This window comes from Mytilus galloprovincialis, chromosome 6, assembly GCF_965363235.1.
Source record: "Mytilus galloprovincialis chromosome 6, xbMytGall1.hap1.1, whole genome shotgun sequence".
NCBI classification, from domain to species: Eukaryota; Metazoa; Mollusca; class Bivalvia; order Mytilida; family Mytilidae; genus Mytilus; species Mytilus galloprovincialis.
The window spans coordinates 24,850,884-24,922,972 of record NC_134843.1 but is presented as its reverse complement, the minus strand read 5'-3'; the positions used below and the strand labels follow the sequence as shown (position 1 = coordinate 24,922,972).

General features: G+C 31.6%; 4 protein-coding genes and 1 long non-coding RNA gene across 6 annotated transcripts in view; 3 read left to right on the top strand and 2 right to left on the bottom strand.

Moving 5' to 3' along the window:
- The window catches only part of LOC143079224 (T-box transcription factor TBX20-like), a 6,873-nt gene extending 2,361 nt beyond the window's left edge, over positions 1-4,512 (bottom strand). The window contains exons 1-4 of the mRNA XM_076254455.1: positions 4,179-4,512; positions 3,431-3,615; positions 220-493; positions 1-51 (exon numbers count right to left, since the gene is read on the bottom strand). The exon at positions 1-51 is cut by the window's left edge and continues 111 nt beyond it. Of these exons, the coding sequence (XP_076110570.1) occupies positions 1-51; positions 220-493; positions 3,431-3,453 (348 nt within the window). The 5' untranslated portion in view covers positions 3,454-3,615; positions 4,179-4,512. The remainder of the gene's footprint in view (positions 52-219; positions 494-3,430; positions 3,616-4,178) is intronic.
- A 12,700-nt stretch (positions 4,513-17,212) lies between these two features.
- LOC143079223 (ras-related protein Rab-22A-like) lies at positions 17,213-57,833 on the top strand. 2 transcript variants are annotated; one of them, XR_012979360.1, is made up of 8 exons: positions 17,213-17,422; positions 26,120-26,199; positions 27,624-27,705; positions 28,090-28,161; positions 28,550-28,673; positions 29,805-29,897; positions 32,638-33,876; positions 57,588-57,833. XR_012979360.1 is itself a non-coding variant. In XM_076254454.1 (7 exons), the coding sequence occupies exons 1-7, from the start codon at positions 17,381-17,383 to the stop codon at positions 32,754-32,756; spliced, it is 612 nt and encodes a 203-aa protein (XP_076110569.1). In that variant the 5' UTR covers positions 17,213-17,380; the 3' UTR covers positions 32,757-38,858. The 2 variants fall into 2 exon arrangements, 1 of the variants encoding a protein (XP_076110569.1); XM_076254454.1 differs by lacking the exon at positions 57,588-57,833 and having other exon boundaries at positions 32,638-38,858.
- LOC143078054 (uncharacterized) lies at positions 44,162-44,885 on the top strand. Its single transcript, XR_012979024.1, has 2 exons — positions 44,162-44,291; positions 44,557-44,885. It is a non-coding gene; the product is annotated as an uncharacterized LOC143078054 (long non-coding RNA).
- Positions 47,168-50,535, top strand: LOC143079220 (toll-like receptor 2). The gene has a single exon (XM_076254450.1). The coding sequence runs from the start codon at positions 47,269-47,271 to the stop codon at positions 49,819-49,821; it is 2,553 nt and encodes an 850-aa protein (XP_076110565.1). The 5' UTR covers positions 47,168-47,268; the 3' UTR covers positions 49,822-50,535.
- Positions 55,286-57,362, bottom strand: LOC143079222 (uncharacterized). Its single transcript, XM_076254453.1, has one exon. The coding sequence runs from the start codon at positions 57,319-57,321 to the stop codon at positions 55,381-55,383; it is 1,941 nt and encodes a 646-aa protein (XP_076110568.1). The 5' UTR covers positions 57,322-57,362; the 3' UTR covers positions 55,286-55,380.
- Positions 57,834-72,089: the final 14,256 nt, after the last annotated feature.

The window sequence follows — 72,089 nt, the reverse complement described above, 5'->3', positions numbered from 1 at the left end:
TTTTACTATATGAAGGCGAGGTTGGTATTTGTGCATTGAATTCAAGATGATCTGGAAAAAAAAAAGTATGAGACTTAATTTCGCAGTTCATAGATATTGAAGAACAAAAAAGTATTGCAATTTTATTTGAAACCTTGTATTACTCCAAGATACAAGTGAAAAAGCTTGCTCTAATAACATTTTCACTACAAGTAAATATAAAAAAAACCGTTAAATTACCTGTCCATTTTTATCCATCAGATTATTTGTGAGTTTCAGTTTCTCAAAAGATATTGTTTGTTTCTGCAACTGTTGACCGGAAAAGGGTCCATCTGGATGGGAGCAGAGCCTTGTGGGTAAAGGTGGGTCAGCTTTTCCCGCCACTAACCAAGATGATCTGTGGTATGCGTATCTGTATCTTTTGTTGTCTATTGGTACTATATCTAACAGTATGACGTAATTAGCATCTGCTTCTAAACCAGAGAATGATGCTCTTACCGTTGGAAACATACGTCTGAAAGAAAAGACATAGTATAATTTAGGAATTTTAATCAAAATCGATGGCAATTATAAAACAGAATGGTGAATTAAATTCAGCAACAAACTGTTCATCACATCGAAAATTAAAATCTAGATATAAGCAAGAATCTGTATCAATGTGTTCATTTTGTTCTGGAATTTCAGTTAAAATTCCCTGACATATGCAGGCGTGTTGCGGGGAACTGGTGTTTATTTGTTGAGAGACATTAATGAGCATGTAAAAATTAAATTCCTCCATTAGAACCATATTAGATTATAATCATAAACACCAAACTGTCACTTATTCCGTGCCTTTTCCAGTTCTAATGATTTTTCATCACGCTTGGAATAATAAAATATGACCTTATGTGGGCAAGAGTCAACAACGGCTCTGTTCCTTTCAACCTTATCAATAGAACAGTAACATATATCTTATTGCTGTTTTGCGTGCTCCACCTCGTTTCTATTTTGTGGTAATTCGTAAATTATGGGTTTTAGTTATTTTCCGTCGTTTTCAGTAGTAAAGGGACTCAGATTAACCTTGTTTCACGTTTCAGTGTTTTGAGATATAGAAACAGATTACACGCTACACTTACAATATAAATTTGAAGTTTATACCACAAGTAATAGTTTTTGTTTAGTAAAACCGTATCGAATGTCACAGAATAGGGTCAGTTTACCATTTTTCATTCAGTGGTGAAATATTGAACTTTAAGATAATAAGTTTAACTTTTCCCCATTTGGACAGGTGGTAGGATAGTCAAATATACACCACTTTAGTTGAAATTATATCACTTATTTTAATCTATTCTTTCTAATATAGTGATAAGTACTTTAATTTTTGATTAATTTATTATTTGACTAATTTGTCATAAGTATTTCAATACTGCAATTTTCTAAGTACATTACATTGTGACTAATTTGCTCTGTCATGTTGAATAAAAATGTATCATTTTTAAACCCATGTCCAGTGTTAACATTTAAAGTACAAAAAAAATGTGGGCATAAACACACAAAATATCGTTGAATAACTTTTGAATTGTTTATAGCTGTGGAGAAATTCTGAATGCACATAGAATAAAACTCCCTTGAAAAATACCAACACGAACAATATAAAAGTTACTTTCCTGAGTCATATTGACAATTGCATAATTTAACCTATTTGGTCAAATTTTTATTCTATGTTAATTTCATGTCAATTGCTGTTAAGCCTTTTTGTGAATAATGAATATACAAATCGTTGTCTCTCTACTCATTGAGAAAATATGTACCCGTTAAGTTTTGTTGCCCCATTGATCCCCATACAATAGATTATCCCTCGGGGGAATGAGTAGGCACCAAGTGATGAAGCTGAAGTCTATCGGACGAAAGGTAAGGGGAGGGAACCTCTCAGCCCATTAACACATTTAATCATCGTTTAATTCTCTTCTTTAATCAAGTTTCAATGTAAGTTGCGGGCTATTAAGAAATCGGAAAGTAAACAAGGCGTCTGGTAGACCATAAATGTAATTTTTATCATGTTAAGGATTAAATAAGGAAATGGCTAATAATTTGACATAAATCATTAATAGTAGATGTTTCTCACGGTCAAGACGGTTCCATCTCAAACAGATTTAGCTACATCAAAGTTGGCATACCTTTCAGAAATACCTAACACTTCTAAAGGTAGAGCTAATTGAATAGGTATTGGTTTGAACGGTGATGACTAATTTTAATTCAAAGTGTTAACGGGTTCTAATCTTTTTAAGGTTTTGTTCTAGTGGTTGATATTCATCAGTTTAATCAGAAATTCTACAGAAAATCATCTAGCCTGAACAAGTGTTGAAGTGACACATTAAAAAGATAATATCTGCAATTAATTGATCTCCGAATACCGTTATTTAGCTTTTTTATATAAAAATATAATTTCTGTCAAAAAAAAACCAGCTTTACAAATACCCATATTTTTTATTATAAAAAATAAACGTTTCGTCACTTTTAAATACTAATTTAACGTCTTCGAACGTTGAAACAAATATGTTGAAATAAATAATAAGAAAGATAAAATCTTTGAAGAATAAAAAATGTACCGATATCAGAAGTGCGAAATCTTGCCAATCGTTAAATACGTAAAAATCATCAACACCCTATTGTAAAATTTATTGTGAAGTTTGGCATGAAATAAAAGAATTAAATAATTGTGAAGATTTTTCCGACAAAATCATTGTTTCTTAAAGAGGGTCAAATTTTAGAGATGATAGCTAAACAATTATGTGGTGAAATAAAATGATATAAACTTAGTAGGTCTTAATTAATGATCTATTAGCGTTGATAGCTGTAGTCAGCAATGAATTGTTTAAAATGTTCAATTGTGAACAGAAAAGATATAAATTTATTGAACCTGGTGTGGTGCTTTTTAGAAGAATGGAATATGTTGATATTATCCAAAATATTTTAATAAGTATTTGCCAAGTTTTTATTTTTGCCATACGAAAAATAGATTATCTTGTGCGTTTTATTTTGGTTACCAAATTTTTTTTTAATTTTTGATACAATTTTTTCTTCAAAAAATTAGTTAATTATATTTTATTTGTTAAAGGTTAAACTAAAATTTTAACGAAACTGAAATACATTATTTTTAAGTTTATTATGTATTATGATATATATAATTTTTATAATTTGTATTTCTTTAACTTGCAATGTTAAGCATCATCTAAATTCAGAAAATATCAAGGCAATCTTATAATTAACACTTTCATTATTAATTCAAAAGGGACAAATTTCCAAGGAAAATCTATTCAGTGTTACCAAAGAGCTTTCTTGTTTCACTCTTTATTTTTTTATACGTTTGAGGTCTTTAAATTCTTTTACCCATCATCTTCCATTTTTTTTTACAAAATTATTGTAAAAGAGTTACACTTTCGTGGTTATAATTTTATAAATAAAATTTTACCTTCCAGTTTTGGTGATGATCATTTCTGTTCCAATGTCGTTGAATTTATCCCAGAGATCTTTGGTTTCCAGACGACATTTTACATTTGGCAGACTACCGGTGTAGGGTTCTGGTGACAACGGTGGAGTGGTACTTGCATGCGCGTGCTTTATATTCTGAACTAGAATCGTCTGATACTATACTCTCTGAAAAAAACAAATATTAAATAGTTCTATTATTTTGTTCTTTTCTTTTCTTCGTAAATTTCTGATATTATTGTCAAAAATTATAAAACTTCTTTTGGGATGTACATACGGACTTTATTAATTTCTATTTTGTAATTCAAAAATTAATTAATTTATTTGCAAAACACTTTTGCTGAAAATTATTACATTTCCAAAGAATTTTGACGGGCAATTAATATGGTTTTTATTCAATTGGCATTATATTATCAGTGGACTTGGATGAACATTAGAATAATTCTATAGTCATACATTTTTATTCAATATGTAAAGAAAATGACAATATAGAATTAAGAAATACATAAATAAATAAAACATACATATTCTTGATAATATACAAATCTTCAACGGTGCTTAATCTCAAAATCATACAAAATACATTCTCAACATAAACGAAAGAAAGCTTGTAAGATTCACATTAAAGTAAATACAGTGTACAAATACTTCTAAAAATCAAACGATTAGTTAAGGACAATAGGACTAAAATATATAAGTGCAAGAAAATATAAAGGAAAATAGTAACTTACTTGGTGGACTATCTGCAAGAGGCGGTGTTGCGGGAAGCTCGTGATCTCTGGTTGTATGAACTTCAACAATTTCACTGTCTTTAACACTTCTTTGACCAAGAATTGAATCTATAGAGAATGCATTTGCTTTTGGAGACAAATATTGTTTCTGAAGCTCAGTTCTGCAAATGTCAGTTTGGGTCTCGTCTCGAATTCTTGGCGATAAATCCATTTCTATTAATTTTTTTTTATAAACTAACAACAAACTTGCTTAATAAGCCGTGAATGTTCAAATACACAATTCTGTAAATTTGTTTATCCAGTTTAATGTTTCAACTTCAACAATGTCAACAAATTATGCTAAAATGAAACCATCAAACTTAATTTATCCAAAATTCATAGAAGGAATAGAGTAGTAGTTGTTAGACGCAATTTGATTGGTCGCTTTCGATGTTGAATAGAATCGTTGAGATTGTTCCACCTTAAGGCGGAGATGAAATCAATAGCCACGTGTATAACTTGCTAATTTAATTGGTTCTGTTTCTTACAAACAAATTTAGGCACATTTCATGAATAAGAAATGTCACACACGAACTAAAATTCGTTTCATCTTTGGTGGCCGAAAAGTTGCAAATTCGCTCATTGGACATTTTCCCGTATAAACAATACTTATGCTATTTTGACACACAACTTTGCCATTCCATTTATTTACTGATAGCATATGAAATATATTGTTATTTATGAATAGAGTTTCAAGTTTCTAAGTGACTCACATATTAAAACGATTTTATAATTGCTCTGCAGATAAATGCATGCTGTCATGCATATTTAGCAATAAAAAGAATGTTTAATAAAGCATATTGATAACTCCATCATGATCAGAGAAAGGAGAGTACAAGGCCTCTGTTTATCAAACAATAATACAATTAAATTGAAATTAAAAATAATAAATATAATATAAAGAAGCTGAGCAAGTTTTGTTTGTCAGTTTTTTTGTTGTGGTTATAATTCATTTGTTTAAAGTATAATTTGTAATTTATTATTTTGTGTAATTTTCAAAGTGCTTTCGAGTCGTAGAAGAAGAGTTTGAAGGCCGGATTCGACAAACAGTATTACTCCAGCTGTTGCAACTATACTTTCGAATTTACCAGCAATGCTACATGGAATTATTTACCGAATTTGTCTCAAGCACTTTTGATATAAAATATTGGCATAAATACAAAGAAATATTAAACAGATATCATAAAATTTAGAATGGAAATGGGGAATGTGTCAAAGAGACAACAACCCAACCAAATATAAAAAAAAGCATGCTTCCTTTTTATTCCAAACCTAAAGTATATACTTAATATATTCGTTTCTATTAAAAATTTCTATTATATTTGTACATCATTTAACTGAGAATAATTACTACATTAAAATAATAAGTAAAAGTTTTATTGCTCTATAAATTTGTTATAAGTAAATACTATAAGTATATATTAAATTAATTCACTCTCCAATGTCATAAACATGTTTATTACGGATAAGATGTTACAGATCTTGTAAAAGATATACTGTATGGTCACTTGCCTTATTACAAGATCGTCCAGCGATAGCGAGATTAATATCTGCTTGACACTTGTAGGTGTCATATAAATGTATACTAACAAGTTTATTTTCTTGGTAACATTGCTTTTCATGTAAATAAATAAATAAATATTAATTTAGTACATAAATAATGGCGAAAATGAGAAAATATATACTTTTAATGAAAATAAATTTATAAAAAGTTGTGGCCCTTTTTCATATATTCAACGAGGTTAATTTTTTTATCGACATAAGCAGTTAACTTATCATCAAGTTATCCAATTCAGAAACTGATTTCTTTTTAATCTGCAAGAAATGAACAATTGCAAGTACATCAATAATTGTCAATAAAAGTGATAAAACCCTTTGCAAGGTTAATAATTTTAAGTTGAAATACATGTAAGTAGATAAACAGAAAAGTATTTAAGCAGCAAAGTTTGGGAAAACAACCAAACAATCAACAGAAATGTTATTTCTAATTATTTCATGGGACTATTAGAGACTTATTCTGTTACAACTTTATAGCTGGGTATCCGCTATATTTTCATCAATATTTCTAGACAGTATAAACTGCATCGTCTAAATAGTTGAAGGAAGATAGGGGTAAAATGAACACATGAATCGGTTTCGCAAACTTCGAAAAATGTTTCAAAGATTATAGCTAAACATCTTTTAATTTGATGTTTAGTCATAATGATTTCTTTTTCAATACACGTTATAATAAAAGTATTAAACGGTTATAAAGTGGATACATTAAAAAAAGTTAAAAAATATTAAAAACAAAAAAGAATGTCGGTAAAACCAAAACGCTTAAAATAAATTATCTTTTCAGAAACCAAAGATAGAACTGTCATATTTGACACAGTTTAAAATTCAATTGAGTGCTTGTTGAAAATACAAGTTCTACAAGATTTCAGAAAATGTCACACGAAAACATGATGTTTTCTCGCTGATGAACCTCTTATCCCTCCAAGGAACTTGCGATTTTACATGATCTTATCTGATAGATATCACTTAACAATTTACTTTTTACACTTGTTGATCGAATCAAACACACCTTTAGGCTGCTTCGCTATCAAAATAGAATTTTGTTGATGAGGTAACGTTGTGTGAATTTTAGACAATGATTCTCTTTTTAATTTACAAATTCAGCTGATGTGTTGTTAAAAAGAGGAGTGACGATTTAAAAATAACTATTAAAAGTAAAGTCTTTATATCCATAATAGAGTCTTTTGAGGTAAATAAATTCGTAAAGTATTTAGATAAAAATCTAAATAGTGGTCATTTCCTGCCAAATTAATCACTTTTGGTCCAAATGATTTTTACAATGAAACCTTACAGAACAAATAATTAGTAGTATATCCATGCTTCAGGAGGCCGAGTCGCTTTCTTGAAAATTAAAAAAGTAAATGGTTGTCTATAGTAATTTGTTTGGTTTCCTGTCGTTGGACCTTTGATGTTTAAGGAAGTATTTGTTTTAAGCTACAAAAAATTAAGAAAATTTTGTCAAATATCAAAAATGCACAATTAAGTTTATAATTTCATTTTTTCATCGCCCGTTTGATGATTTAAATCAATTAATCGGAGAAAAATAAGCAATTAGAACGCTTAAACGCGTTAAATAAGTAAACGATAACATTTTTTTTCTAACAACTATGGGAAAAATGAATTTTATACAGTCACATTGAATGTGTATTAGAGTATCTAGTATCTTTAAGGAAAATAAATACACAGTTTTACAATAATCATGTTGTTTTAATGGTGTTTGTAGCACACCTGCTAAAGTTTCTTCAAAGAAATGGTGAAGCTGAATACCTATAAAATGACGTGTGGATAGATAAGATCACGAACCGCTAACTTGTTGCTTTGCTGTTAGTTGACATCGAGTTAAACGACAAACACCTGTGTAATTGCACCTGTAATTAAAAGTCTCTTAATGATTCAACCGTTTAGGAATATCTTGTTTTGAAATCAGAAACTTATTTAAATTGACATGGAATTTCATTCGAAAAAAATTAACTGACAAATATTTGAAAAGAATTCATGAATCAATTTGAAATTAGAGAAAGAATGGGTTCTGCCTCTCAAAAGCGTGATTAGTCGTTATCAGATTAATTAAACCGGATGGTATAAGTTAGTTTTGTTTCTTTAAAATTTAAATTTATTTGATAAAAGTTACTAATTAATTGTTTGGACCAAATAAGCCCCCATTGAAGAGGGAGCTAGAGAGAGCGAAGATACCACTTTAGAAAACCGCCCCGATGGTTTCGTGGTACAATGTGTCAATCTCGTATCAAGTACGGGAGGTGCTTCTCAGCTAGCATTATGTTGTGATAGCAAACTTTATGTCAAAGATTGACCGACTCCAATCTACTTAAAATATAGATCTCTGAATTAGCTAAGCTTGTTCGACGAGTAAGCGAGTAACGAAAGATCATATATAATTTAAATCAGATTGAGTCGACTCGTCATCAGAATATCGTATGCTCCTATAGAGACTTGAATTGTTTCATTTGGACTTTTACCTTGTCAGCTAAAATGATATTCAGCGTGCCTATTACAAAGTAGAGGATGTTCTCCAGGTCTCCAACTGAGACGTTCTTAATATTCTTAATATGATCGTACTACTTGCCACTGGACATTATGTATCCATTAATCCATCAATCAATCCTTAAGATAAATATACCATATGCCACTTCAAATTGCGTCTCTCTCTCTCTCTCTCTCTTACTCTTTTTTTTTTGTTCAGCTTCTACTTTTCATCGGCTGAATGTATAAGCAGTCACGTGATACAAGTCGATGTCATCAAGTTCTTGTTTTATTACCACTGACAAATTCCTGCATCAAATTAATAGTACTTTCTTAATAAATTTGTCAACAAATAACGGTTACAACAGATAACTAATAGATTTTAATATACCAACTAATCTATTTAGCGTGAGCTTACAGACGCCAAAGTTCATCCTTTGAATTTTTGTGTATTGAATGACAAATTGAAAAGACATTTATTTCTTGAAATGATGCATACGGAATGGAAAACCCTAGTATTGATATTTTACAGAGCAAGACGAAACACTACTGTGAAGTATTTTTGTAGTATTGAATTATTTTTGACAAAAATCGTGTAAAATTTCCACGCTATCAGTAAAAATATATAAATATGTAGTTGTAACATGAAAAAGGTTGAAGATAAAGCGATAAAATGGATTTAAGTGCAGTAAATGCCAAGTTGCCTTTCAGTAAGGTTTTAACTAAATACCTCCGCAGTGAATACAGCACACTTCAATGAATTGGCAAAAAATAGGAGAATCAGTATATTGTAAAAGGTCACTATTAACGTTGACTTGTAAGTATTCACAAGTTGTATTCTTTGATAAATAAAGTTATTACATTGGTTGCAATGAATTACATTGATTTCCCAGTTAAATAAAAACCGATAATTTCACATGTGAAATAAACGTGGTTATTTCACTCTCTGACGTCATACAACAATAGGCGTTGTCATTATTATTTTTCTGCATTTGCTTTTTACTGTTCTCTGTGGTATTTGATATTATTATTTTCAATGCAATAAATTTGGAATCTAGCACAAGAATAGAATGAGTGAAGTCCAAATGCCTGTTTGTTTGACGATACACAGGAGAGAAGGACATCCTGTTCTGAATAAAAAAAATTGTTGTATACGAAATCAATAATGTTTATGATTTTAACCTGAATGAAAGTAATTACTTAAAAATAAAGTAAAATAGAAAACACGAAACTCACAAACAAATGGGAACAAGGTAACGTTTGATTTTAAAACAGTTAGTGAGGTTAAGTTTCAGTTAATGTCCTATGTACTATTTTTGTTCTGCGGCTGATGTTTGACATTCCATAGACAGTTACAGTGTAGGCTGTTGTGAAGCCAGATCATTGATTCATACGTTGATGATTTGTAAATTTCGATTTACGACAAGAAGAGCAACACCTTGCACTATATACAAGAGAGCCAAGAAAAGAAATCCGTTCCTCTAACACAAACTTCTGAAATTTAACCATTGGAAATATTTTGTTCAAGAAGTTTTTACACAACTTGAATGTACACAATGATATATAGCATTACAGACCGAACTGCACATAATGAAATATCAAATCAATCAATCAATCAATCAATCAATCAATTTCATAAAGGTACAATTTAGTTCATTTTCATGATAAACGATGCAATGTCCGGTCTTTTTCGGAGATATATAGTGAACATGGAAGTATTTTGACAGATTGTACCGTGAAAAAGGTGGTTAGAGAATTAAGTAATGGGCGAGTTGTAACATCTTATCACATTGTACTTGATAAGTTAGTGTGTGTGGCCTGTATTTCCTCATTTTTTATAGTGTCACTTTATAAGTGGGTACAAGTGGTAAAGACAGTAACACGTCATAAAACACAATAAGTGCCAATTTAACTCGGCACATGCACCTAAAACCCTAGCGATGAAAGTGTCAGAGGGGTACTGTTTTCTTGTAAAAACTAAGTCTGTCAAATTTGTTTGATAGTAAAATAAAAGTCAAATTAGCCATGATAAACAGATACTGAAGAGATGTTTGGACGAAGGTAAGTGGCGTCTTCCTAATTGGTGATAATTTATGTGCGAAGGAAATCATAATTTGATAAATTTTGCAATAATTTAGAATGATGCCGACCACCAAAACGTTACTTTGATTTGTAATACGCGAAACCGCATGCACTATAGTACAAACCTTGTGTATGAAAGTGTTTCAATAACAGTAGAAACTCTGGATTTAGGAGGAAGATCGAAAAGAAACACCGGAGAAACAAAAACAAAAACAAAAACTATATAAAAAGAACGCTATGATCAATTTTAAGAATCTTTGTAAAGTTTAAACACGGGCTCCACATTTCCATTTGAGTTCGATACTTACGTATTTTGATCCACTATTCCTAAATCTATAGATGTTGAACACTGAACCAACATATCTTAAGTTCGGATCCCTAGCGTCGGAGTTCTGAGTTCTGTTAGGTGTCCATTTTATGGAACATTGGACCGTGTTAACAAAACATTATTGTTTTCTTTTCTTATTACAAAAGGGATACTCGTATATATTTACCAGATTAACGCGATTTATTTTTACATCAGTTTTATACTGCGACTTACGAGCACATACTAGTGACAAAATAGGGACAAGTTTGATTGAAAGCTGGTTCCTACAATTTACTTTAGGTGCTCATACTTCTATAAGCATATACAAGAGGAGGAAACAGCAAATTTAACAAATTTAATTCCCATGAAAGAAGACCTCCTGTTAATTTTCTTATCACTCGATGAAAGATTGTATTTTTATTGACCAACAGAGGGGTTAACCTCTAACTCATATATTATACTAAAATGAAATATATACCCACTCAACAGATGGCACAAAATTATGGAAAAGAAGATAAAATGTTCTCCTTTGTATCAGATCATGTTAACTAATGGCGTAACTTAAGCTTTAAATACTTGAAAGTAATGTTTAAATTCTTCAAAAGTGAAATGTGAATAAATTGACAAAGATATGATACAATCAAACCCATTCAACAAACAGATGCAGAGGGTTTGATATGAACTATATGAACAAGGGATGGCTTCTTCGTAGTATTGTTTTCTTTCGGGTACATCTGATCGAAACACAAACTTAAATTAAACCTTTAATGTTCAACTGCATAATGTTTCTGTACAGAAAACGTATAACCTATATGAAAGAATCGTTCAAAGACAATTTAGTGTGACCGTAATAATCGTTGTTTGCTTTGCACCATCTAAATACAAGCATTTTCATTTATAGTAAGTATATATCACGGCACCATTTCTAAAACAAACGAATTCATTTGTTTTATTGAAACCCTTTTCCTTTAGTATAGTTTGGACCCTTCAGACATCCACAGAAGTTTTCTAATTCATTCCGTCGTTCGTTAACGTTCGTGCATATTATTTGCTTGTTGTCGCTGCTCTTCCTTGATAAACTGGATATTCAAATGCCTATGCCCACACTACACGTGTGTACGCTTTCAAAAATTTTCTATTGAAAGATTCACTTATCAGGAGCATACCATTGCATTTTCCTAAAAACATAAAATACAAAAGCAATTAATAAATATATTGACAGTTTCTTTGCATTTGCACATATAATATTACACAAACACCTTTGTACTCATCAAGATACCTCCATGCAGATTTTATATTTGAAGTCTTTGATGTTTTTGCAATTATCAGGTATGCTGGCAGGTGTCACGTCAGGTCATTTATAAAATTGCCAAAAAACAATTCAGACCTGACTCAGAAAAGCACGACTGAACTGCAGAAATCTATCATATTACACAAATTCTTTTTATTTGTTACTATTTGATGTTTTCCTTCGCAGGGTCACAGATAACAATAGTTTTTGAAGAAGTCAATTACATTGTAATTTTCGCACCTGCAGTTCGAACAAAACATATTTTATCAATCTAAGTTTAAACGCTTCTAATCAATCACTTCCGAACGTAACCTTTTGTAAGAATGAATTACGGGTGGTTTACTTAGGTTAACTTTTATTGTTCCTTATTGATACTGTTCTGTGTGTGGTTATTTTGACATTATAGGATTTATTATCATTAGTCGGGGAAACGTGTTTTCTTATTTAATTATTGGTTTATATAGAAACAGTTAGAAAAATTTAAAAACCCATGTTAAAAAACCCGAGAATTCTCAAGAAAATTTTCAGACGCCTTATAAATGGCGCTTCAAATGTATCGTTTAAAACTAAAAGATTCGTCGTATATAATACGTTTACATTATTCATGCTGTTTTAGCACTCGATTAGCAATTGCAAAATTGATATATTAAATTATGCAATTAGGAAAATTAACTTCATTGTGTTTTGAATTTATATATTTTCACTAAATTGCATATCTTTATAACTCCTTTTGACTCTGTATGTATGTGTGTTGTGTGTCTTTTTTGAAAACATTTGTTGTTGGCTTGCTGTCTCGTTGATGTATAAATTCAACATCTCCTTTCATTCAACCCCTTGTATGAGGCTCCTATTTATACCGACGGAAAAAGATATTTTTCACAGATGCTGGTTAGGGCATTTTTTTTTTATATCGTATATATATAAAGGATGACGTTACTTCGACATACTGCTGGTTGTCGTAGTAACGACACCTATCTCGCTTACGGTGTCGTAATAAGGACGTAACAATTATTTCACTGTAGCCCAAACCGGCTTCCGTATTTTTTTGTATGTTGTGGTTTTCTCACAAGAAGTTCTAATTCAATTGAACCGCATCACTCGTCAGTGGCCGATATCCATTGTCTAATGGATAATTCTATTTTCTTTTTACAAATTGTTTAACCAAACATGCCATTTAAAAATTCATTTTCTTCACATCATTCGCATTATTTATCGATGATATCATTTTTATCTTTTCTCCCTGCATGAAGCCGTAAAGCCAAAAAACACATTTAGCATTGTAAAAATCGTTGGTTATGATTAACTTGCAACTAAACATCTTATTAAGTCAATTATAACAGTTCTTCATCAAAACCATGCGCAATGTTGGTATAACGTTCTAGTCCCACATTATGCAAATATTCTAGATCATAATTTGATTTTTAGACTATTAGAAAAGCAAACAAAAGGGAGAGAAATTAATCAAGTGGAATCTTTTTTGTCAGTTAAAGCATCAATTTATATTATCCGAAAAATTACTAATAGTTACTGGTAACAAGATTTCACGTTCAGATAAACAATTCTGTGGTTTAGCTCCATCTGTGAGGTAAATGTTACATAAAATAACTGATTTATGAAGAACTATGATATAAAATAATAGTTTTACTTCCGTTTTATAAGTAGTTCTATTGGGTTTTATGTGAATAAACAATATAGTAATCAAAAGAAGACATTTTTATTGTACCAGAAATGTTATTTTTTAATAAACGGTTTTATGTGGGTAGAAAATTGACAAAAGCGCCAATCTGGTAAAACAGAACTTCTACTCAGTAGAATCATCAAATTTCATTCTTGTTTATCATTTTTTTCCTTTCTATTCAACCGTTGTACATCCAACATATATATTTCAAATCGTACAGGAAATAATTTCTTATCCTAAGACCGTTTTGAGACATGTATTCTGGTATTCTTATTTTTGATAAACCTTTGGTTTAAACCTTTCTGTAGACACTCTCAGAACATTACTTAGGATTTAGCGATTTAGATATGAGCTAAGGCCATCTTGGGGCAAGTCTTCTATATAAGACCTAAACCATCTTAGTACTTATCTGCGTCGTAAGATACATTTGAAAACGTGAAAACCAGGACCCAGGATATAGTATTCAGTAGGGTGAGACTGTTCTAGATTTGAGTTAACCTGAGTGATATATATTTTGTTTAAAATTCGACCATTTCCGCAAAAAGTAAAAAACCTCGTTAACATGAGGACGACACTCAGCTATAGGTCCGAGTTAGGATTATCGATACTAGGCGACGAAGCAAAATGTGTGGCTCCTCTAGTTTATCTTAACTCACATTTTATACCTAAAACAAAGCTGACAGATCAGAATTTGTTAATACATGTATAATGTAGTAGATTCTTTCAGCCTCACTCCAAAATTGGTGTAAAATCGGTACCTACTATAGGACTTCATAATACAGAAATAAAAGAATCCAAACGATGTTGATGTTCACAATTACAGGTCACCGTACGACATTTAACAAAGAACAACCCCTTACCGTATATATTGTTAGCTATAAAATACCCGAATAAAACAAAACGTGAAACAATTTCGAGATAATGTATGAAAATCAAATATAGCAGACATGAAATAATCACAACCACTGAATATCAGCATATTAACGGTTGGACATTTTAAAATGAAACAAAATAGCTGCAGAAAGAACGCTTACCAAATGCTGATATTAAGTAAATAAGATATAACGACGCCGATATTCATAATGTTAGCCAGTTATAATTATTTCTCGAGGGTTGCATTCAACGAACAGTCATCATTTATATATATTGAATACACTATGGGGCTAAATATAACTTCTGGTATTTTTAAAAGATTGCAAGTTACTTATTTTCTTAGTGTTCCATTTACTTGTGTATTTTGTTATGCTTTACATCTCTTTAAAAAAAAATTAAAACTGTAAGCCATCATCTGTCATTTGAAAATTGATTGTATGGTCTTTCATATTCTAGGCTAACATATCAGGAAAAGAAGGATAACTCTTGGTAAATTTTAACATTTATAAAAAAATCATTTTACTCGGTGACCTAAGATGCAATATGTGAATACTTGATTTTTGCCTATACATAACATAATTTTTATTCTTCTTTTTTCCATTGTCTCTTTTAAATTTTTTAACAAAACTGCATCCTCATTCAGTTATCTATATGATTATGATTTAACTTATGTATTAGGAAAAGACACAGTATGTGCGTACTCTCTGAATGCATACGGGAAATCATACGGATATTATTGGTAAATATGGTTGGTCTTTGATCATATGTGTGTACAATTGCATCTGAAGTACACGAACTTTAAGTAAGTAAGTAAGTAAGTAAATTGTATTTAGAGTCGGCATATATATACATAATAACAGACAAAACATGAGCTCTGGTGAGCTCTTTAACCGACTATCAGATAAAAATCATGCAGCATCATGCAAATACTACCAAATAAAAATTTTAAAAAAACATGCAATATAATGAAATGAAATGAAACATTATTCTTATAACACTGCACATAGAAGCATTAGTTTTGTGAAAAGTCGACTCAAGTATATATATCTATTTAATATACAACTCGTCTAAACATCAACCCAACAATGTTAGATCTGTAAATTTGCTTACGCAAATTTTTTGTTCTTCCCTCGTCGGGATTCGAACCCATGCTACTAAAATATCGTGACACCAAATCGCCTGCACTGTAGCCGTCCCGCTAGACCACACGACCATCTGGGCTTCACAAAAATAAAGCTTTCAGTGACCGTGTGTTACCTTTCCTCGTCAGTTTTAATCTAGCGTCGTACTACAGTACATGATATATATAAGGCATGGAGATGTTATTGTTACAGATCAGCTCAATTATCTTTATATTATATTATATTTATATATATATTCTTTCATCTTTTTTTTCCTTGACAGTCAGATATAATGTTTAGTTCACAAATGTATAGTCTCTTATATTTATTCAGATTTGGCAGATATTAACAAACATTAGAACATATTTATCAAGCTCTAATGTTGCAATTTTATCAAGTTCACAAATTATTTTATACTTTTTAAAACATTTAGATAGTTCTAAAAACACCTATTGTTATTATATAAACATCTATTGAATTTTTTTTGTTGGCCTTCAAGGAATAGGTCACATATAAAATGTTGGCATTCGAGGAAGACACCGCTCTAATGAGCTATTTAAAAAGTATAAAACATATACGATAGAAAATAAAAAAGATGCTAATATTATTAATTAAAAAAATTGCATGGTGTAAACAGGGATTTGTATACTGTAAAGTAAAACAACATATACACTTTTTTTTTTAATAAAGAATAAAATTAAAATTGCAATGCAGTGCAATGCAAGCTTTTTATGCAAAACAGATGTACGAGTCACAGGCGCTTGGGTCTATGATACAGATTTTTTTTTTATTAAAATATTTGTTTCTTAGTATAGATAGTAAAATGAGGTATTTTCTATGGGTCGTTTAAATCACTCGAAACTAGGTGAGACATGCACAGAAGTGATAGATATGTATTATAAACATAGAAAATTGAATATTTTAATAAAAAAAAAAAGTATATGTATTAAAATTTCTGCCAGCAGATCAATTGCCGCGAGTCACTGAGAACCACGTCGTACTAGTACTAGTTAATATTAATATTAACGAAAAAAGACTTCCAAAATTCAGAATCGGTTTTTAGTCTTTAAGTAATCTGGTACTGAAACTATTCCACAAAAAATCATCAGCAAACGAAAACATTTCTTACCATATGAAGATCGAACCTGAGGTATTTTCAGGATGTTACTGTATTTTAAAGAATATTTATATGTTGTGTGTTTGAAAAATAAGAACCAATTGCAAATTTTGCAAACATAACTCGAAGAAGCTAAATTATTCAAAATTGTGTAGGTCATCATTTTCGTATTACGTATTTGTTTTATCCCCATCTTTGCTTCTTTTGAAAAAAAGCTTGACAATATTTAAAAAAAGAATGTGTATACCTCCAAAACAGCGGTCGAGAACATATGTATTCCTTTTTCATTTCAACATCATTATTTTTTTAACATAACAAATTCAAGTTAACATAGCCTGTATATACATGTTTTTTTACTCAACCCTATTTCATCGTTATATTTTGTAGCCGATAGCACTAAAAACCCAATAATAGTGCATTATTTATTGACCGTTGTTGTTTGTCCTAGTTTTAACTCAAAAGTTAGTTCTGAGCTCAAGCAAAATCATGTGATCATAACATGGCGGATTTGTCATGCCTGAACTGAAACTTGGTTGTTTGGGTTTCAAGCACTGTAACAAAACAATATAAAGCATTCACATTATCTGATTTCATTGAAAATATACGAAAAACGTACAACTTATAAACATTGTATACGTAAAGATGATATATTGTGAATGACAATGTCAATTCGTGAAGTTAAAGTGTGTTTACTAGGGGTAAGTTTCACTTTCAAATCTGAAGAGTTTATCTACATTTATGAAAACACTTTGGACGACATTTCATTTACAAATGTACCTATATTTTATTGATTCTGTGATGTACCATATACACATGATATTTCATTGGAAATCGCTTAATGCTGTTTAATGCTGGTGTCGAGTGAACAACTGAGAAACAGGACACTTTCTGGTTTAGTTACAACAATCTAGTTTTTGACCCATAACAAAATGAATGGATTTGACATCTGATCTATAAACATATGTGACTGAGAACAAATGATGAACCAATATGCACTGAACTTGCATGTTATTAATCATGTTAATAGGACACAGATGTTACTGATGGGCCATTTCAAAAACAATGAGGATTTTTACTTTTTGTGGTATATTTTTATATTAGTCAAGTTTAGAATTATAACACAGGTGTTATAAAATGCAGGATAGTCAGGGCTAGCTTGCTGCCAAGTTTCATGAAGATATCTCAAACCACTTCAGAGTAATGTTTTAAAAACAGGCCATTTTTGTCAGGAGTGCGACGCTTTTAGCGTGACATTTAAAAGATTAGAAATTTTCAAAGTAGTATTGAAAAAAGTGGATCGTTTTTATGCTTAACTGAAATATTTCTGGTAGTTGCTACATTATTAGTCTTAAATATTTTTGCAATTTTGTCCAATAAAATTTTAAAATAAGTAAACACTGACCTTTATTGTGAAGGTATGTACAAAAAATAAAGTCTTTCAAAAAATGAAACTTTTAAAATTAAAGCTTCCTTGTAACCATGTTTTAAAGTCCAATAATGTCAGTATGTGAAATAAGTTTGTATTGGTATATTAGCACTATAATTAAGGGTATGTTGGTGCTCTAAATCACATATTTTATTGTTTTAATGGACACCAAAGAGAGGCACCCAAAAATGTCAGGAGTGTGACAACTGTCTTTAAACATCTACCAAAGAATACATCTATAGGACTTAAATGTTTTCTTCTTCTTTATTTTTCAAAAGTGGCTATTCCAAAGAGAAGAAAAAAAAAACCCCCACAACACACAAGAAAACAACTGCCACAAAACCCAAATGCTTATGAATGATCTCGTCTAGAAGGCCCTTTCTTCTTGGTGTAGCATTTTTTATGATGTGTTTCAAAGTACTCGTCCAAGCATTTGGGTTTTGTGGCAGTTGTTTTCTTGTGTGTTGTGCAGGTTTTCTCACTGTAGATCTGGAATCTGACACAGTCACAGATCTGTTCTCATTTGAATTTTTGAGCTGTTTTTGTTCGATTCTAAGTCCTTATTCAACCCAACTTCTTTTTTATCTTTCTTCCTTTTTTTCTACTTTTTCTCTGCCACTGCCTTTGTTTTTTTTTATATTGTTTATAAAATTTGGAATTCAAAGTTCTTCTTTCTTTAAGCCTTTTTTTGTTAGCTTGGTTTTGTAGTTTTTTTATTTTGTTTAAGATTGTCCAACTTCCTCTGATCATTTTTCAATTTTATATTCAGCCAGTATTAGCGGGTTCTCTCTTTCCAAGTCTCTTTCTTTGAATCATTTCTTCTAGAGAATTTTGCCTGGCTTATGTCAGCAAGTCTAGTGGATGTTTTAAGGAATGGAAGTTTTACCAAAAGTTTCTTCATTTTACTAGCTGTCTTTCAACTATCTGTCCTAAAAATAAAGCTAATTTTCATATTTTTCTTAAATTGTTAAATTCATGTCAGGAGTGTGACGAATTACATCTGAATGGTTAATCCTTGAAACATCTTTAAATATACCATTTCAAATCAAAATAATTGTTCTATTTTGTACAAAATTCATTTCCTCACTTTCCTATATGATATTATAGTTGCACACACTTATTTCCTTTGATAAATTTGCATTACTGTGGACAAAAAATAGAAAAACAACTAATTAAAACTCATTGTGCCAAAACAATTATGATAAATAACACATTTAAGAGGTAAATGATAGGAATATAACTTGGTTTTAACATTTCTAACACAAAGAAACTTGTGGGACTTGTCCTTGTGAAATTATGAATTGACAGAAAATGTCTTAAAAAAAGCGTCACACTCCTGACATATATAATGCACTCCCACATCTATGATACAAACATATCACAGTTGTAATAATTTGTTTTCTTCTCTTTGGAATAGCCACTTCTGAAAAATAAAGAAGAAGAAAACATTTAAGTCCTATCTATTCTTTGGTAGATGTTTAAAGACAGTTGTCACACTCCTGACATTTTTGGGTGCCTCTCTTTGTATTTTTTTTAAATGGCCCTAAAAAGAAAGTCCTGTTCAAAAGATATCAGTAATTGAAATCAATGATATAGCAATGTGTTAAGTGAAGTTTTGTGAAAGTTTAAAGCATTTTTCAATCTTTGTAACATATGTCAGGAGTGTGACAAAATACTGAAAATAGAAGGCTTTTTCTACATACAATTACATACAAAAGGTACAATGAAATGACATTTTTTTTTTTGCAAATGATCACAAAAACTCAGGGCTTTCAAAGTTTACTATTTTAACTGAAATATATTAAGATTCTTTTTATTGGCAAAAACTTCAATCACTAGTTATTATTATTTTTTTCAAATTAAGCTATTCAATTTGATTGTTATTATATGATTTAGCAGAAAAGATGGAAATTTTGGTTTTAAAATATTTCTTTTTCTATTGACTTTCATTTGGAAAAGGTTTGATCAATGTTTTTTTAACTGTTTTATTACCAAACTTGTTTATAAGTAGTATGGTTTCTGTCCAAATTTTTTGAGATGTATGTTATTAAAATTTAAGATTATTCAATGCGTCTGTTTCATTCTGGCTGAAACTTTGGAATTATAAAATTTAAAGTATCGGTAATAGGGTGAGACAAAAAGAAATACAAAATATTGAGTTTGAAATTGGACCCCCCATGTCACACTTTTGCCTCATTTTTTTTAAAATGGCCCTGATGAAAGAAGACAATTTCCGCATACATATAGTGATCTATTACATTTGTACTTCTATTTGCTGCAATGAATACTACAATGAAATGATTTTGAAATCCATGACAATCAAATTTTGTTGCTTTCATGTCAATTTGGCTTTATGTCTATCACAGTCCATCAGCTAGTTTTCAAAAGCGCTCTAGTTAAGGAGTTTGTGTTACACCCCAGGGTACCGCGATTTTTTTTGATAGAATTCAACTTCAGTATCTTATTAATAAAATACAAGGTGTTAGACCAAAAAAAAAGTGTCCAAAAGAGGTTTAAAAACGTCCCTTACAATGGTCCCCTTATTTAGCTATCACGACTAAGTAATTTTTAATTAAAATTTTTAATATAAAGCGATTGAAAAAAAAATAAGGATAGGTTAAAACAACTAAAACAGATATAAAACTATCATATTTAATGTAAAACTAAAGATTTTTTGTTTTAAAAAAGTGTGTATTTACATTACAAACAATCCGATTTTTTTGGGTTAAAATTAAGGCATATTTTCTCATTTCTTGAAGAAATTTGTAATACAATTGTCCGTTTTTGTGAATTAAACTTTAAAATTGACCAGTATGCAATGTTTAAACTATTTGCAGTATGTATATATCGTCTAAAATATGAATTATTCAATAAAACATATGTACGTGCAAATACTCGTAAAATACCGGAAATCATCAAATTACCGTCTTCGATTCAGTCGACAATATATTCATACCTGAGTGCACACATACGCACTTTAAGCTCATCAATTTGCAACTGAAAACAAACATTTAATTGTCGATTATGTTGTTTTTGTGAGACAAATTATTTTATAAAGTAAATGTGTAACAAAATATTTATGAAAAAATTACAAATTAAAGTTAATTTTTTGCGTTTTGAAAAGGTGCACTCTATCGAACTCAATAAAGGTGTGCTTGTTTACATTTTGTGTTTTAGCTATGTGGTGATTGAGTTAAGATTGTTAAGTCATTCAATCGACAAACATTGCTTTGAACGTAGGTCAAATAGTCAGTTGGGTAATTTGTTAAGACTTTTTACTTTCTTTGGCACACAATTATGTCGATTTGACATACCATCTGGTTATTATTTATTTGCTTTTCGTAATATATACATTGTTCCTCATTTGATAGTGCTTTTTATCATTTTTCTTTCCTTCTTGATTGGATATATTGCTTCACTATTGTTTTATAAATTTTGTACATATTGTCACACTACATGTGCTTTTATAGCAGTCATTGGGAAACGGTTTGGCGATGCAGGGCTGGGCGATCTCCTGTTGGAGTCTGGAGTTATTGGGTCAGGTTCTTTGACTGGTGTATTTGAAGGTAAACATTATAATCGAACGCTGCGATTGCTCAAAATTGTTTCTGAAGCTTTTAAACGATTACGTTGGGAAGCATTTGGCTCTTGGCTTAATTCAAATGATGAGAATGAATTTTTCGATCCTAATTTTCAGCATCTGTTCTGTCAATCTTAGCTCAAATCAGACAAAATTTAACAGAAAACAACTTAAAAACCTTGCTAATTTCACCTTATGTTGGTAAACTATTTGAGGCCTTTAGTTTATATTGTAATCTAAGTGAGGGACTAATGAAAAAGTTCTGGAATTCTTACATAGAAATGGTCGAACTTTTATTGGCATTTATAAAAGTCACAAGGGAAGGTAATTGGGAACTTCATTTGGCATGTGTTGAAAAAATGTTACCATGGTTTTTCGCATATGACGTCAAAACTATTCCCGATATATGTCAGTCTATTTGCTTCATATTCAAAATCCTGACATATACATACATATCCTGTTGCCCATGTATATCTTTCATCTGGTGGTTTTTGTGTTCAGAGAAGCTCTCATGGATTTTCTAGATCTCCAGTTGACCAAACAATCGAGCGAACGTTGAACAGAGATACCAAAACAAGAGATGGCGTTGTTGGTTTCAGTTTGAATAAAGGTTCTGTTAAACGTTGGTTGCTAAATGCACACGAAAGAGCTTCAATATCATCAAAATGTCGAGATTTGGCATGAATAGTGAATCCTGAAACATCCACACAAACAGAACTTGACAAAACTCGAATGAAATGAGATGAAACTGACGTTTTGAAATTGGTTCAAACACTGCAAAGGTGGACAAACCCATTTGAGACATCTGAGCAGCTATCAGGCTTGTCCTCGGGCACTGTTTCTTCCTCTGAATTAATGTGCGACGCCTATAAAAAGGGAAAGTTGGCATCAGACAATTTCATCAGTGAACGGCTTGTTCAAAAGTCAATCGTCATTTTCAAACCAATTAAAAGACAATCATTGCTTACATTTTCAACAAAGGAAATAAAAGGTAAGCAGTTAATAACTGATATATGAACAACAACACATTGAAAGTAGATATAGAGTAATAGCCCAGACAAGACAGTTGGATATGCGAGAGGTCCTCAAGTTTGAATTATGTCCTCTTCCATAGTCTCTTGCAAACGTTGATGGTACACTAGTAAAGACAAATAAATATGTGTTTTTGCTGGTCTTTTAGAAAAGGGCGTTGAACAAATGCAAGCTATTCCTGAGGAAAGCATGTGGATATTTGATGGCATGGCAGTCATTCAATCCATCACAAGGATACCAAGTACTTTTTCTGATTTGGCAAATGTTGTTTTTAAAACCATCCTTTCAGTTTCAAAAAGAGCTCCCGCATTGATTTTGTCACTGATCAGTATCCCACAATATCCATATAAAAATTAGAACGGGATCGCAGGTCCTTGGGAGGGCAAATCATAACAATAATTTCGAGACCATCACAATCGTGTCCTGGGCAATGGAAGAAATTGTTGTCAGTTGGTAGAAACAAAGTTGCTTTTGTTAAATTCTTGTGTCGGAATGGAGTAAACAATCCTATTGATTTTATACACTTGAAGGAATTGATTTATTTGTATCACTGTTGAAAATGAAATAGTGACAAGTGTAAAATGCACTGAGCTTCTAAGCAAACAGGAAGAAGCCGACACAAAAATGTTTCTTCATGAAAAACACGCAGCTGACAAAGGTACGATTCCATTGTAATAAAATCAATCTGATGTGGAAGTATTGGCCTGCTATTTTCAGAATCGCATCAGTTCAAATATTATTCTTCTGATAGGTACGTCTTCCAAATGCAGATTATTAAATGTGCAATCAATGTGCGCAAAATTTGGGGAGAATGTTTGTAGAGCACTGACAGGATTTCACGCCTTTAGTGGTTGTGATTCAGTTAGTGCTTTGTCTGGTAAGGGAAAAAGCAAAGCATTTGGCGTTTTGAATCGTTCTGTGGAGTTTTCAGAAGGTCTATCCCGTCTTGGTGAAAATTTTAAAGAGGTAGGCGAAGAACTGTCAAAAACACTCGAGAGGTTTTTGTGGGCTATATATGGATACGATTATAATAACATCAATGAATTTCAGATTTTTTTTGCAATGCAAAAAACATTCATTGTCATCTACTGACCCAACAAAAGATGCAATGTTAAAGCACATCAAACGATTCAACATTCAGGCAAAGATTTGGAAATCTACTCTATAACACAACACTGTTCCATCGCCAAACAACCATGATTGGATTGTTAAGAACGATTTGATCAGCATCAATTGGCTAGACCAACTGCCAGCGTTAGATGTTTTATTGATACTGATAAGCTGTTCATGTATAGCTGCGCTGGTTGTGCCACCAAAAGATGTTCATGTATTCGACAAGGTTTATCCTGTACAGATGGCTGCAAATATACAAGTGATTGTAGCAACAAGAATAATCAAATCATTGATATGGCTGACGATGACGACGAAGATGATGAAGATGATGGTGATGATGATTCGGTAGATGGCGTTGACGAAAATGAAGATGATTCTATGGATTGATCTTCTTCATGACCTTAAAAAGTGGTGATTCTGTTGTTAAAATAACTTTGATATAGATCTTGAAACCCTGACAGTTCTTTTATTTTTTTACTACTATATAGATGTGTGTTTTTCAATGACTGTGATGTACATTGCTTATGTTAATGTTTGTCATTGATTCCATGTTTTTTTCCCTTTCTTACCTTTGAATTTTGTTCAACTGCCTTTAGTTACTGGATGCTTTATGTTTCAATGTAAAAAATATACCTTTTTTATCAAAAAAACTAGTATGTATGCTTTGGTTCATTCAACATCATGAATTTTGGATATTATCCTCCCCCTTTTTTTCTTGGTCCTATACGATTTAAAAATTAAATAAAAATTAGCCTCCGTATAAATAAGATATGATTTGTTCAATTTAATAAGGGTAATTGTACCGAATACTTGGTTATTTTTTCTTTTTTCTGTATATATGTGTGAAACAAAATTTTTGATATACTCTTAAATAAGACCCCTTTTAACCCCTTTTGGACACTTTTTCAAAAGTCTAACACCTCTTAAAATATTCTTCAGACATTACTCTTTAGACTTATACCAAAAAATTGCGGTACCCTGGGGTGTAACACAATACTGAAATTTTGCCTTACCAGCTGATGGACTATCAGTCACAAGAGGCCAAAGATGAATAAGGCCATAATTTTTAAAGTTGACCAGAACCCAATTGAAAATAAAAGATACATGTAGAATATTATTTCAAGTGTAATGCATCATTATGTAATGACTTATCTAAATAAAATATTGTTTAAACTAGAAAAACTTATTTACACGGGATACAAATGACATACATTCATTATATTTCTTACATTTAGCATGGTTAGTTAATGAATACTGCATGATGATTTTATGAACGATAAAAGCATGAAAAGGGGAGAAATTCCCAGACGATAGAAAAATTGTGCTTTTGATGAGCATTCAAATATTTGATTTTCATGTTATTTGAGGAATCAAAATTTCAAATACTGTTTTTAATATTTTAATATTTGTATTTACTGTAGAATTAACATGATTAGTAATCATGATAATCATTATATCATTTTTTTTAATGTAAAATATTTATCATGTATATGTTTAAATCAATTAATCACAAAGTCATGAAAGTGGGGATGAAAAATACACGTATGCAATATTTATAAAACATTTTTGTTGATAACAAATTTTAAATGAAGAAACAAAGTTATATATCAAGAATATTAGAAATTCTTACTATTAGTTAGGTATACATGGTATTTAATACATGTATGTTAAACATGCATTACATTTTTCAACATAGACCATCAAAGTATGTAAAGGTTTTAGTGTGTTCATGGGTTTGGAATCCCCTTTTCAAAATGACTGGATCCGCCCCTGCTGTTGTCATTGATCACCAACATGATCAAAACTGTTTACTAATAATTATATTTCTCCAATCGCAAAATTAACACTACTTTTTTATGTGCAAATTGACACTTACCTTGAATCAAATACTTCACCAAACTCTCTGATTTATATAGTAATTATTCATTATTTTATTATGGAGCCTATTCAACTTTAGACAGGAGCAACCATGGACTGAAACCACCTGAAACCATAGTGTTTACATGTTGAAACGGTTTGGGTTTTTTAAAATATTATCTTTAAAAAGAATCACTCAATACATTTTGTAAGTCACTAAAATAATTTACCCTACTGTACATGTGTGTCATGAGTATTGGTATCAGGATTGAAAGATAAACAATATATATCATGTATATAACCTGTATTACCAAATTGCAAAAAAATCTACTTGGAAGTATATTCTTACAATTTTAAACAACTGTCAAATTCTTCATTTATTGACAGGAATCTGGAGTTGGAAAGTCCAGCATTGTTATGAGATTTGTGACAGATTCCTTCAAACCAGCCTTAGAAAGTACCATAGGGTAATATTGATTATACAATATGCAATGAATTTGTTTTAAATGTGAATTATAGTCATAGATGATGGTGATAGATTGGTTACATATCAGGGTGGTTACATGTTGATGTGATACGAGTCTGAATTTCTATGAACAATAAAGACATAAAATATGAGTAGACAAGTATACGCATAACGTCAAAAAAGAACATATAACTTTATACTTATTCATATGAAAGAAAGTAGAAGGGATATAACTCTACCTCCAAAATAATTTTTCTGAGTGTAGCATTATATTAAAAAAATAAAATAATACCACTGTAAGTATTACCCCTGACTGGTAGTGGTAGATAAATATTGTAAAATAATACAACACAATTAATATGCAAGTAAAAATAGAGTATGATCTTACTAATAAGAGACACATATATTTATGTTTCACTTTGAAGGGTTTGAAATTCTCTTAATTTATGCACTGTATAGTAAGATATACAAAATTTATACCATGCTGGCAGATACTTTTGATGAATTTATAAATCTGTCAGATGACCCAAATAACCAGATTTTTATATGTTGTACTTTTACAATTATACAAAATGAGCTGAATGGGATATGAATCGACCTTATGCAAGTGCAGGATGTTTGATTGATTTCAAATACAAAATAAGAGATGAATAGTTATATAGATTTTGTATTACACCTCAATTTTCAAACAATTACAGACTTTCCATATAGATTTTCAAATCAAAATAGGTTAACAGATGTATTGATATTGATTTGCATACGGTCAATTTCTGACCTACATACTCAAATTATGTCAATTCAAAGTTTAACCATTAAAAAATATGAACATACATCAATCTCTAGTCTCTCATCACTGAGGTTGAAGTTCCAACCCTGCATTGGCAGGTCCAAGCATTAAACAGATTTTTGATTGACTAATTTGCGGCCAGTTTTCCTGTAAAAAGGTTGATAGTTCTCTCAGAACACTCTGACTTCTTTTCCTTCAATAAATATTCACTTGCAACAACAATATACTGTAAATTCAAAAAGTATTGCAATGTTTTTAATAATGCAATAATTGCGACAGGGTTATGATTGCGATAATTTAAACTCTCATTTTGAAATTTTTTATATGAATTGGACAGGATTTTTCTCAACATTGCAAAAATTAAAATTGCATTTTAGTCTAAAATGATGAAATGCAATAATAAATGCACACAATAATTTCTGAATTTACAGTAACCAATAGCGCTTAAAGTGATGCTATAACATCAACAATCAATGGGCAATCAAAATCATTCATTTGCATTTCAATAATCGATTGACCTTACATTACATGAATATATTTTTCCTACGAGTTGGGTTTGTTATTTTTGACATTATAATTGGTTTTTATAAGTATGACCTGTGTATGAAATCTAATATTATACTTTAAATCTTACACAGAGCTTCTTTTATGAGTAAAAAGATTGCAGTTGATGATCAACATTATGCATTTCAAATATGGGACACAGCTGGCCAAGAGAAGGTAGGTTGGATTTTGGACAGAAATGAAGTCACGTGTCAGTAAAGTTGCATTGTGTTTTGGAAGAAAAGGAACACTTTGTGATTCACAGAGTTGCTAAAATCTTTTAATCTCGATGATGTATGAATAAAAGGAATTGTGGGATATATATCAGCATGATCAGTGACATAGCAACCAAAATAACACATGTATTCTAAAGAAATTTAAAGGGTTACATACTCTTCAACAAAAGACAACTATCTATACAAAATATGACAACCACTAAATTACCCAGAAATGAAAAGAAAGATAGTGAAATTGAATAAATATGACACAGATCTAGATCTGCCATTAACACCAAATTCTGCAAATAACAAATATGATGTAATTTTATTTATATATTTTCAGTATAGATCCTTAGCTCCAATGTATTATAGAGGTGCAGCAGCAGCTATTGTTGTTTATGATGTATCGAGAGATGTGAGTTTAATACATTAGACAATGTTAAGTTAAAACTTAAAATAATAATTGGTTTTATACACAGCAAAAAACAACGTCATTAGCTCAAACAAAAGATAACATTTCAGACTAATATAAAAAGGAACTGTTCTATAATTGTCAATTAGACAGAAATCCATGTGATCAAAATGAATGAATAGCAGACATGCATTAAGTCTACATAAGACTCGTCAGTGGAAGTCGAAACAAATATAAAGAAGCCAAATCAAATACAAAAAACGGACCACATCAATATTGAAAAATTCTGAAAATTTGCACCAATTAATGCTAAGGCATTCCTTACCTTGGGTTGGAAAACAATAACAAAGAATGATAACTCTTTTGTATGCATGATAATCTTTTCTTACAGTCAACATTCAAAACAGTAAAAGATTGGATCAATGAATTGAAGAAAAATGCATCCCATAATATTATACTGGCCATTGCTGGAAACAAATGTGATCTGGAAGATCTGAGAGAAGTTAGCAAACGGGGTAAACTTTACATTTATATGCATTATAATTTATACAGGGACTGTAAATTTAAGATTTTTTGCAGTAGGTGGATAAAAGGATAATACTGGGAAGTTTTACGCTCCTACCTAGGAGTCTACTCCTATATTCGGGAGAAGGATAAGTAGTTTTGGGATAAGCTCATCAATGAAGTGTCCAGTTATTCATCCCATATCATACAATCAGTTCTTTTGTATATGCGTTTGGTGAAACTGTTTAGTAATTAGAATTCAATTAGCATTATAATGGCAATCATCCTTATCACGCACATCTTCAATTAGACTGTCCTTATGCAAATTAAAACATAAGCTCCGCCCAATCAATTGAAATAACATTGTTAATAGCTGTACTCAAATCCACATGGCAAAGTTAAAATTCATTGTATCAGAATCTTAAAGAATATGTGTAGTTTTTATTGTCACAACTATTAGAATGGATTGTATACTTCTTATATGGTTAAACGAGAATAAAAGAAAATGAAAAGATGATATATTTTTCTTACATGTATGAGACGAAAACAGTATGTAATAATTGTTTAAGTTTCTGATCTTGTTATCATGATCCTGTACATGGATCTGGTCTTCATCAATATGCATTACTAGAGGTCAGGCCGTCTATCATTGACATGAACAATGATCTGGAATAAAACAGGTTATTAAGGGCCCTTATAATTACAAGTTTGGTTTGGGGTGATTATTCACCACTAGAAGGTTTAATTTGTCACATACAATAATCCGACAGTGAAAGTTTTGGTCAAAACCTTAGTTCAACTTTAAGCCACTCCTGTGATTATTTACACCAAACAGTTTCCGACTTCTTTAAATTGCATGGAATTGGATAATGAGACTTTGAATTAATTATTCACTACAAGTTTTAACAACTAGAACCTGTGGAAGGAAAAAAAAACCATACAATTTGTACATGGAAAACTGTGGTAAAAAAATTAGTTCAATTTAGCCATCATCATACATATGTTTAATAAAATGTTTCAACTCCCTTCATTTAAAAGGGCTTAGCCTTTTAGGTTGATTTAGTTGTTCATCAGCAAATTTTCTGCCTTTCCTGGCTATTGTCCTATGTTTTATATAAAACTCATATATTGTACTATTTTAGATGCAGAGGAGTATGCGAGTCTAATTAATGCTATATTTATAGAGACCAGTGCTCTCAATGCTGTTAATGTTCCTGAACTTTTTATGAAAATAGGTAAGCAATTGATTTTTATACGACCGAAAAAATTGAAAATTTTTTGGTCATATATTGGTATCACGTTGGTGTCGTCGTCCATTGTCGGCGTCCGAAGACTTTTGGTTTTTGCACTATAACTTTAGTATAAGTGAATAGAAATCTATGAACTTTAAACAAGGTTTATGACCATAAAAGGAAGGTTGGGATTGATTTTGGGAGTTTTGGTCCCAACAGTTTAGGAATAAGGGGCCCAAAGGGTCCAAAATTAAACTTTGAATACATCAAATATTTAATAATTGGGGTTCTTTGATATGCCGAATCTAACTGTGTATGTAGATTCTTAATTTTTGGTCCCATTTTCAAATTGGTCTACATTAAGGTCCAAAGGGTCCAAAATTAAACTAAGTTTGATTTTAACAAAAATTGAATTCTTGGGGTTCTTTGATATGCTGAATCTAAACATGTACTTAGATTTTTGATTATTGGCCCAGTTTTCAAGTTGGTCCAAATTGGGGTCCAAAATTAAACTTTGTTTGATTTCAACAGAAATTGAATTCTTGGGGTTTTTTGATATGCTGAATCTAAACATGTACTTATAATTTTTATTATGGGCCCAGTTTTCAAGTTGGTCCAAATCGTGGTCCAAAATTAAACTTTGTTTGATATCAACAAAAATTGAACCAGTGGGGTTCTTTGATATGCTGAATCTAAACCTGTATTTAGATTTTTGATTATAGGCCTAGATTTCAAGTTGGTCCAAATTGCCGTCCAAAATTAAACTTTGTTTGATTTCAACAAAAATTGTATATATGGGGTTCTTTGATATATGCTTAATCTAACCATGTATTTAGATTTTTGATGTTTGGGCCCGGTTATCAGATTGGTCCACATTGAGGTCTAAAGGGTCCAAAATTGAACTTTATTTGATTTCATCAAAAATTGAATTCTTGCTGTTCTTTGATATGCTGAATCTAACCATGTATTTAGATTTTGGATATCGGACCATAATAGGTAATGTCCAATTTAAAATTTAAAGTTTTTAAGTTTAAGTTCTTAGACCACATTCATTATGTGTCAGAAACCTGTGTTGTGTCAACTATTTAATCACAATCCAAATTCAGAGCTGTATCAAGCTTGAATGTTGTGTCCATACTTGCTCCAATGTTCAGGGTTCGAACTCTGCGGTCATATAAAGCTACGCCCTGCAGAGCATCTGGTTATGTTTATCACAGTCGTAGACATGATAGAAATTGGGGTTTGGCATTTACAGGACCTAAATGATGAAAGGAGATAGTTTATAATGAGGGCCTGAATTATTTGGTTATTGTTTTGGGTTGAAATGAGAAAATAAAATAAAAAATAGTCCTTGTTAAGGATGTTTGCTTGTCTTGTTTTTGGATTTTTGCTAGACCTGCTAGATATTCAAAGTCCTCTGGTTTTATCCATGTAGTGCCATTATAATTTTGTCTTTCTATAATTTGATTACAAATAGTTGTGAATGTTATCTTTGAAAAGCTTATAAAATGCTTGTTATTTCTTCATCATTTTTGAGAGAAAAAGGATGCCAATGTTAAATGCATGAAAAATTCAGAGATACATATTTTCCGCCAAATTCACAATGAGTTATATCTCGAAAACAAAGCATACAGACCCATCATTTTATCTTCTATTTTAGTTTCTTTATTTATATGCTATCAATTTAAAACAGTCTTTTAAAAAGCTTGTTATTTTGAAACAGATTTATGACTTCGATGGAGAGTTATCACATTGGCACTCATACTGCATCTTCTAATATCTATTGAGTACATTGTTCAACAAAACATAGTGGTTTTGAAGATTTTGTTGACTATTGAAGACTAAAAATTAATGTTTGGTCAATGTCATTTTATTTTCTGAATGAAAAATATATCTGTCTGTAAATTTATATACATTATCAACAAGACAAAAATATACATCAAGTATCATGCAACTGATCAACTGGTCACTTTTTATGGTATACCGTTGTCCCTTTGTCCTTCTGTCTGTCTCTCTGTCCATCGTCAACAGGTGTGACATTAACTCAAAAGCACCTTAACAAATTTGCATAAAACTTTAATGGATTGTTTATTTCTATTGATACGAGTTCCCTTTCGTTTTTTATGAATTTTTGATTTTACGTTTCAGAGTTATGTTTTATTCATTATAAAATGGGGGATTTACCAGTTTTCGGACTATAAATCAAAAATGTTTTCATCAGTTATCATGAAACTTTGGCATATTGTTTATATTTGTTGACCTAAGCTTCCTTTTGATTTTTATAAAATTTAGATTTTTTGTTTTTGATTCATAGGGTTTTATGTATTAAAAAAGGGGAGATATTCCAGTTTTCAGACAGTTACTTAAAAATGCTTTCAGCAGTTCTTATGAACCTTTGGTGAATTGGTTATATCTACTTATGTAAGCTTCCCTTTGATTTTCATAAGTTTTTGATATGACATTGAGAAGTTATTGAACTTTAATCTTTGAAAATGTGATGGGTGTATCATGCTGTCATGGTGCAACTGTTTATTTGTCATTCTCCTCTCCTTTCCTTACCATTAAAAGCAATATCTAGAAAATGAAGGGAAAAAGTGCACTCCATCATCTTATAATGCACAAATTAACTCATCTGAGTTAAGTTCAGGGGATAATTTTACAAGTTACAATACTTAAAAAATACCAATTTTTATGTATCACAAATGGAACATACTAATGAAAAAAAATTGAATTTTGTTTGCAGCAAGAAGTCTTCCAAAAGAGGATATGTATTCTCCTAGAGCTACAAGTACTTTGAATCTCAGACATACACAGTCAAAGCCAAAATCTGGTTGTTGTGGAGGTCAAAGTTCACCTTCATGACCTACTGTGATATATAGGTTAAAAATATTTATATGTTAATATGTTATGTTTTTGTTACCAAATTATTAATTAGCATGACAGGATAATAATTATATTTTTCATGGTTGTAGAACATCTGACATCAAGGTCATGAGGTTAAAGGTCATTGATTTAATTAAAAGACAGTTAATAAAAAAGGATTCTTTTTGTGCGAAGAAACAGTTGATAGATTCATTTTAGAATCAAATAATTGTTCATTTGTGCTCATCAAATCTTTTATATTGACTTTTATTTTTTTTGGCTGTGGCTCTTGTCCTCAACAAAACAAGTATTTGATTTGATTTAATTTTAAATAGATTATTTTTATATTTTTTGGAGTTCACAAACATAGTTTGAATAGAAAAATCTTTTTTTGTATTATTTGGAGTCCATAAACATCTTGTGGATTCATTTATTTTCATTGGTACCAATTTTCGTGGATTGAGGAAAACTTTTATATTCGTGGATACTTAATTTCATGGTTTGGGGAAATATAAAAAGGAGGTGTGTTATGCATACATTCCTTTTGAAAATTTGTATTTTGTTGAATATTTTAATTCATTGTACCTGCATGTACCCATGAAATCAACGAGAATTGGTATCCAACAAATATTAATGAATCTACAGAAGTTTGTACAGATTTTTAGTCAAAAGTCTAAAAGTTACTTAATGTCAAGTTTGGATTCAGGATTCAGGATGTTAGATTTAGGGGGTTTAAGAATGTCAACCTAATATTTCCCAGTGGCAAAGAACGATACTTTCCACTTTTATGGGCTACACTTTGATATAAGCCATGTGTGTTTAAGCAGTGTTAATAACCATCATTCAACTCTAGTTATCTTTTTAAACATTGAGGGAGGATAGGACCTTTATCGAGACTTTGGGATCTGGTGTTTTTCAGCTCAGGATTTCTGGATTAGGGAATTCTTTTTTTCGAATTTCTGGATTTAAATTTATTTAAATTTGGGACCTCGGGATTTCGTGTTTTTAAGCCTGGATTTCAGGATCAGGACCTCTCCGACCCCCCTTCTTTAAACATTATCATATTTTATCACAGATAATTTTTTCAATAGCTATTTTATGTAGATGTATATTCAAGAAGGTCAAAGAGGGATCATTCAAGGACAAATGTTAATTTGTGTTAATGTATATTAAAGGGAACCCTTTTTTCTTCTTCAAAAAATAGGGACATGTATAACTGTTCATTATGACCAATTGACAAATATGTGAACACATACTGTTTTCATATGCTTATTATTTGCAATGGGCCTAACATTACTGAAATGTTAACTTTTTGAAACAAAATATTATGAAGAGACATTGATATAGTTTTTTTATCAAGGCATATTGATAGTGTCTTGTACCACATACCAAATTAATATTTTAGTTAACATTAATTTTACTAAGTAAAATAACAATTGTGTTGCTACTGTTATACATAGTTAGGTAGCTTTGTTATTCATATACATTCTATCAGGTTTTTTTTATATTTAAGGCAGAGTACTTAATTTTTTCTGATAAACAATTGAACCATAAATATTGTTGTCATTACTTTTTTTATATTTTATTGCCTCTGAACATGCTGAATAAGATTTGATAAGGTTTATTGTAACTGTTTTATCGAAAACTGGTTAATCTTAAGATTTAATGCTGGAGAAATTTGAAATGCACCATACTAACCTATTATATGAGATACTTTTTGCAGTATCAAGTTTCAACTTAATGAAAAAAAATAATATTTACATTCTACTATGATTATTTTAAGTGTAATTGCAAATGATTTCTTTTGCTTCCTGTAAGATTCACCGATTTTAGAATTTGATTTATAGATGACCTAATTTTCCAAAATTAAAATATCTTCACTTCATGGATTTGAAACCTATTGTTAAGGGCCTTATTAGTCAATCACTTTATTTTGATATGTGCATTTCTGCATTTGAGAATATTGCACAAAATTTAAATATGCTGTTATGGGGAATTGAAAAAAACTTCTGAAACCAAATTATATCATGCTCAATAATCAATTTATATATATTCATCAATTTTCCTGACCACAATAATGTAAATGTGCTTTTTGTGTGACCATTGTTAATTGTTATGTAAATTATCATTGTTAAAACCTTTATATTAAATATTGAAAGTTAAAAAAAAATAGAGAGCTTGTTGATGTTCATATATATGATATAGACTACTAAGTAACCTCAGATCCCAAGAGGTTTTGTTGGAATTACGATTGGCCAAAAGTTTGGTTTAATGTGTTTTGCAGTCCTTTTCAGCTTTCCATATAACTGACATCTATTAAGTTACTTAATATGATTAAATCATTCATTTGTTGCCATTCCCAATTCTATTTTTTCTTCCCTTTTAATGTAAAATGATTGTATGTCATCTCCTGTTATTCACCTGTCAGGTATAGATATTTGAATGTACACCAAGTCTGTCAGTGAAAGTTAAAATAAATAATAAGGCAACCTGGCATTCAAGATAAAAAATTAAACATCTTCCAAATGATATGTTCGTCAATGCAATACCAGCATGTACACCACATGACCAACTCATGGGAAGTTATTTGTGTATTTATGGCTAAATTAGTACATGTACTATAATTATTTTGTAACTTGTCATCTCTCGTTTTGGGATCATATATGTCAGATATAATTGAAAATTTCTTACTTATAAGATTCAGTACTTAAAAAGTAGTGTTATATTTGTTGAAACTTAAAATATTAAACTTTTAATGATTGATTGATAGTAGCTTGTTTAGCACCCTTTGCTCCTTAGGCTTTATACGAAAAGGAGAAGCACATAGGAGCACTTAACAAATGCTTTTATTTTTTAACCATAATGGAGTTTATACCTTCTGTTATATATGCAATGTATTATTGCATCATTATAATATAATCATCTCTTGTATCACCTGTTATATTTATAAAACTCCCTACTTAGGAGCACTTTGGTGTGCACTTCTTAATACTTTTTTTGTAACAATTTACAAGTTAGGTAACTTTCAATAACACAAATACTATATGTCTAAACAAGTAGTTTTAATGTAAATAATTTAATTACATAACAAATTCAATTTTGTTTAGCTCCATCTTTCAGAACTACTTGTTTATTTTAATAGACTTGTATAATTAAGTTATATAAATTATAAAATAAAAAAAAAAGATTTTTCTAAGGATTTTTTTCCTGATCAAAATGCACAGTTTGCATAAATTTACATCAATTAAAATGATATGCTTTGTGTCATGGTATGATAATTTGATAATAAAAAAATCTTACTGGAACCAACACTTGGAACACATTAATTTCTGAATAAGGTTAAAATACAAGTAATGTTCTGCAGCTGAGCCTAGCAATATATAATACATATATTCAAGGTTATTAATACACTGCCAAACAGTGCCCTTACAATTTGGGTTATTGCGCTAAAGTGCCCTTTCAGACAAGTAGCACCCTTCTGCCCTGAGATTCAAGCTGGAACACTGCTAGCAGATAGGTTTCATTTATAATTTATAATATGCTACATATCTTAAATTTTGTACCGCTCATTCAGTACTTAAAACAAGTTTTTGATTTTTATATACTGATACATACTTTAATAATGTACTCTTTTCATATAAAAGCTCAATATTATCTGAAATTGTAAGCTTGAAATAAATTATGTATCACTCTTCTCTGAAACATTAATATATTTGTATATCTTGAATTTTCTACAGTACATCTAGCATTACAAAATTGTGTTTTTAGTATGTCGCAAGTTAATTTGAATGGAAGGAGCACATAATGAGGCAATTTTTGCAGTATCTGCAGATTTTTAGCTCACCTGGCCCGAAGGGCCAAGTGAGCTTTTCTCATCACTTGGCGTCCGGCGTCCGTCGTTAACTTTTACAAAAATCTTCTCCTCTGAAACTGCTGGGCCAAATTTAACTAAACATGGCCAAAATCATTATTAGGGTATCTAGTTTAAAAATTGTGTCCGGTGACCCGGCCAACCAACCAAGATGGCCGCCATGGCTAAAAATAGAACATGGGGGTAAAATGCAGTTTTTGGCTTATAACTCAAAAACCAAAGCATTTAGAGCAAATCTGACGTCGGGTAAAATTGTTTATCAGGTCAAGATCTATCTGCCCTGAAATTTTGAGATGAATTGGACAACCCGTTGATAGGTTGCTGCCCCTGAATTGGTAATTTTAAGGAAATTTTGCTGTTTTTGGTTATCTTGAATATTATCATAGATAGAGATAAACTGTAAACAGCAAAAATGTTCAGCAAAGTAAGATCTACAAATAAGTCAACAAGACCAAAATGGTCTGTTGATCCCTTTAGGAGTTATTGCCCTTTATAGTCAATTTTTAACAATTTTTCGTAAATCTTAGTTATCTTTTACAAAAATCTTCTCCTCTGAAACTACTGGGCCAAATTAAACCAAACTTGGCCACAATCATCATTGGGGTATCTAGTTTAAAAATTGTGTCCGGTGACCCGGCCAACCAACCAAGATGGCCGCCATGGCTAAAAATAGAACATAGGGGTGAAATGTAGATTTTGGTTTATAATTCTGAAACCACAGCCTTTAGAGCAAATCTGACATGGGGTAAAATTGTTTATCAGGTCAAGATCTATCTGCCCTGACATTTTCAGATGAATCTGACAACCCGTTGTTGGGTTGCTCTCCCTGAATTGGTAATTTTAAGGAAATTTTGCTGTTTTTGGTTATTATCTTGAATATTATTATAGATAGAGATAAACTGTAAACATCAATAATATTAAGCAAAGTAAGATTTACAAATAAGTCAACATGACGGAAATGGTCAATTGACCCCTAAGGAGTTATTGTCCTTTATAGTCAATTTTTAACAATTTTCATAAAATTTGTAAATTTTAACTAACATTTTCCACTGAAACTACTGGGCCAAGTTCATTATAGATAGAGATAATTGTAAGCAGCAAGAATGTACAAACACATCACCATCACCAAAACACAATTTTGTCATGAATCCATCTGCTTCCTTTGTTTAATATTCACATAGACCAAGGTGAGCGACACAGGCTCTTTAGAGCCTCTAGTTTATTGTATGACAGTAATTAAGGCCTCGAGAAATTATAACACACTTCTAAAGTACAATAACCTTTTGTGCATTTTAAAACAAGACTCCATTTATTATCCATGTACAATGTATGTAGGATTCAGTGACTGCTGCTCCCATTTTAACTTATTTTAAGATGCTATGATATTGAAGCGTTTTACACGAAATGTTTTATATTCCTTGCAGATATGACTCTTGAACATCCAGAAAAGTCAAAATTAAATCTAGTTTTCATTGAAATTTAAAAAAAATAGGTTTCTCCCTTGTTACATTTGAAAGGCATTCTATACAATTTATGTCCTCAAATCCTAGAAGGAAACCATAAAAATGTGTTTAGTACAGTTTATGATTTGTTAAGACATTTGAAAATTATTTAATATACTCCTGTACATTGACGTGTACTTAAGATATTCAGTATATGGTTTCCTTATGTTGTAAAAAGCAGTCAACTAAATTAACCAGTACAGTTTACTGATTCTTAACATATTGAATTTAGACATAAGAATGTGTATCAGTGCAAATGTTCAAACTAAGCTAAATTACCAAAAATCATAAAAATACTGTACAAACAAAATATTATCTCACGTTAAAAAATTTTTGCAACAAATAAAGATGCTGTATATTCTTATATTTTTATGATATTGTAGAATCATCTGTATATGTTGGTTTTTAATGTCAAGGTTGAACTGTTATCGTTATATTACTTTTTATATGTTATTTTATTATTTAATTTAAAAGTTATTGTTTAAAATTGTGTATATGAAGATTATATTTATAATGATCCTGATGCAGTTTTTCAAAGAACCAAACTGAAAGCAGATTTTTTCCTCATTAAAAATAGAAAACAAAAGAATCCCACCTCATATATACTTTTACAGATTGATTTTGCTGTATAATAAATTTAACATTCCATTGTTATAATATATATCATGTAGATAAAATGATTGAAACAAAAATGTATTTTTAACATAAATAAAGTTATTTTTAAGAACATGCTAAGAACTTCTTGAATGATAATTATGTAAAATAATTTCAGAATTTAATGATTTTAAAAAAGACTGACAGAACATAAATCTGCAACACATTTAAGAAAGACTGACAATACTTAACTCTGTCACATTACATTTGCTTGTCTTTATTGAGGAACCTCTACATGTTGCATTTTGTTCAATATCTTGATTATTGTTAATAAAGGAATATGGTTATAGAAATTTGGTTAATGAGGAAGATTAAGAATTTGCTTTGTAATTTGAATAAGGTAATATGTAGACAACAAGACAAGGGTATATTTAAAATTTTGTAGTTCCTGCAAAATTCCACCAAAATTTCCAAAGCAAGACTAATTTGCAAAAAAAAACTTCCGCACCACACACTCATTTGCATTATTTAGAATTATTCGTGGACCTTTCTGCAAGCTTGCTGCACATGTACCTAAAATGGTAGCTGTAAATCTGCTACAATATTTGATGGATATTGATTTGGTTTTATTAGCTTCATTCAGACAATGATCCACATCCAGTAAATATGTAACATACTTCGTTTCTGCTGGTGCTGTATTAATGAAGTCAATGTATACCTATGATTTATACGGCATATACAAACTTACAGATCATATAAGTTTACTGGTCAAAGAATGAATTGAGGTAACTTGTTAGCAAAAGAAAGATAGATGCAATGTTATTCTAATCCAATTCAGTATAAATTGTTTCATTTGATATATATCCAGTGAAAGTTAATACCTATTTTACGAAATCATGGACGATTAAAATTCTAATACACCAAGTTATCAAGTAAGGAAGATGATGATGTTATAGAGCCAGCCTTTGGTTTCAGTGGTTTGTTTGTTTCTTATAATTCGTACATAGCCACTGCTAACCGTGATGAGGTCTTACATGGGGCGAGGTACTTGGAGTCCGTATGAATCTCATGCTCTCACGACACGATACATATCACCAGTGTATGTACTATGTAAAAGTTTTACAGACCGGCTGCCGGCGGGAAACCATAAAATAACTAGGAAAAACACCACAAGAGGGGCGAAAGATACCAGAGGGACAGTTTACTCATAGATCGAAAACACATTGATGTGGCACCCGTCGTGTTGCTCCCCATAAGACATCCTGGCTAAATATCTGAATATTTATTAACTCTTGAACATAAATATGTGTAGAATTTACTGAAGTTTATCAGTGTAATTTGGTGGCTATGGTATAGCTTAAATAGTCATACCACAGCCCTTAAGACAAGGTCTTGTCATGACTGCATAAAGTATACATATGTAGTAAATTGTTTATTCGTTTGGTATGGTGTTTTAGACTGAGTGACAGTGCTCTCTTTAATTCCAGTCTCATTCATATGATACTTCCTTTAAGCTCAGTTGCATACATATTAAACTGATAAATAATTTTTACACTATTTTACCTAAATTTTTTACTTAATATCTTATTTCCACACAATCGCAACCAAATTAGTTTGCGATTTTCATATACTTTATAATTTCCATATAGTGACAAACCAGAAACATTGGTAGTTTTCTTTAGGTGTTTTGCTTATCTTTAAACACTCATAAAGTGTTCTAAAATCTTTTTGTTGCGGTTTTAACGTTTCTTGATTTAAAAGAAAGAGAAATTCTCATGAAAATATTTTTGAACTTAACTGCAGTGGCGGAAACCCTATTTTTGATGCTCAATTCCGTAGAATGGGGACATATGGTTAGTCCCCTTTTTAAAAATGGGTGGATCCTTCCCTGGACATTCAAGCTCTGGGTTCTTAATTTTATCGTCTGGCTTAAGGCTTCACATTAAGGACTTAAAGCTAGCTCCTCTCAACAATAGTTGGTAGTTATGGGCTCATCAATTGAGGTACCGAGGCCAAGAGGTAGCCTGATCTGGATAAATAATAAATCCACGTCAAACTATAGCGTGAAAAGAGCAGACAACTTGAAATTTATCTGAGGTGGCAGGTACCAGTTTTGGTGTACCAGAACATGTGTCCCACGCAGAAATTTTGTTATAGTTAAGTATTGAGGTATATAATTGCATCATGTGGACTGAAAAAATAAATGAATGTAAATTCTAGGCTATTGTACTACACAAGTAAGTAGTTGCATACACAGGTTGGGGATTTCCTTCACATATAGGTCCAATCAGATGTCAAAATTGTGGTCTCCTCACTTGACGGCATCCAATCAAAGTGGGGAAAAAAATCAGTTTTATGTAAACAAAAATATCTTGAGATTTTGATGGTAAGGATAGGTTCGGACAAGGCTCTAATTCACTGAATATCTTTTCTCTCTTGAATTTTGGCTAAAATTCTTGTCGGCTTTTAGCAGGATTCTGCAGGTGAGGATTAGATTGGTATCAGAGCATCACATTTTTTGCCTTATTTGCAATGCATTTATAAATTTTAAAATCTCCATGCTGGACAGACACCCAAATTTAAAGGTTTTCTATATATTTACATAAGCACGCACACATCTTAGTTCCTTGAAACCATACATTTTATTTGTATATAAGCTTGAATGAATTTTCAAGAAAATAAAATCACAAATCCATGAAATTCTAAAGATTTATTGTAAAATAACTGGTTTCTGCCACCTGAGTTAAAAATCAACAATTTAACTTACATCCTGTGGCAAAAAAAGGTGTACTGATTATATGTGACTAGCCATTCGAGTTCAAGGATATTGGATACCTTGACTAATTTTTTACATGCTCATAATTACCCGACGAAACGAAACACGCTGTCGGAATATTGTGACATATTACATGTAGCAATGCCATTTATAAATGTCCCTTGAGTTCGCTATTTTTGATGATTTTTTTGTATTGCATAATGAAACTGAATTCAATGACGAATTTTATTGACGAACGCGCTAATTATAAAGTACAAAATCATTGTATTTAATTGTCGCTTTTTACTCCCCAACATCGTACACGATAACAAATTTCAAATGTATTTTACTTACTACAATTCACAACGTTTTTATTCCTTTTCAGAAAACGTTATTTTAACTTGATGTTAAGGAGTTCGTCTAACATTTGTCGCTCTAAATTTAGCCCAAAACAAAGATATTTTTAGAAAAGTACAAAAATTCCTACTAAAATGCAAGAGATTTACAAGTTAAATTGTTATTCACTATTCTCACTAAGTTGCATTTCATCTAAACATGTGTGTAGTATTTCAGTGTAGTTTTCTCTTTTCTTTTTTTTTACTTTTTTTTCTTCTTTTGTTGTATTTATTTTCATTATTTTAAAATTAGTTTTTTTTCTCTTTTCTTTTTTGTTATATAGTTACTTAGTTTATTCTTGTTCCATATCATAGTAACTTTGCATGCTATATTTATGTAATAGTTAACTGGAGTTGGTATTTCAAGGAAACGGATTAATATAAGCTATATATAGCTTGTTTCCAAATCCTATTATTATTGTGTATTTTGTATGATGATATATTTGTATTGATGATGAATAAATATGTTTAAACTAACATTTGTCGCATTGAAAGCCAATATATTTTTCAATTTAGCTTCTAATTTACATCCATGTACATGTCTTTATACCGCAAAGCAGGTGCATCGTAACAGTTTATAAGTTGTTTACATACAAACATTTGATACGGTACATTATAATGATATAAGTTTGATGCTATTTATGAAAATCTATAAAGCAGACCAATTTAGATTTTTTATACATTTACATGGTCATTTTTATAAATTTCCTGTTTACAAAATTATGAAATATTCGAAATACTAATGATTCTCTTATCCAAGACATAGATTACCTTAGCCGTATTTGGCATAATATTTTGGAATTTTGGGTCCTCAATGATCATCAACTTTGTACTTTATACCTATTTTGATGTCAGCGTCACCGGTTCAAAGTGATTCAAGAAAAAATAGAGCATGTTTCTTCCCTGGTTTTAATTTGATCTGAGCGTCACTGATGAGTCTTATGTACACGAAACGCGTCTGGAGTATTAAATTATAATCCTGATACCTTTGATAACTATTTACACCACTGGGTTGATGCCACTGCTGGTGGACGTTTTGTCCACGAGGGTACTATAACCAGCCCAGTAGTCTGCATTTCGGTGTTGACATGAATATCAATTATATGGTCATTTTTATAAATTTCCTGTTGACAAAAGTAATAATTTTTCGAAAAACTAAGATTTTCTTATCCAAGGAATAGATTACCTTAACCGTATTTGGCACAACCTTTTTGAATTTTGGGTCCTCAATGCTCTTCAACTTTGTACTTGTTTGGCTTCATAACTATTTTGATCTGAGTCTCACGCCGGCGTCAAACATTGGCTCATTGACTGACGTGCACCAAACGAACAGAGAAAATTGACTAATTCCGTATATGTTAGTTGCACGCAAGAGAAACTCTAAGAAATCTTTAGACGCGCGTTGCATAAGTTTGAAGTGCGTCGAAATGCAGAGGTATACGCTTGGTGAACGCTATAACTTAAGGAAATTTTTATGCAGCATACAAAATTTCATATAGCTGTAGCGTTTGTCAAGTGTATACCTGTTCGCTACACGCACGTACTATATATACGTTACAAGTGCGTTGCAAATGGCTACAGATACGTTTGAGACACGTTAAGGGCACGCTGTATACGCACCAAGATCGTTCATGGACTTTTACCTGGACGTATAACGGGCGAGTTTGTAACATACGCCTGACTTAATTTAGCGCTTCGTGAACGTATAAAACGCACCCGTGGCGTATTACAAACGTATTCTGGTGTATTACCACATTTCATTTCCCCCTATTAGTCTTTGTTAAAATTGCATATTTAAAAAAAATCGTGCAGAAATTATCTTTGTTTCAAATAAAGAAATACTTAGCATCAGTAAAGTTTTATTCTCTCCAGTTCTATAGAAAAATTCACCTAACATTTAATTGCATATAAGAAAATAACCATTACTGGAAGTTAACCAATCAAATGTTCACCTTTTTTTTTATCTGTGTACAGATGTTACCTCGAGTTTCAAAAATATTCTATAGATACCACAATAAAAAAGTAATGGTGCTTTGAAATACTCAAGATCTATGTTTATGTACTGCAGTGAAATGTAGCATTACTTACTAAAAACGCCAGCCATACGCCAATATATGTTACTACAACGCCCGATAAACGCTTATGTGCGCTTCTCGTACGCCTTAAACACATTGTGCACACGATACATATATGATTGACAAGCTGTACTAGCGGCTAACGTGCGTCTTGCGTATTAAATTATAATCCTGGTACCTTTGATAACTATTTTAAGTTTATCGGAAGTCAAATTCAGCGACAACGACACCACGATCGTAACGTTTGGGTCATGATATAGATCGCAAGCCAAAAGACTTGAAAGGGACAGGCAAACTGTGTCTGATGAAGTTAAAACCTTTCATCTGTTAGAAGATCAAAAAGGTATATATACGTTTCCTACTTTCAGCTCAATATTAATGCTCTACATATATGACCCTACAGTACATTAACATGCGTTGTAAACAGGTACATGTATGCTTGATTATAACTGAACTAATTATAGCAGCCTGATCCTAATAATCACCTATATAATGATAACATATTGACTCCATTTTGTTAGTATTATAGGTATAATCGATTTTTGACTTTCTACTAAACACAAATGTTAATCTAAAATCTACTGAAATTTATCTTTTCAATTTTACAGCTGAATTAGTGATTTTCAGTCGCAATCTGTCTTGAAATGGGAAGAGGTCCCAACCAAAAGGTACACGATTTTGAATATCTAAAGAGTACACCTGAAAATCGGATCGTTTAAGATTATATGATCTTACATCCCTGGGGTAAGAAGGGGAAGAAATTAAGAACTGGAGTGTGAAAGACTGAACGAGGAACTGGACACAGAGCTGAAAAGGGAGATGTCGCACAGATTTGAAATCGTTGAGATTCCACTAAAGTCAAAATATAGGACAGTTCATAAACATCTAAACTATGCCTGTATTTTTCAACCTATAATGAATAAAGTCTTAAACTATTGGAACATATTCTCATTTAAACTTACTTAACATATACACACCGTGTAAATTGTAAATAAACTTTAAATTGTTATGCTGTGGCCAAAACGGTTCTTGGGGTGATCACTAAATTTTCCAAAACATCGGGAGGCCTGCGACACGACTTAATTTGTTTAAATTTGGTATAGACGAATACTGTTACATCTAATGCAGTACATGCTAATGTTGATTTTTCAGAATATTTATTAATTTTCGAGTTTCAGTTAATTTCATGTATCTAGGTGAACGAATATCGAAGGTACAATACAGAAATGGGACAAATATTCTATAGAAACATATGCATGTGACAAATCAACATTAGCTTGTACTGCATTACATTTAACAGTATTCGTAGGAAATACTAGTAGCTAAGTGTACGGTATCTTCATGTTTTCCCAATTTTATTCTATATACTAGTCTATATATAATTTTTGATAACTCCCTTAACACCATATCTAGGTAAAGTAGAGCACAGCCAAAGAACTGACAGGTATGCATGCGATTGTACTTATTCCAGTTGCATTTGTGCTGGGTGTACCGGTTGTGCAAATGACGTTAAGAACAAAACAGATTCGTTATGCAATAAAGCACCTAGTTCAATCTTTTGTATGTTTTCGATGCCCTTGCGTATTTATGCATCTCTACCTCTATTTCTCTTTCGGTGGATTTGATATAAGCTTCTCGATATGATTGTCTTACCAACTAGACGATCTTTTATCTAAAACTATTTAATGTATTAATTTTTTAGACTTTGATTGATTAGTGTATATGATTTACTAAATGTTGCTATTGCATCATGTGCCTTTGCTAAAAGAACTATTCCTGTACATATTTATTTGACGTTCAGTATAATTTATGTCTTTTTTTATGAACAAACACATCTCTGCTTAATATCATAATTAAATAGTGAACTTTGTTTATAATTGCATTCAAATATTGGTATTTCTGATAAATTTGCAAGGGTTGTATCATCAATTTGTATATATAGCCTGTCTTTCCAGGTTTTTGTTGTATATGTAACCGCAGTTGCTGTGTGTGAATGCTTTTTGACAAAATGTATATTTATTCCTTTAAACCGGCTTTTCTTCTGTTAAGTACATAATTACATTTCATATATGATACATAATCATTTGTAATCATTGTTGGAAAATAGATAACAATATATAAGTAGTGTTCCAAAAACAGGAAGTTATACTTTCATATATATGTATCGTATAAATGTACATATTTATTTATCGAGTGAAACAACAATTTCAGATTTGAATATATGAAACTTTATTACGTTATGTTTTTAGTAAAATAATAGGGTAAGATTTGTTTTCCTTCTCCCAGATCAGTTGTTAACTTTAACTCTAATTACAGGTAAAATCATTTATCCTTGTTACATAATTATCATGTTTCACTAACGAGAAATAATTTATCAGTTATTGTATACAAAAATCTCAATTGTTTGAGAAACGTGAACACACCCTACTATACTGCGCAAAATGAGAACAGAAAAACTATTTAGACAGATATATTAGTATTAGTACAGATTTGATATCAAACAACGTGTATTATTATGTTAAGTAGAAAATCATATATCACAGCTACGACAAAGTCGTAATAAGAATCATGAACATACCTTATTATGAGAACAGAAAACAATTTAAACACATATTTTAGTACAAATTGATATCAAACAACGTGTATAATAGAGTAAATAAATATAAAATATAAAAATAAGTAGAAAAACATATATCACATTTATGACAAAGTCGTAATAAGACTTCAATAGATTATAACTTTAACTTGCAATAAAATGCATTTATATTTGCAATACAGTTGTATATGAAACCCTTTTTTTGGAAAAAAAAACATCTTCTTATAAATTTATACAATTATCGTCTGTTCATAACATTAAAGAGCTTAACAGTCTAGGTATATGCCTTTATTTAGCTGTTAAGATTCGTTATTCATAATATAATGCTGATATTTCATTATTCATATTATTTGTTGTCATTCTTTGCCGATGATACAAACTGTTTGTAATCGTAAAACATGTATGTAGTTAATTCACTGATGCTATCATATTTGCATATGTGAATTCTATAAATTGTATTGCCTCTGAACAAAAGACTTTTATTATGGTCTTGTAAATATACTTCATAAATTTTCTTTAAATAGAATGCACAAGGTCGTCCACATAAAAATATTGGTGAAAATTCAAGTAAACAAAGTTCAAATAAAAGGTTATAAATAAAGCGGTTACGGTTACAGTTGGCAATGATTTTAACTTCCGCGATGCTTGATATAGATATTTAAAAGAATTTAGTCGGATTTCTTTCTATATGGAGTAGAAATCATAATTGGATAATTATATTTGGATGAAAATGAATCAGATAAGACGAATGTTCCTTTTATTTATCATGTTAACAATATTACACGGAAACCATGCAATGCCTTGTACGTACAGTAGGAATAGAAACCAAAAGCTGATTGCTCATTGTGAAAATCAAGGATTTAATTCTGTACCAAGGAATCTTAGTCGAAATATCAGTGAGTTAATTCTTTCAAATAACTCGATACGCATGCTGGAAAACGATTCATTCGTCCATTATACGAAAATGGAAATCATTATTTTGAGCAAGAATTTTATATCTGAAATCCAGGAGGATGCCTTTTTTGGACTACATTTGCTCAAAGTGTTGAAGGTAAATGATAATTTGATTAACATTACAACCCTTTCAAATGGTGTTTTCAGACATCTTAGTAATCTACTTGTTCTAGATATAAGTCGCAATAAGAAGTCATTGCATGAAAACACTGCGTTTGTTTACCCTGATGGTGCATTTTCTACATTGAGATCCTTGCAAAATCTTTCAATAGATTTATTCATGTTCCCTGAATTTGGAGCAGGATTTAGTTCCCTTAAAAACCTTACTGTTTTAAAATTTTCTCAATGTTATTTGAGAAATAGTAGTCGATTTCGGTTATCTAATTCAACATTCGAACATTTTTCGGTAAACCTGAAAGAACTCTATATCAGCGGCTGTCGTAATTTTTTTCTACTGGAATATGGATTATTGGAATACTTTCCTTACTTAAAGATTTTAGATCTTTCCGAATCATACGTGCACCTATATCAAGCATTGCGTATTCTACATCCGTTTCAGTATAAGAACATGTCTGTTATAAACTTTCACCACATAAGCGATAATTCAATCAATGAGGATGATTTTCCATACTCTGTTGTATTAACAGCAGAATTAATGACATATTTAAGAACTATCTGCATTGAGGCATTGGACCTATCAAAAACAGGAATCGTAGATTTTAAGCATAATTCTTTGTTATCGTTCGAACATCCAGAATGTTTCAAAACATTCATCATATCGGCTAACAGATTACCTTCAACGACTGCAAAGCATTCATTACAACTTTATTCTTTTTTCATGAAAGCAATTAACATTAAAGTTTATGATTTGTCATATCTGACTATAGATTATGCTCATCCTGTCTTTATCAACGTATACAACACCGAATCGTTTTATCATTTACCAAAAAGTGCGAAATATTTTCAAATGTCCCCGCATTGGAACATTAACTACTCGCTTCCATCATCTATAGAGTTTCTTAGATTCACTCATATACAAATCACCCCTACTTCAGCATTTATAACTTGCAAAAACACATCACTTAAATATCTTGATGTATCATATGGTGTTTACAAACGTTATCCACAATTTTCAGAAGACTGTATAAAGCAACTGGAATATTTGGACATTTCCGGAATTTCAGTAGCAATCATCACTTTTCCACCAATGCTTTTACCAAAACTCGTTGTGCTAAAAATGACAAATGCACGAATAGACCAAATTATACGTAAAGGTAGAGAATGGATGTCTTTTAGAGCCCCTGTGTTGAGAGAAGTAGACATATCTTTTAATAATATTTGGACTTTGGAGGAAACAACTTTCTTCGAACAGCCACATTTAACGCATTTAAATATGTCAAACAATTTATTCAGGACCATTCCTAAGTTTGTAACCAAGCTTCAAAAGTTAGAATATTTGGACCTTTCCAATAATTTGATTACCTCTTTAGACGATAACGTAATGCATTGGCTAGATAAAATGATCCATTTAAATCCTATCTTAAATTTTGATAACAATGCCTTTGTATGCTCGTGTGACACTTTGGATTTTCTTCTGTGGTTTGAAAAGACAAACGTAACATTTTATAACGGAGATAATTATACATGTACTATCTCAAAAAACAAGCAAATCCCATTAGAGGAGGTAGCAAAGAATACCAATAAATACTTCGCAGACTGCAAAGCAACTTTATGGCTTCATGTAGGTATAATATTGGTTGCTAGTGTATTCGGTATTTTTGTACCTCTTTCTCTTCTCTATAACTATAGATGGAATATTATTCTCTACATGTATAGGAAAGTCCGACGAGTTGTTGAGAAAAATTTGCATGAAAATTATATATATGACGCATATGTGTCTTATGAAGAAAGAAGCGTATTGTGGATACAGAAGTGTCTCCTTCCTAAAATTGAAGAAGAATGGGGACTTAAAGTGTGCTTACATGATCGAGATCTTCTTCCTGGAGATATAACGGCAGATGCAAAAGCAGAATCAATTCAGCAGAGTAGACATGTCGTGTTCATCATTACTGAACATTTTACCGAGGGAAAGTGGGGAAGATTCGAAATAGATAGAGCAAAATATGAAAAATATACTACAAACTTTAGAAAAATAATTGTCATTTTACAAAATATTCGAATCGAAGATATTCCAGACGAAATTGTGAATATTTCAAATGACGTATGCTTCATTGAAATGGCTTTGGACGAAAACGAAATTATCAACAGTACAGATAATCAACGGGATTGGCTTAAGTTAAAGGCTTTGCTGTATCTAAATTAAAAAACATGAATGTTTGAAGAAGAAACATTTTAAAATCATGAATTGTATAAAAAATAATAAAAGCTATATTTCGGTAATGAAAATCACATTTTGATAAAACGTCCGACTCAAAACGACAAAACAACAACGAAGATACAACTCATTAAACCGGATAAGTAAATTTGAACAACACGAATCCAAAAAACACTGGAAGTGATATCAGGTGATTCGAAAGTTTAAGTAGTGTCTGCTATACGTTGCACATGGATGGAGAGTTGTCTCATTGGAACTCATACCACATCTTCTTATATCTATCGGTACATTATTTGAATGTGGTCTTTAAATAACATCGTAGTGAATTTTTTTTTTTTTTTATAGACGGACCATCGTATATCATATTTGATAAGGATTATAAAGAGGACTATCAAATGACTCTTTATTGTAATAACATGTTCTGTATTTTTCGTAATATCTATGTTTCAAGTATATTTTACGGGCTGAATCGGTGTTGGTTCATTTTGTTATTACAGTTTTGTTTTGTGGCATAGAGTTAAAAAATAAAATTTATAATTGAACAAGTAAGTAAATTGCTGCATATTTTCCACTCATAACACATTTTGACCTATACACCTTTCTTTCTAAGTATATTTTTAGGAGTCAAGTGTGTGTGATTTTGTCATGGTAAGTAGAGTTCTCATATGTCAAATGAAAATACAAGACGTAAATAACACTTAAGATACGACTTAACTTTATTACGCCATAAAAATGATAACTAAAAATGTCATACATAAAAAAATTCCGGGTTGCGGAGAGTCTATTTTTCCATATAAATGTACTAATGTGGTACCAAGATGTCACATATCCCATGTAAGTCATATCTTCGATGTAGGGTCGAGATTAACGATTTAAGATATGTCTTCCATGGGATTGGATGTTTCAAAACTTCGTCATTCAAAACTTGTACATATAGTGATTAGCAGACAACCAACGAAGTTTACCGATATTCAGATCTCGCTAATTGATATTGAATGTTCAAGCAAATTACACCAAAACAACTTGAAAATCGCATGCACTTAAAAGTGAGGGAGAACGGGTTCGTTGTTAGCGTATGCATACCTTGCTATGCATGGATAAAACCGTCATTTTTTGGAATTTTGGATTCTCAATGCTCTTCAACTTCGTACTTGTTTGGCTTGATAAATATTTGTGATATGAGCGTCACTGATGAGTCCTATGTAGACGAAACGCGTGTCTGGCGTACTAAATTATAATTCTGTTACCTTTGATAACTGTTTGTATGTCGTTGAAAAGGTTTTGAATTAATTCTGTTTAATTTGATACAAAACAAGTCTGCAAGCAAGTGAACATAAGTTGTACCATGTAATATCGCCGGTTGGTAAAATGTCCGTTATTCGACAACACATCTTAATGGGTGCATTTTTTTTACCAAAAAGCAACAGCTTTGCATCGAGTATTCTTGTTTTACATATGTGAAGCCGTTACTTTTTTAGCTATTTACATTTTAGGGGGTTTTGCTAATTTGAATATTTCTTGAATTAAGATAACCAAAAGTGAAAATATACATATAAATGTAACCTTATAATAGTATACGAACTTCAACCCTGCCATGAAAATAGCTAAAACTTGCCTGACTTGACACACGTAAAACATCCAAACAAAAAAAGAAAACCAACGACAAAGTGAGAATCGAACAAAAATGTGACAGGCAACTCTAAATGTCCAACACCAATGACAAGCTCCAGACTTGGGACAGGCACATATATAATGTGGCGGGGTTAAATATGATAATGATAATACTCTCATAACCGGGATCAGTGATGTAACAGTTCAACTTAAGCTCATTAAAAGCGATCATTTACATAGACAATAACTGTTTAGTGTCTTTAAGTATCAGCTGTATTTATACGAGGCTAGGAAACAAGGTGTATGCGAGCTGCAGCAAGCTATTGGATTCGAGCGTCACTGATGAGTCTTTTGTAGACAAAACGCGCGTCTGGCGTATATACAAAATTTAGTCCTGGTATCTATGATGAGTTTATTTACACCTTTTCGAGCTGAGTACAAATACAGCTGATATTTAAAGACACTAAACAGTTCTTGTCTCTATCCTGCAATTAATTCAGTATATTATTTGTGTTTTTAAAGACACAAAAACAACATGGTTTTGCATTTAATTTCAATTTGAAATCCCTTGAGGCCCGTGTAGTAATACGATACAGTAATCACACATTCAGCTGAAGACGGGTTCGCAAAAAAAGAATATCGAATGGTCAACAATAATACATCGCTCAAGGTGAATAATTATCCATTTTAACATAACAACTAATTTCAACAGTAAAAACAAATAACCAAACATTGTCCAATTTGAAACAGGAGTGTGCGAGTAGTCCTACGCTTCAAACTCGACATTCACTAAACATGCATGCTAAAATTGACATGGTTGTTTTTTGTTACACAATCATACACATTCAAGTTTTGAAATCGATAGTTTTCATCGTAGAAATAGTTATCAAAGGTACCAGGATTATAATTAATTACGCCAGACTCGCGTTTCTTCTACATAAGACTCATCAGTGACGCTCATATCAAAATATTTATAAAGCCAAACAAGAACAAAGTTGAAGAGCATTGAGGATCCGAAATTCCAAAAAGTTGTGACAAATTCGGCTAAGGTAATAATCTATGCCTGGGATAAGAAAATCCTTAGTTTTTCGAAAAATTCAAAGTTTTGTAAACATGAAATTTATAAAAATGACCACATTATTGATATTCATGTCACTACCGAAGTGTTGACTACTGGGCTGGTGATACCATCGGGGACGAAACGTCCACCAGCAGTGGCATCGACCCAGTGGTGTAAATAGTTATCAAAGGTACCAGGATTATAATTTAGTACGCCATACGCGCGTTTCGTCTACATAAGATTCATCAGTGACGCTCATATCAAAATATTTATAAAGCCAAACAAGAACAAAGTTGAAGAGCATTGAGGATCCAAAATTCCAAATAGTTGTGACAAATTCGGCTAAGGTAATCTATGCCTGGGATAAGAAAATCCTTAGTTTTTCGAAAAAATCAAAGTTTTGTAAACATGAAATTTATTAAAATGACCACATTATCGATATTCATGTCAACACCGAAGTGTTGACTACTGGGCTGGTGATACCCTCGGGACGAAACGTCCACCAGCAGTGGCATCGACCCAGTGGTTTAAATAGTTATCAAAGGTACCAGGATTATAATTTAGTACGCCAGACGCGCGTTTCGTCTACATAAGACTCATCAGTGACGCTCATATCAAAATATTTATAAAGTCAAACAAGAACAAAGTTGAAGAGCATTGAGGATCCGAAATTCCAAAAAGTTGTGCCAAATACGGCTAAGGTGATCTATGCCTGGGATTAGAAAATCCTTAGTTTTTCGAAAAATTCAAAGTTTTGTAAACATGAAATTTATAAAAATGACCACATTATTGATATTCATGTCAACACCGAAGTGTTGACTACTGGGCTGGTGATACCCTCGGGACGAAACGTGCACAACCAGTGGCATCGACCCAGTGGTGTTAATAGTTATCAAAGGTACCAGGATTATAGTTTAGTACGCCAGACGCGCGTTTCGTCTACATAAGACTCATCAGTGACGCTTATATCAAAATATTTATAAAGCCATGAAAACAAGAACAAAGTTGAAGAGCATTGAGGATCCAAAATTCCAAAAAGTTGTGCCAAATACGGCTAAGGTAATCTATGCCTGGGATTAGAAAATCCTTAGTTTTTCGAAAAATTCAAAGTTTTGTAAACATGAAATTTATAAAAATGACCCCATTATTGATATTCATGTCAACACCGAAGTGTTGACTACTGGGCTGGTGATACTCTCTGGGACGAAACGTCCACCAGCAGTGGCCTACTGTTCATGTTTGTCTGTTATCAGAAAATTGGTTCTAAAGAAATGTTTGAAAACAAATAGAACGTATAAAAGTAATCATTAATTCGCAATGGATACGTCATTGGAATGCGACTGCAATGCACATTCTGAGGTCACGCAGGTTCATACAATACTCAGTCCGGCAGTGGGCAGACCTTTAAAGCGATATCTGTATAGTACACAGATACATCATAGCGATATCTGTAGGGCTGTATCTGTATAGTAGAACACCCAATTGCAGGACAAATAAAAATATGCTACAAGTATATGTTTGCATAGCTGTGCTGGTTCTTTATATATATATATATATATATATATATATATATATATATATATATATATATATATATATATTGCTATCATATCATCCTGACTAAAAAAAAAATACGTTGACCAAACACTTAACCGAAAGCGGGACAGACGGACAAACGAACGAACCGACGATCGGAAGCTCGGACCAGAAAACACAATGCCTATAAATGGGGCATAAAAATGAGGAGATATATTGTATGATTGCCGATGAGAAAAATATCCACAGAAGTTCAAATGAAGTGGATATAGGCGATTATAGTCAACTGAACAGCCTTCAACAATGAAGTAAAACTCGTACAGTATGGTCGGATTAATACTTTGACCTCGTATTATGCTTATAATTTCAAGGACCACATAAGTAGTTGAAGTATGTCATATCTTATGTTGTTGTTATTTGATCGGAATACACTATTGATAAGATTTTTTATTTGTTGTTCCTTCTTTTATAGACTGGTTTACTTTTATAAATTGTGACTTGGACGGAGAGTTGTCTCATTGGCACTCATACCACATCTCCTTATATTTACTTGTACGATTAAGAGCTTTGCTTATCGTGTAGACACTTGTACATGTCTAAGACTTTTAGTTGATCTCTGGAGGTTTTGTTTATGTTATTTTTGTCGTTTGGTTGCTGTCTTGTTAACGAACACCCTATTACTTATATTATTCATTGCGATTGTCGACATAAAAAACTAAGAAAGACATTCGTGAGTTGTAACTATGATACTATATCTTAAATTTACGGTCCTGGTTGTCAATCTAGCAAGATCTTATTTTTTGGTGTTTTAACGCCACTTTTAAGCACCACATTTAGGCGGCCAGTTTGTATTTGTGGATGAAGCCAGAGTGCCCAGAGAAAACCATCGACCTTCGATAGGAAAACTGAAAATCCTAGTCAATTAAGATTGGAGTCGAGTGGATCTGCACGAGCGGTGTGAACTCACAACCTCAGTGTTGACTGGCTAGTGATTACAGTAGTAACTACTTAGACCACTCGGCCACCTTCAAGCTAGCAATCTAACAGTTAATTCTTCCTTAAAAAATAAAAAGCTAATTCATAAAAAAAACATGTATGAATACATGTACTATCAAATTGATACCTGACAGGATCGGTTTTTAAAAGATATATTTTCTGTTTAAGTTTTTGTATATTGATAAATAATCTGAATAACCTTTATACCCTTGATAGTCATATCTATAAGGAAATAAGACAACACATTAATTTCATGATATGTTTTATGTTTTAATCTCACATGTACATTTGAAATCACTTTGGTATCCTACTACATATTAAACACAAATAGCACTACACATGAATTATGAGGTATAAGTCCGAGATACTTCCGTAGGAAGTACATATTCTACAGTCTGTTCATGACGTAATGTCTGATTTCCCATGTCCATGTAAATTTCTTGGTTTGGATTATAAATAGTCTTATCTAAGTCTGATGATTCTGTTACGAAATCAGATTGAATAAAAGAGTTGTCTGTAGATAAACCAAAACTTGAGCTTATAACTCCAATGTGAAATATATCGAATGGATCCGATGCATTAAGTTCCGGTATACTAGGAAGAGTTTCTGAATTTTCATCCTCGGGCGGTATAGCGTTTGTAAAATCTGCTATTCTTGGAAATGGATTCCAAACGTCACCACTTTCAACAGCATTTATATCTTTTTGATCTTCTGGTACACTGATTTCAGTAGCAAAGTCAATAAAATCCGGCTCCTCAGGCTGCGATATTGAAACAGGAGTCAGTATATGATAGTGTTTTGGAACTAACTCGTCGTTTAAATCTCCTGTCAAAAGATCGACAGCTCTTTGTGATAAACGACGCCTGTCTTGTACCATTAAATCAATAGAACTATTACTTCTCCTAAAAGAGCGACATTTTGATATTGAATTAGTATCCGTTCCAGATCCGTCTTTACTTACTTGGCTATAAATCGGATCATACACTGAGTTCAAGCCCATATTAGAAGCAGCCGCCATCGGCCAATTCTTTACTGAAACAATACTACCGTTAAAAAGTTCAGGCTTTTTTGTAGGTCTGTCTTCATACGAACGTGCTCTAGGTCTAACGGAAGAGAATACTCCTGTGTCTGGAACAGATGTATACAGTTCATTATTGCCGGAAACAGCGGTGCTTGGTAGCGGCCATTTTGGTCTGTTGATTATCGAAGTGGTATTCAATTTATCTTCGTCGCCTTCTGATGTGTTTGATGACGTAGATGATATGGAACTTGTTCGACCTCGTGTTACAGTTCTGAACATTTCTTGTATTGCTGTTGTTTTCTTATCTTTTGTTTTCGTGCTTTTAGACCGAATTTTTCGCCTCACTGGCAACGTAGAAGGTCTGTCGGGTAGTGATGGGGGTACTTTTGAAGGATTTATTTTTGGATCATAACCGAGATGTTTACTTAGGTTTTTCCTATATTTGTCTAAATCCTCATATAAATTTTCCTTCTTTTCCGATTCGCTCGGAACATGTATTGTATCAACTTCAGCATCCCAATAAATACTTGCATAATTGCTGTTATTACTGATCTTTCGGGTTACAGGTTTTGTATAGTCTTTTACTGATGCTTCTTCGATAACTTTTGAATACGGCACGAAGGTGTCCTTATACGATTGTGAATTGTTTTCCGTCACTACAAATATACACCCTATTGATGCTGAAATTTCTGGTTTTATAATCGACGCTGATATTCCACTATCAAATGAATTGTTACTGATATGCGTTCGCCGTTTGTTTTCATCTACGCATGTTGAGTCTGTGACGGATTGAGCAAAACCAGAATCACAAGAGCAGACAGATGTCGATCTGTGAAAGTCGTCGCCATTTTCTACACAACCTGACGCGGATCGGGCTTTGACATCAATGTTTGTTTGCTCGCTTTCATTTTGAATTGTTTCTACATGACTGTATCCTGACTGATCGATTTTCACTTCAATGTTTCTTCCATTTTCTTTACTCACTGTTAGCGTTGATACGATCTTTGTTTCATTTGCACGAATGTTTGTAATATTTAAAGAATTGTATTCATCCGCAGAGGTAGAACTATTTTCGCTACTGCTCCTGCTTCTTGTGGGAATAGTGTCGACTGTTGAGACATTCATAGTGCTGCTATTCTGTGTATCATTACTCCTGATAAGGAGACTTTGGAAACTTTTATTATTTGAAGAGGTGGATGAGTTGCCTTGTACAATAGCATACGATGATTCAGAATTAGAATTAGGATTTCGTTTTCTTTGCATTCTTAACTGTATCGCTTTTTGAATGTTCTGTTTGATGACAGCTTATATATCGGGTACGCAAGTTGATCTAAACCGGAAATTTGCTTCTCCAAATTCAGAAATCCTGAAATAGAATAATATAAAATTTTGAATGTTACCCAAGGTGAAATTGTTTGAAATTAGTACATGCATACTAACAAGGACAAATCATGTTGTATATCAATGTGTTCTTGTATGATATAAACCCTGACAGCGGTCAATGTGCTAGTTTGTGGGGTATGAAGAAGGTTAAAGAGGGATTTTTCAAGGACAAATGTGAAATGAAAGTGTTAAAGGATATTAAAGTGAACCCTTTTTTTCAAAAAAATAGGACATGTATGACTGTTTTTATGACCAATTGACAAATATGTGAACAATTACTGTTTTCATATGCTTATTATTTGCAATGGGCCTAACAATACTGAAATGTTAACTTTTTGAAACAATGTATTATGAAGAGACATTGATATAGTTTTGTTATCAAGGCATATTGATAGTGTCTTGTGCCATATATCAAATTAATATTATAGTTAACATTATTTTTACTAAGTAAAATAACAAATTTTGTTGCTACTGTTATGTATTATTAGGTAGTTTAGCTATTTATATACATTCTATCAGGGTTTTTTTTTTATATTTAAGGCAGAGTACTTAATTTTTTCTGATCAAACAATTGAACCATAAATATTGTTGCCATTATTTATTTAAATATTCTATTGCCTCTGAACATGCTGAATAAGATTTGATGACTGCTAATGAAGTGTTATCGAAAACTGGTTAATCTTAGTATTTAATGATGGAGAATTTTGAATTGTAATATACTAACCAGTAGATGAAATAGTTTTTGCAGTTTAAAGTTTCAACTTTTTGAAAAAAATGATATTTACCTTGTAATAGGATTATTTCAAGTAAAATTGGCAAATAATTTCTTGCGCTTCCAGTAAGATTTACCTATTTTAGAATTTGATTTATAGATGACCTTATTGTAAATTTTCCAAAATGAAAATATCTTCACTTCATGGATTTAAAACCTATTGTTAAGGGCCTTGTTAGCCAATCAACTATTTTGACATGTGCATTTGTGCGTTTGAGAATATTGCACATATTTAAAGATGTTGTTTTGGGGAATTGAAAAAAAGACTTCTACAAACAAATTGTATCATGCTCAATAATCAAAATATTGTTAATAATTTTCATGATCACAATAATTTAACTGTGCTTTTTGTGTGACCATTGTTGATTGTTTTGTATATTATCATTGTTAAAACCTTTATATGAACTATTGAAACTTTAGAAAAAAATAGAGCCTGTTGATGTTCATATATATGATATAGACTACTAAACTAAGTAACCTCAGATCCCAAGAGGTTTAGATGGAATTACGATTGACCAAAAGTCTGGTTTAATATGTTTTGTAGTCCTTTTTAGCTTTCCGTATAACTGACATCTATTTGATTACTTATGGTTAAATCATTGATTTGTTGCCATTCTTAATTCTTATTTTTGCTTCCCTTTTAATGTAAAATGATTGTATGTCATCTCCTACTTTTCCCCTGGAAGGTATAAATATTAAAAAAAAATTTAAGTCGGTTTGTGATAGATAGGAAAGACAGTATTAGCTGTTTTAATATATTTTTATTTGGTTGAGCAACACAACAAGTGCCACATTGGGAGCAATACTTGCTGAGTTTTCCAGAACACCTGAGTTCATGCCTGATTTTTGGTTAGTGCTGTTCTGACTTAAGTTTGACTAAGTAGTTTATAGTAATTGTTTGTTTAATAGTATTTTATTTTTGGCCATGGGGGTGCCTTTTTTTTGAATTAAGTCATCTTTGTATCTTTAAGGTGTTATTACAGGGTTGTTCATGATTTTACAATATATTTAGCTATTTCTTTGTAATTTGTTTATAGTTACATTTATTATTCCTAAGAGCTTTCTAATGCTTTTAAGGGGGTACAAGAGTAAACATTCATTGCTTAGAATATATTTAACACACTATATAATTATAAGTGTGGTATGAGTGCCAATGAGACCACTCTCCATCCAGGTCACAAGTTATAAAAGTACACCATTTTAGTTTAAAGTACGGTCTTCAACGCGGAACCTTGGCTCACACAGAACAGCAATTTTTGTTTGTCTGTGGTGAGATAATTATGTATTTTTTATACTGTTTCATTTGCATCTTTTAATTTTTTTCCTATTTTGAAAATATGAGACATAAGTTTCATTGTTTTCAACACCTGATGTTATTTTACTTTACTAATTCTATGCATTTCAAAAGAGATGAAAAAAGAGGATTTTTTCCATATACACATATAGTCAACTTTCCCTTTCTTATTTTGCTGCAAAGCATGCTAGAAGTTTTGTTTGAACATTTTTATTTGTATTCAATTATGTATTTACCAAGATATCTTTTTAGTAAGTTTGAGCATCAAGTACATAGCATGGTGTTAAAAAACAAATACAGCAAGCAAGAATTTAAGACATCTTCCAAACCATATCTTTTTCAATTCAAGACCAGGCCTCCATGACAAACTCAGCTATAATATTACATGCTTTATAATCATTTTGTAATTGATCATCTCCCATTTTGTGAAGATCTATGTCAGCTATAGAACAAATTTCTTTTGAATCATATTCGGTGCTGAAACTGATAGTGCTATATTCGTTGAAACTTAAAAATATCTAATCTGTTAATGATTGATTGATAGTAGCTTGTTTAGCAACATGTTGCTCCTTAGGCTTATACGGAAAGAAGAAACACCACATAGCCTTTCAAATGTATTCATAGGATTAATGCTCAGTTCACACGTAATTCGGATTCGATTCACATTAACTAATTCAAATTAGTTTAATTTGCATTCAGATCATTTCTCGTCCTAACGTCAATTCCAATTCGAATTACAATGTGGGTCAAATTCGCTTTACTGTCCAAACGTCATTAACTTTTAATTTGTATTCACAAAAGCGTATTTCTAATGCGAATTAGATAATTTGAATTAGCCAATTCGAATCAATTCGAATTAAAAAATAAAAGTGTGTGAACGCGATTTTCGAATTCGATTCGCATTCGATTCGAATTCAATTCGAATTAAATGTCTGTGTGAACGAGGAATCATTTACACTATGCTACATATCTTAATGTTTGTATCACTCATTCAGTACTTAAAAAGAGTTTTCAATTTTTATAAACTGATATATACTACAATGTATAATAATGTAAACATACATTTTTCATATAAAAGTTAAATATTATCTGAAATTATAAGCTTATAATATTTTATTTATCCCTTTTCCCTGAAACATTAATACATTTGTATATCTTGAATTTTCTACAGGAAATCTAGCAGTACAATATTGTGTTTTATAAAATTAATTGATATGTATACATTGAAGTTTAGTTAAAATTATCATTATATAATGGTTTCCTTATGTTAAAAACAGCAGTCAACTAAAAAAATCAGTACAATTTACTGATTCTTAATATACATTATTTTTAGACATATAAATATGTATCAGTGTAAATATTCAAACTAAGCTAAGTTACCATAAATCATGAACATATTGTACAAACAAAATACTATCTCATGTTATAAAACTTTTGCGACAAATAAAGATGCTGTATATTCTTATATTTTAGGATATTAATTATGTAGAATCGTCTGAATGTGATGGTTTTTGATGTTAAGGTTGTTATAGTTAAATTGCTTTTTATATGTTATGCTATTATTTAATTTAAAAATTATTGTTAAAATTGTTTATATGAAGATTATAACAATCCTGATGCAGTTTTTCACAGAACCAAACTTTAAGCAGATTTATTTCCTCATTAAAAATAGAAAACAAAAGAATCCCACCTCATATATACTTTTACAGATTGATTTTGCTGTATAATATCTTTAACATTCCATTGTTTTATATATTATGTAAATAAAAGGATTGAAACAAAAATGTATTTTTAACAAAAATAAAGTTAATTTTAAGAACATGCTGAGAACTTCTCATATATAAAAAATAATTTAATGACACACATTTAAAAAAGACTGACAGAACATAACTCTGCCGCACATTTAAGAAAGACTGACAGAAATTAACTCTGTCACATAACATTTGCTTGGCTTTATTGAGGAACCTCTACATGTTGCATTTTGTTCAATATCTTGATTATTGTTATTAAAGGAATATGATTATAGAAATTTGGTTAATGATGAAGATTAAGAATTTGCTTTGTAATTTGAATAAGGTGATATGTAGACAACAAGACAAGGGTATATTTAAAATTTTGTAGTTCCTGCAAAATTTCCAGCAAAATTTCCAAAGCAATACTAATTTGCAAAAAATCCGTCTGCACCACATGCTCATTTGCATTATTTAGAATTATTCGTGGACCTTTCTGCAAGCTTTCTGCACATGTACCTAAAATGGTAGCTGTAAATATGCTGCAATATTTGATGGATATTGATTTTAAAGCCGTTGGCTTTCTTAGCATCATGTACAAGCTAATTTGTTTTACAGACACAGAGTGCACAGTTTAGATGTTTAGCTGTTTTAAGATCAAGTTAAAGTATAAAGTAAAATCACAGAAATTCTGAACTCCGAGGAAAATTCAAAACGGAAATTCCCACAATGGCAAAATCAAAAGCTCAAACATTTCAAATGTATGGATAACTGTCATATTCCTGACTTGGTAAAGGTATTTTCTTATGTAGAAAAATGGATTGTTATTGCTTGATTTCATATTAAAAATTAAGTTAACACCTTATTTAAATGTACTGTTAGTTTTATTAGCTTCATTCAGACAATGATCCACATCCAGTTATATACGTAACATACTTCGTTTCTACTGGTGCTGTATTAATGAAGTCAATGTATACCTGAACTTACTGATCATATAAGTTTACAAGTCAAAGAATGAATTGAGTTAACTTGTTAGCAAAAGAAAGATAGATGCAATGTTATTCAAATCCAGTTCAGTATAAATTGTTTCATTTGATATATATCCAGTGGAAGTTAATTCCTATTTTACGAAATCATGCACGATCAACATTTTATGACACCAAGTTATCAAGTAATCAAGTAAGGACGATGATGATGCTATAGAGCCAGCCTTTGGTTTCAGTGATTTGTTTGTTTGTTTCTTATATATATATATAATTCGTACATAGCCACTGCTAACCGTGAGGAGGTCTTACATGGGACGAGGTACTTGGAGTCCGTATGAATCTCATGCTCTCACGACACGATACATATTACCAGTGTATGTTCTTATGTAAAAGTTTTACAGATCGGCTGACGGCGGGAAACCATAAAATAACTAAGAAAAACACCACAAGAGGGGCGAAAGATACCAGAGGGACAGTTTACTCATAGATCGAAAATATATTGATGTGGCACTCGTCGTGTTGCTCAAACGAACCCCCATAAGACATCCTGGCTAAATATCGGAATATTAATTAACTCTTGAACATGAATATGTGTAGAATTTACTGAAGTTTATCAGTGTAATTTGGTGGCTATGGTATAGCTTAAATAGTCATACCACAGCCCTTAAGACAAGGTCTTGTCGTGATTGTATAAAGTACACATATGTTGTAAAATGTTTATTCGTTTGATATGGTGTTTAAAACTGAGTGACAGTGCTCTCTCTTTAATTCCGGTCTCATTCATATGATACTTCCTTTAAGCTCAGTTGCATACATATTAAACTGATAAATAATTTTTACACTATTTTACCTAAATTTTTTACTTAATATCTTATTTCCACACAATCACAACCAAATTAGTTTGCGATTTTCATATACTTTATAATTTCCATATAGTGACAAACCAGAAACATTGGTAGTTTTCTTTAGATGTTTTGCTTATCTTTAAACACTCATAAAGTGTTCTAAAATCTTTTTGTTGCGGTTTTAACGTTTCTTGATAAAAGAAAGAGACATTCTCATGAAAATATTTTTGAGCTTAACTGCAGTGGCGGAAACCCACTTTTTTGACGCTCAATGCCGTAACATATGGTTAGTTCCCTTTTAAAAAATGGCTAGATCCTTCCCTGGACATTCAAGCTCTGGGTTTCTTCTTAATTCTATCATCTGGCTTAAGCTTTACGTTAAGGACTTAAAGCTAGCTCCTCTCAACAATAGTTGGTAGTTTTTTTAATGGGCTCATCAATTGAGGTACCGAGGCCAAGAAGTAGCCTGATCTGGATAAATGATAAATTCACGTCAAACTATAGCGTGAAAAGAGAAGACAACTTGACATTTATCTGAGTTAAAAAATCAACAATTTAACTAACATGCTGTGACAAAAAAAAGTGTACTGATTATATGTGACTAGCCATTAGAGTTCAAGGATATTGGATACCTTGTCTAAATTTATACATGCTCATAATTACCTGACGAAACGAAACACGCTGTCAGAATATTGTGACATATTACATGTAGCAATGAAATTTATGAATGTCCCTTGAGTTGGCTACTTTTGATGAATTTTTTGTATTGCATAATGAGACTGAATTCAATGACGTTTTTTTTTTTTGAAGAACGCGCTAATTTATAAAGTACAAAATTATTGTATTTAATTGTCGCTTTTTAGCTCACCTGACCTAAAAGGTCAAGTGAGCTTTTCTCATCACTTGGCGTCCGTCGTCTGTCGTCCGTCGTCTGTAAACTTTTACAACAATATTCTCCTCTGAAACTACCAGGCCAAATTTAATCAAACATGGCCACAAACATTCTTGAGGTATCTAGTTTATAAAATGTGTACGATGACCTGGCCATCAAACCAAGATGGCCATCATGGCTAAAAATAGAACACAGGGATAAAATGCAGTTTTTGGCTTATAACTCAAAAACCAAAGCATTTAGAGCAAATCTGACAAGTGGTTAACTTGTTTGTCAAGTCAATATCTATCTGCCCTGAAATTTGCAGATGAATTGGGCAACTGGTTGTTGGGTTGCTGCCCCCCAATTGGTAATTTTTAAAGAAATTTTTCCGTTTTTGGTTATTATCTTGAATACTTTTATAGATAGAGATAAACTGTAAACAGCAATAATGTTCAGCAAAATAAGACCTACAAATAAGTCAACATGACCAAAATTGTCAGTCAACCCCTTAAGGAGTTATTGCCCTTTATAGTCAATTTTAACAACTATTTTGTCATTTTTTTGTACCTTGTACAAAAATCTACTTCTCTGAAACTACTGAGCCAAATTTAAACTAACTTGGTCACAATCATAATTGTGGTATATAGTTTACAAAATGTGTCCGATGACCCCACCTACCATACAAAATGGCCGACATGGCTAAATTTAGCACATAGTGGTAAAATGCAGTTTTTGCTTTATATCTTTGAAACTAAGACATTTAGGGCAAATCTTTCATGTCCATCAGAATAAGATCTATCCCCTCAAAAATTTTCAGATGAATCCTACAACCCGTTGTTGGGTTGTTGCCCTAAAATTAGTTATTTTAAGGAAATTTTGCAGTTTTTGGTTATTATCTTGAATACTATTATAGATACAGAAAAACTGTAAATAATGTTCAGCAAAGTAAGATCTACAAATAAGTCAACATGACCGAAATTGTCAGAGAACCCTTAAGGAGTTATTGTCCTTTATAATCAATATTGAACAACTTTTCGTCATTTTTGTAACTTGTACAAAAATATTCTTTTTAAAAGTATGAGCCAAAGTTAACCAAACTTGGCCACAATCATTACTAGGGTATCTATTTTAAAAAAAAGTGTCTAATGACCCCGCCTACCAACCAAGATGGCCGACATCAGTAAAATACAGTAATAGGTGAGCGACACAGGCTCTTGAGAGCCTCTAGTTACTCTCCAACATCGTATATGAATACAATTTTCAAATGTATTTTACTTACTACAATACACAACGTTTTTATTCCTTTTCAGAAAACGTTATTTTCACTTGATGTTAAGGAGTTCGTTTAACATTTGTCGCATTGAAAGCCAATAGATTTTTTAATTTGGCTTTTAATTTAGATCCATGTACATGTCTTTATACCGCAAAACAGGTGAATCGTAACAGTTTATAAGTTGTTTACATATAAACATTTGATACGGTATATTATAATGATATAAAAGTTTGATGCTATTTTTGAAAATCTATAAAGTAGACCAATTTTGATTTTTTATACATTTACATGGTCATTTTTATAAATTTCCTGTTTACAAAATTATGAAATATTCGAAATACTAAAGGTTTTCTTATCCAAGACATAGATAACCATAGCCGTTTTTGACATAATATTTTGGAATTTTGGGTCCTCAATGATCACCAACTTTGTACTTTATACCTATTTTGATGTCAGCGTCACCGGTTCAAAGTGATTCAAGACAAAATAGAGCATGTTTCTTCCCTGGTATTAAATTGATATGAGCGTCACTGATGATTCTTATGTAGACGAAACGCGTATCTGGCGTATTAAATTATAATCCTGGTACCTTTGATAACTATTTACACCACTGGGTTGATGCCACTGCTGGTGGAAGTTTTGTCCACGAGGGTACTATCACCAGCCCAGTAGTATGCATTTCGGTGTTGACATGAATATCAATTACATGGTCATTTTTATAAAAATTCTTGTTGACAAAACTATTAAATTTTCGAAAAACTAGGAATTTCTTATCCAAGTAAAGATTACCTTATCCGTATTTGGCACAACCTTTTGGAATTTTGGGTCCTCAGTGCTCTTCAACTTTGTACTTGTTTGGTTTCATAACTATTTTGATCTGAGCGTCACTGATGAGTCTAATGCCGGCGTCACACATTGACGTTTTGGCTGACGTGCACCAAACGAACAGAGAAAATTCACTAATTCCATATATGTTAGTTTCACGCAAGAGAAACGCTAAGAAATCTTTAGACGCGCGTTGCATAAGTTTGAAATGCGTCGAAATGCAGAGGTATACTCTTAGTGAACGCTATAACTAAAGGAAGTTTTTATGCAGCATAAAAAATTTCATATAGCTGTAGCGTTTGTCAAGTGTATACCTGTTCGCTAAGCGCACGTACTATATATACGTTACAAATGCGTTGCAAATGGCTACAGATACGTTTGAGACACGTTAAGGACACGCTGTATACGCACCAAGATAGTCCATGGACTTTTACCTGGACGTGTGCGGGGCGGGTTTGTAACATACGCCTGACTTAATGGCATACGATACAGTAGAGATCCCTCGTTGATTTTTTTCTTAAAATTTGGATATAAGGTCAATTTTAATGTGTACTTTTCAAATATACAAAGAAAAAAGTACCTTCATGGCTTACTTTTTGAGATAATTTGGTTCGAAATTTGCATATTTGGAAGAAAATCCCTGAAATTTCATAAATTATGACTTTTAAAGAAAGTAACAATACTTTTGAACGAAAAGTCATAACTTAACCGGTTTTTTTGTAAAATATTCCCTTGATCCATGGCATCAACATGCTGAAATAAGTTTAAGGTTCAATCAAATCATCATGTTCCGGATTTAGATTGCTATATCCGAAATAAAGAAATTGACCATATTTTTGCGTCTTTTCGGAAGTGCAGAAAAAAATTGATCGTTGATTTTTTCCTGAAATTTTGGCGGAGTGTTCTTGAAACAGTACTTGATTGATTGCAAAAGAAAAAAATTGGGGTCCATGTGCTTGTTTTTTCAATAAAAGCCATATACCTTAATTTTTTACGACGTCTGTCAGTATGGCGCTAAATTACGTTAAGTTTTAATCGCAACAACGTCGTATAATCATTCCCGCCGTACACGCGTTCGCTGTCAAGTATATGCAGGTGTTTTTCAAAGCGTTGATACTTATCATAAAAATTTATAAGATGGTTAATAATAAAATAGAAAAAACATTTGTGCTAATCATTTACGAAACGAAATTTGGACAGGAACCTTTTCATAATAAAAAAAAAAGATACCATAAATTGACAACAGTATAACCTTCAACAATGACAAAACCGATACCGTATCGTCAACTTTACAAGGTCCCGACGTACTTTGATTTTATTTTTTTTACATTCAAAAGATAATCATCTTTCAAATTTAAATTATAAGCAGTACTTCTTGTTTTATAATAAGAGTGCAATTTAACTCATGTCATTATTGCCTCAATCGACCGAAAATGAAGTTGTAATATAATATTTCATAGGAAGTACAGCAGCCGGTATAAGAGAATAATATTGAACGATGTCTTTATCAATAGATAATTAAGTTACATAACCTTTTTACGGCGTATACGTATGAATATGGCGTACTTGTTTGTCTAGAAGTAGAGCTATATTGAAAACACTTTGTTCGTCTGTCCGATCGTCTAACTATACGACGAGTTTTAACGTATGTACACTTTCTGATCTGTCTGTTTGCAATTAGTGTACATTTGCCGATACTTCAATTTTTATCTCTCAATACATTGAAGTACAATAGGGACATGCTTATACAAATAAGAAGACGTGGTATGATTACCAATGAGGCAAATCTCAATCAGAGACCAAATGGCTAAACGACTATAGGACATCGGACGGCCCTCAACAATGAGTAAAACCCATACCGCATAGTAAGCTATGAAAGGCCCCTACATGACAAATGCAAAACAACTCAAACGGGAAACTTATGGCCTGATTTAAGTACAAAACAATGAACAAAATACAAATATGATGAACAATACCAAAAGACACCATTTAATTACAAGCCCTTTTAACAGTATGTGAACGGGCGTTTTTCTTGTTTTTGTCTATTACATCCAGTTTCATATACAAAAAGAATACAACCAATTAATCAAACTAACGTGTGACAATTCTGCATCTATTGGTAATATTTTGCTTAAATTCAAACCAAAAACGACACCATTATATTTTTTTGAAATTTTTTTAACGGACTTTTATTGACAGTTTTTCTACATACACATACAATATTATATGTTTTTAAAATATCAATTAAAATATGCAATTTTTTTTATGTACCAATTACAAGTCCAGAACAAGATGAGACACTCTCTTTATTTATTATTTTATTAACGAATAGGGGTGTTATACGACCTTGTCCACCAATGAGGGTCTCGCACATGCAGTCGGTTTTGTTATTTCATTGATAGTCTGTTAAATTTGGCCTTACAATGTACAATGACAATTCTCCGTAAAATTTGGAGGCTGCCAAATGCTAAACAAATTAAGAAAAGAAAAAAAAAGACACAAACTTAACTATTTTGATTCTGGTGTTTTTGAATTCAAGGTAGTATTATTTACTTCGAATTCATTATCAATAAATGAAAATAACTGTTTTCGTCATGAAAAATATTGCAAAGCTGCACAACACGCCGTAGTAATGACTTTTGTGTATGGATTTCAACACCAGACCCGATTCGGCCACCCTACGCGCCATAGATTTTGTTAAATTTTTCTCATTAATCACGGGTTCATACGTTTTCTCATTTCTTTAAGTTTCATTAAAATAACATTTGGATGTCATAAATGTGCAATTAAATATTTGCGGCTGGACGTTAAGCAGCTACCAATACTCATAATTAGCTATTGCAGGTCGTTTTGTTCCGAATTGCGTTATTGGTAAAATGTTTTTCAGCATGTGACAGTTTAAGCAACGAATAGTAAGATAGACCCCAATTCCTTGCATTTTTTTTCTCTACGTTGAGCAGATTCCGCTGGGCCGTGCAGTTTTGTCAGTTATTCAGTGCCAGACTAAAAAGCTCCACAATTCTTCTTCCGTCTTTCCATGTTATACTGTAAGTACTCTCTTCTGTGTCTATCACCATTTATTCAATTTCGTCATGTAAAATTGTATTTGATTTATTTTTGTACATCTCAAGTATTTTCTTTAATCTCACTGCTTTTGGGTGGATTTCTCCGTCTTTTAGAAACGGTATGGCCACTTTTTTAGAAGGTGCTTTTTTTGAAATTCGCGCAACCGAAATTAATGACGTCAGTGAATATTCCGCGAAATCAAACCCCATACAGCGTTATCGTTCGGGTCATACTTCCCTTTCTCTGTGACGTACTATGATTTGGTGGATTATTACCTCAAGACATTTAAATTGCTCTAGCATTAATTTATAGTTGCATATGTGTGTCAATTTACAAGACCAAATGTATCCAGAATTAATTTAAACAACCTATAACTACACGTTCCAAACACGCCGAAAGCACGGATAATCGTCCCTGGTACGACCGGCACAAAAACATTCAAGGCACATTATCCATTGGTGTCGTGCATTTCATCTGCGTTCGAAAAACGCCAGCCATACGCCAATATAAGTTACTACAACGCCCGATAAACGCTTATAATGTGCGTTTCTCGTACGCCTTAAACACATTGTGCACACGGTACGGATATGATTGACAAGTTGTACTAGCGGCTAACGCGCGTCTTGCGTACTAAATTATAGTCCTGGTTCCTTTGATAACTATTTAAAGTTGATCGGAAGTCAAATTCAGCAACAACGACACCACGATCGTTACGTTTGGGCCATGATATAGATCGCCAAAAGACTTGAAAGGGACAGCCAAACTGTGTCTGATGAAGTTAAAACCTTTCATCTGTTAGTAGATCAAAAATGTATATATACGTTTCCTACTTTCAGCTCAATATTTATGCTCTACATATAGGACCCTACCGTACATTAACCTGCGTTGTAAACAGGTACATGTATGCTTGATTATAAATGAACTAATTATAGCAGCCTGATCCTGATAATCACATATATAATGATAACATATTGACCCCATTTTGTTAGTATTATAGGTATAATCGATTTTTGACTTTCTACTAAACACAACTGTTAATCTAAAATTTACTGAAATTTATCTTTTCAATTTTATAGCTGAATTAGTGATTTTCAGTCACAATCTGTCTTGAAATAATAAGAGGTCCCAACCAAAAGGTACACGATTTTTAATATCCCAAGAGTACACCTGAAAATCGGATAGTTTAAGATTATATGATCTGATATCCCTTGGGTAAGAAAGGGAAGACATTAAGAACTGGAGTGTGAAAGACTGAACGAGGAACTGGACACAGAGCTGAAAAGGGAGATGTCGCACAGATTTGAAATCGTTGAGATTTCACTAAAGTCAAAATATAGGACAGTTCATAAACATCTAAACTTTAACCTATAATGAATAAAGTCTTAAACTATTGGAACACTGCATTAGATGTAACAGTATTGGAAAATTTAGTGTTCACCCCAGAAACCTGTTTGGCCACAACAGAATAATTTCAAGTTTATTTACAATTTACACAGTGTACAATTGAGAATGAAAATAGGGAATGTGTCAAAGAGACACAGCTCGACCAGAGAACAGACAACAACCGAAGTACACCAATGTGTTTTCAATGTTATATGTATATGTTAAGTATGTTTAAATGAACATACGGTACCATAGTTTAGGACTTTATTTGTAATAGGTTGATAAATACAGGCAAGGTTTTATAGATGTTTATGACGTGTTCTATATTTTGACTTTAGTGTGGTTCGTGTTGTTTATTCTTTAGTTTTCTATGTTGTGTCGTGTGTGCTGTTGTTTGTTTGTCTTTTTCATTTTTAGCCATGGCGTTGTCAGTTTGTTTTAGATTTATGAGTTGGACTGTCCCTTTGGTATCTTTCGTCCCTCTTTTTTTAACTATGGTAGGATTTGACTGTCTTCCCAGTTTTGTGTTGTACCGTAGTTGATGTGTGTGAATGCTTTTTGACGAAATGTATATGTATTCCTTTAAACCAGCTTTTCTTCTGTTAAGAACATAGTTACATTTCATATTTCATATGTGATACATAAAATTTTAGTCATTGTTGGAAAATAGATAGCAATATATAAGAACTTAATAGTTTTCCAAAGAACAGGAAGTCATACTTTCATTAATATGTATCGTGTACATCTACATATTTATTTATCGAGTGAAACAACATTTTCAGATTAGAATATATGAAACTTTATTACGTTAGCATGTTTTAGTAAAATATTGGGGTCAGATTTTTCCTCTCCCAGATCAGTTGTTAAAATAAAATCATTTATCCTTGTTACATAATTATCATGTTTCACTAACAAGAAATAATTGAACAGTTATTATATACAAAAATCTCAAATGTTTGAGAAACATGAACATACCCTACTATGAGAACAGAAAATAATTTAAACACATATTTTAGTACAGATTGATATCAAACAACGTATATAATTATGTTAAGTAGAAAAACATATATCACATTTATGACAAAGTCGTAATAAGACTTAAATAGATTGTAAATTTAACTTGCAATAAAATTCATTTATATTAATTTTGCAATACAGTTGTATATGAAATCCTTTTTTTGGGAAAAACATCTTGTTATGAATTTATACAATTATTGTCTGTTCATAACATTAAAGAGCTTAACGGTCTAGGTATATGCCTTTATTTAGCTGTTAAGATTCGTTATTCATAATATAATGCTGATTTTTCATTATTTATATTATTTGTTGTCATTATTTGCCGATGATACAAACTGTTTGTAATCATAAAACATGTATGTAGTTATTCACTGATGCTATTATATTTGCATATGCAGGGCCGTAATTAGGGTTCAAATTCAGGGGAGGCAGGGTTTAGGGGCCGCCGATCGAGCCCCCCCCCCCCTTCCGCCGATTTTTTTCTCGCAGTAAAATGGCTTAAAATGACCCGTTTTCCTTCGATTTCCTTACTTTATGAATCATCAGTATTGCTGGATCCCGGAAGCAATTTTTATGCAAACAA

Coding starts and splice junctions, on each gene's coding strand:
- LOC143079223 (XM_076254454.1), top strand. CDS start 17,381: ATGACAATGTCAATTCGTGAAGTTAAAGTGTGTTTACTAGGG. Junction 17,423..26,119: donor TTAAAGTGTGTTTACTAGGG/GTAAGTTTCACT, acceptor ATTTATTGACAG/GAATCTGGAGTTGGAAAGTC. Junction 26,200..27,623: donor GCCTTAGAAAGTACCATAGG/GTAATATTGATT, acceptor AATCTTACACAG/AGCTTCTTTTATGAGTAAAA.
- LOC143079222 (XM_076254453.1), bottom strand. CDS start 57,321: ATGCAAAGAAAACGAAATCCTAATTCTAATTCTGAATCATCGTATGCT.
- LOC143079220 (XM_076254450.1), top strand. CDS start 47,269: ATGAAAATGAATCAGATAAGACGAATGTTCCTTTTATTTATCATGTTA.